Below are 60,948 nucleotides of genomic sequence, written 5' to 3'. Positions count from 1 at the left end.
CACCTGCGTGGGTGACCTGGAAGAAGCTCCTGGCTCCTGGCTTTGGATCGGCTCAGCTGCAACTGTTATGGCCACTTGGGAAGTGAACCAGTGGACGGGAAATCTTTGTTTCTCCTCTCTGTGAAGTTGATATTCCCCACCCTCCCCCCAAATATCAGACGCACCTCTACTTCCTCTGTTGGTGTACAAATAGTGACATTTCCCAGGAAAATCCACACTTCACCCTGTGTTGGTCATAAATACTTCCAAACACAGACAAGTATAAGCTGGGGTTGGGTCCCTAGCCTGACACTGCCATAATCCTGTCAGCACTGCCCTCTGACTGCAGCTGGGCACTCTAGAAACAGAACAGAGTCCACATTCCCAACAGGACAGGAGCCACAGCACAGGACTGCCAGCTCCCCCAAGGCCACATGTTCCGCAGCATCTGCAGCCTCGAACCTTCAAAGCCTGCGGTGGGTGAGCGGAGACACCCCAGCCCCCGCTGCCACCAGCCCGCAGGCTGAGCTGGGCCCTCCCAGCCAAAGGGAAGCAGCTCTGGTTCTGCAAGCCCAGAGATGTTCACTCCTCTCTCAGGCTTCTACACAGGCCCAGAAGTTTCCAGAAGGCTCATTCCTTCTGGCCTTTGCAGGGGGCAAGAAGACACCACCAAGAAGGATAAAATAAGTTTTTATTTATAGTCTTATAGTAAAGAGGGAAGCCTTAACTTGCAAGACGACTCTTGGGCAGTATGTACAACATACTTCTTATTTCCATGGAATGGAATCAAACATGGACTGAGACTACCGAGTACACACTAGAAATCAGCAAATGCTGGGAACAGAGTAGGAAACAAAGGAATGAGACCTAAACACACAAAGCCCTTCCCTTGGACCTGCTGACCGCAGCCAGAACCAGGGCTGGGTCACACAGTGGAGACCGGGTCCAGGACAGCAGGAAACAGAGTAGGTGAGGGGCAAGGAGGGCAGGGAGGCCGCACTCCAGTGCGGGTTTAGTACCAGGTAAATCGCTCTTGGTATTTACATACAAAAATCAACGGGCTCTATGTCTTAGAAATACACGCAGAAAGAAAGGAAGATTTGATCATTACTTTATGAATCTGTCGCTTTGCATTACCGACATCATCAGAAGTAGGGACAATTCACTCAGATTCAAATTTCAATAGCAGGAAATAAATATCAAAACATCATCACTGGCCCTCAATACAAAATCTCTACCCCACCCAATCTTCCCTCCCTGTCCCGCCCCCAGATACCACCACCTTCCCACCACTCACTGGTGGCAGCTTCGCTCCATACCACTCCCCCATACATACCACTCTGAGTGCTGCGCAGCCATCCCCAGGGCTGGCCCTGCAGGCATAAACAGCTGCCTGAGAGAGGCAGGAGACATGGCCCCAGACTCTGCCAATCTGTCCCCACTTGTGTATGCCACAAACTTCTCCAAGGATCTTGGTCTTTCGATATGAGCGATAAATAACTTTTTAGAAGGAAGAAAAAACCCTTACACAGGAAGGGAGTAATTCTGATTATTCCACATTGGTCATCTTCCCGATGTAGAGCAGTTCACAGATTCAAAAGGTCTATCCCACACAGGTGAGGGAGCCCCAGAGGCCGGGCCCAGTGAGCCTGCAGGGCCGCAGGTGCCGGGCGGTGGGCAGGACGCCATGTGCTGCGAGGTCTGGCTGGCCGTCTGTCCTCCACTGAAAAAGCTGCCAAGTTGGGGGGGTTTTGGTTGAAAAACTCCTGGTGGGGACAGGGAATCCCTGAAGGGAATAAATTCTTTAAAAAATAATGGAATTGGGGAAGGAGAACGAGAGCTGTTGTCCAAGAGCTTCTACATAAAAATTAAAAAAAAAAAAAAGAAAATAGAGAGAAAGAAAAAGAGTCTCTTAAATGGTTGTGAAGGTTCTACTGATGAACGGAAGGAGGCTGAGACTGGGGACTGACAGTTTTTATTGCTGGCCTGCCCCACGCAGCTTAGTTGGCCTCCACTCGGAGCTTCTTCCTGCTTTGGGGCTCTTCGGGCTCCGACTCAGAACTGGAGTCCGAGCCACCATCGAAGGCAGAGATGGTGCTGCCCTTGGCGTTGGTGTAGAGGCTGCTGTCTGAGGAGGGGTAGTTGGTCTGCAGTTGGGCACTTGACCTCGCCTTCTCCAGTGCACGGACTACAAGGCAACCAAGGGAACGTGTTACAGCCTTCTACAGATGGGGGGCCACCAAGCATCCGTCTCAGGGTCCAGCCTGCTCTTCCTAAGGGCTTGCAGGCCAACTCCCACAGCACAGGGTGGCCCTCCCTCCTTTCCCAGCTGGAGCTGGGGGCACAGCAACACAGCAGTCACTGTACAATCCCTGCTGACCCTGAAGAGAAGGCACAGGATGTGACCATCTTGCCACACAAGAGCGGAGCGTGAGCTCCCCGTGGGAGTCAGCAGGGCAATGACGAGAGAAGCCGGACCAGCAATGCCAAGCTCCATGAGCGGGTGAAGGCCCCACCACATGAGGAGAGGATGACCTCAGGTGGCTTAGCCATGGACCAGTTTGGGCTTTGCTCTCATGTACAAGTCCATTTGGAATGACAAGCTGGACACTTGAAAAAAGTCACCAACACACACCAAGTACCTGGACCTTTTGACAGGAGCCCCTACATGCAGGTGGCAGCCCGGTGACCAACCCGCTCACACCGCCCACTGCCCAGCCCTTGGTTCAGCTCAGTTGGAGCCCGCAAAGTCAGCCCATTGACTGTACTGCATCGTATTTTATGTGAGGTTTCTAACCCCAGTCGTTACTTGCATTTCCTTTTACTTGCATCTTCCATGAGGGAGGAAGAGAAGTGAATTCCCCAGGAACAAAGACCTTGATCAGCTCTCGCTTTCCCCTGTGGTTGTAGGAAAAGGCGGGTGTGAGCATTGGAGAACAGCAGGGGCCTGGCCCACGGGCTGCCCTGATTGGACTACCAATGACCACGGGTCGGGCTCACTGTCCTTGCACACCTTGGAGCCTCCAGTACTTACACAGCACTTTCCACTCTAGATTTCCAAGCTCTTGGCAGACACCAGATGCCAGGTTCAAGCCCTACCACAGATGCACACCTGAGCCCGGAGGCGGAGACAGATCCAGGTCTGCAGCCGGCCAACTGCCTAGCCTCCACTGTCTGCTCGGGCCTTCCTGTTGACAGCTCCTCAGCCCCGCAAGGCAGGGCCGAGGCTGCTTTGGAGCACAGCTCCATGACTGGTTTGGACCCTACAAGCCCAGGTGTGGAAGCCCTGGCTGACCAGGGCATGGCAGGGCCAGGCGCCCCACAGGCCCAGCAGCTCACCTTGCTGCTCCAGAAGAGCATTCTGCCGCTTGAGGTCGTCGATGTCCTGCTGGTGTGTGTGGTTTTTCCTTCGCATATACTGGATATACTCTGTGGCTTTGTCTAGGATTTGGGCCCGGGATGCCTGTTGCAACAGAAGAAAAATAGGGAACAAAATAAAGATTGAGTCCAGATAGAGAGGGAGCAAACCGTGCCTTTCTGTGGCAAGGGCATGGGCTGCTGGAGACCGGAGAGGGACGTGGAAGGCGGCCAATGAAGAGCTTAACAGCTCGCCAGGGCCTTCTCTGTGCCAGGTGCTTCCCGGAGCTTACCTCCTGGGCACAGGCTCAGAAGTAGCTGCCCCAGGAACCCAAAACCTGGAGAAGTGGACTGGTTCACTCCAATCACTAGCTAGATAGTGGCACAGCCTGAACTGAAACTTGGGTCTACCTGACTCCCGACTATAAACTCCTCCCAAACCCCTGTGGTTCTTGAGACCATTTTTAAGTCTTCAGCAAGGCTACATCTGAAAGCATTAAAACACTACTCAGATCCCAGAGCAGGCCACCGACTCTCCGCGAGGGCCCGACTATGAGCAGCTGTTGCACAGAGCAGAGCAAGAGCCTAGTTGGAGCTGGCTTGGGATGGGCATGGAAAGGAAGGCCGTTTCCCATCAGGGTCTTGATGAGAGCCACACCTTCAACTGTCAGGAATTCTGCCCGACTTGTTGCTCAGTCACTCAGTCAGCCTTCCTGACTACAGGGATGTTCATGACAGCTGTCAACACAGGAAGGCCAGGAGACTGGGCCATTTCTAGCAGCAGCCACGCCTGTACAATGGCCACAGAACTCCTGGAATATGTCCTAGCTGGTGAGCAAGGTAACATACCAATAAAATACACATCAGGTTTTTGTACCACTGGAAGTTAATGGGGCTTGGGGGGATCCTCTGGGTCACACACAGGCTCAGGGTGACTTAGGGCTGGCCAGCCAGTCAGTGCGGCCTGTATGAAGGTAAAAAGCCTTAGAAAGCCCAAGGCAGGACATTCCTGCCAGGGCCTCCTCAGCAGAAGGAGGACTCAGTATTCCAGCAGGCATGACTTGCCAATACCACATCACAACTCCAATGGTCCCTGAACAGCCAGAATGTTGATGGGGGCCACAGCGCGCATGTGTCGGTACATGGTGCACTCACACTCAAGGTAGCAAAACCAAGCCCAGCCTCTTATGAGATGCCAACCACTTCCACTAGCAGATCTCAGGTGGAGCTGGCATTAGAGTGGCTTTGCTTGTTCACCAGTGCGTGTGCTCATGGTACCCTGAAGGCAAATTCTTCAGGAGGAGCAGTTGCTATGTAATCAGCATTTTATCTGGGGAGAGTGATGCGCAGGGTGCCAGGCAGGCGCCGTTGGGGGAGACAGACGGTCTGGATCATGGCCTCTGTGGCCAGAGGCTTACTTGCTCTCCAGTAAGGAGATAAATATTATCTCCCCGCAGACAAATCACAGGGCAGCGCTGACAGGTGTAACCTGACTAGTACAGATTAGAAGAAAGGCCAGGGGAAAGATGGCTTCTGGCCGGGGAGACGGTCACTGCGTGCCAAGCATGGGTCTCACTGCTACCCACAAACACACTCCTATCTCAACACTGAGCCCCGCATTAGACCGGGTGCAATCTGTGGGAAAGGTCCCAGGGCACGGGGAAGAACAGCACCAGAAGGGGCACGGGGTGAACAAGCCAGCTGTTTTTCTCTGGGTAAGTCAACGTGTGGAACGGGAAGGAGGGCTCAGCACAGGACAGCGCCAATGGTGATTCCCTTTTCTGCAAAAAAGGACCTTATTAGGGACTATTATGTGATAAAATGAAATAGAAAAGCACAATTAGAAAGGACTTACACCCGTGTTCTACATATTGGAAATGAAATTAAAACTGACTATAAGCAGTCTGGTGGCAGCGGGTTAAGCTGTTCCCACATCCCAGTGCTGGTCTGACCCCAGGCTGCTGTGCTGCTCATCAGCTGCCTGCTAACAGGCCTCGGAAGGCAACAACAGATGATGGCCCAAGTGCTTGGGGCCCTACGACCCACGTGGGAGACTCTGGATGAAGCTCCTGGCACGACCCTGGCTGCCGTGGGAGTAAGCCAAGGAGATGGGAAACCTTTCTTTCTCTGTTTCTGAGGCTGTGCCTTTCAAGTGCACATATTTCAAGTATTATAAATATATATACTTACTTGATGTTTATATCAAGTAATATATCAAGTAATATAAACTTGATATATATATTTAAAACCTTTTATATATACTTGAAGACAAAGTTTTTCTTATTTCTTACATAATGATCAGTGTGGTACGCGACAGGTGCTGGGTTACGAGGAAATGCGGGCACTCAGGAGACAGGTGCATCCTGTACTCGATGTTCAAAGGCACTGTGACCCACGTACACTCCTCTGCATTGCTACTGCTGGTCAGAGCTGAGCCCCTCTGTCACTGATGGAACCGCCACGCATGCTTATATCCCACCCTCTCTCTAACTTTGCCCACATTAAAACTACTTTCTCAACTAACTCTCCACAGGAGACAACACTCCCTCTCACTTACGACCCATGCATGTGTGACACCGAAAAGAAACAAAGGCAACATCTCTGTCCCCAGACAGTGCTGTGCAGAGTGACCATGCTGGGACAAAGTCTTTGTGCCACCAGCTTCTCCTTCAAACGCTACACAGGAAACTAGGAAAGTGGTACCAGGAAGTGAAGGCGAGTGGCACAGACAACATGACAGGTCAAAACACACCGGTGACAGCTAGGAGGTTTTGGACTAAGATAAAATTCACACATGCTCAGAATACAGAATGACTGGGAACAAGAGGTCCCCAAAGCAAGTTGGACAGCTTTGAACCTGGCTCAGGCCTGTGGAATGCACTGCACACCCCCCTTCCTCCAGCCCCTACTGAAAGCAGAAGTGCCTCGGGTCACGTAGGGTGCCTCGGCCCCTCCCTAAGTCCACAGGAATGTTGGAGTTCACTCTGCCCTTCTCAGGCAGGATACTCAACAACAACAAAGTACAAAAATTACAGAATCCCTTCCCCAAAGGTGCATGTGTGAGCAGTGCAGGGGAGAAAAAGTGAAAGACTAAACCTAGACCACATGAGGTTTACTTAAAACCCCCTCGCTTCCATCCACCTTCCCCAAGCGCACAGGACACCTGAGCAGCCAGAGTGAAGGCGTGGGCAGTGAGCAAGGCAGCAGGAGGCCCTGGGAGTGACTGCCTGGACTCTGGACCGGCCCTGGGCTTTCGGTTTCTGTTTTCTAAAAACGTTCTTGGTCAGCAGTCAGTTGACAGCCTTCACGTGTGTGTGACTGTCCAGGAGGAACTTGGTGAGTCAATGTATCCACTGCTAAGGTGCTGCCTTTGTGTAACTCAGGCACCTAAATGTGTTCCCCCACCCCCACCCCAAGCTAGGTTTGACAGTTGGAAGCCATTAATTGGGATTCTACTTTTTGGAACAGAAATGACTCGCCAACAGTTTGGACACTGCCCTGAGACAGAACACACCCCAGCTGAACACACCTGTCAGCCTCTCGCACCTCTAGGAGTCCCAACAAAGGACACTGGCAGCCCTGGCAGAGTTCACGCCAAACCCAAAGTGGCCCAAAGCACTACAGATGGGCAAGATGAAGGCGGCAGCTCTGAATACTGCTAAGAACCAGGCATCCTCATACGGCCTGGTTTATACATGAGCAACCTGAGGCATAGAGCAGGCGCTTGCCCGCTGTTACGTAATCAGAGGAAGCCGAGTCAGAACGTGAACACAGGCCCCTGCGACACTCGGGGAAGAACAGAGGCTGAGGTGGAGCTACCAGAAAAGATGGGCAGGCATGCAGGGCCAGGGAAGACAAACGTGCCAGAATCATGGACAGAGAAGTCATGATGAAGACTTGAGTCTTTAGAATTGGGTTGGAAAGTGAAAACCAGTAACCATACTAAAACAGCGTGGCAAGCAGCCTGTCTTCCGATAGAGTCATGAGAAACAGCAAGCAGGCTCCTAGCAGAAGTCTGGGGTGGGGAGGTGGCTGGCGAGCAGAAGGGACTTGGCCCGAGAGGGCAAGGAAATGTCAGTGACCCCCAACCCAAGACAGCGCGACTATTACCACACATTAAGGTCCCTGAAAAGTATTCTGAAAAGGATTCTGAAAGTAGTAAGCAACGATGCTCACATGAAGTCCAGTGCTATTAAATCACACAGAAGGTAGCAGTTCTCAAACACTGTCATACACAAGCAAGAGCTGCAAACGCGTGTGGAGCTGTACACTGTACCGCAGTAACTTAGTTCTGTGTAAGGCTCCATGTTGCTTTAGAAGGTGGTAGCATGGGTGAGCAAAGAGCAGGGGCTGGCAGCCCTTCTGGAGGCATGAATGCCAGCTTGAGAAACAATGGTCTGGCCTGTATGTATCACTCTTCCTTTTTGTTGACAATACAGTCTCCTGGGCCCGGCGGCGTGGCCTAGCGGCTGAAGTCCTCGCCTTGAACGCCCCGGGATCCCATATGGGTGCCGGTTCTAATTCCAGCAGCTCCACTTCCCATCCAGCTCCCTGCTTGTGGCCTGGGAAAGCAGCCGAGGATGGCTCAAAGCTTTGGGTCCCTGCACCCGTGTGGGAGACCCGGAAGGCGTTCTAGATTCCCGGCTTTGGATTGGTGCAGCACCGGCCATTGCGGTCACTCGGGGAGTGAACCATCCGACGGAAGATCTTCCTGTCTGTCTCTCCTCCTCTCTGTATATCTGACTTTGTAATGAAAAATAAATACATCTTTTTAAAAAAATATAGTCTTCTGGGCTGCTGTTACAGTTGCTCTATTCCCCCAAGAACCAAACTGCCATGCCTGGAGAAACACCAAAACAGAACTGCCTGACCCACCCGATGTCATCAGTCTGACTTTGCACTACTGCACTACAACTTACTTTGAAGAAAAGGTTATCTATGCATTTCCCAAAACCTCTGAAAGCAGAGGGAGGGCTAGGGCAAAGCCAGCACCATTTGTCTGAACAAACCGTCTTATGAAAACAAAAACGAAAGCTCCTGCACAACTGATGTAGGTCTCCACCAAACCAGTTCCTTCAAAAACGGAGCCCACCAGTGCCAAGCAGGCAGGCTGGAAGGCTGTGGGGTCAGAGCAGGCCTGGCTAAAAGGTCCTGGGCAGGTGCCCTGCTCCTAGCACGATGCCACGTGAGCCCTTCGCAAGGGGCTTACCTAAAGCCTGGGGTCACACATGTATTTCAGGGTCAATGCAAAAATCATTTTCAAACTCTACTTTGCCATGTGTCTTTGTAGCCTGAGTGAAGGTATGGACTTCCTCCTCCAACTTCAGTCATTCAGGACAAGAGCACATGGTCCCGGAAGAGGAAACAGCCAGCAAATCAACATGTGGAAAAGCTTTTACTAGCATGGGCAATAAGCAACACATAAAAGCAATTACTACCTTCTGCGTACTAGATCAGTTACTCCCTTGAAAAACATCCCTCCTCATCACCCCCTCCCCCAACCAGCATGATGAAGCAGATATTCTCAAAATATTACCCAAAGCCTAGTTTTTAGAATTTGCTTGAAAACAAGAGGACCCACGAACACTCCTCCTGCGAAGCATTTTCCAACACACAGAAGAAACCTTGCTCAGATGCCTGCCTGGAAAGTCAGCTTCTGGGAACCTGGTCCGTGGAAACAGGCAGGACAAGCTGTTCATCTCTGTGTGACTTACAAAATGTAGAAAGTGGACACAACCCAAACTAACACAAACATGCCTCATGACCACACATGAAGCCCGGCATGACGTGGACGCAGCGTGCCATCTCAGCCACAGAAAGCAAGCCCACGAAGGAACCAGGAAGGAACACACAAATGCTGTCACCACTGCCTGCTTCCTGGACTCCAGCAACACATCTACAGACTGAGAAACAGCTTCTTGGAGGGGAAAAAAGAGGGGCAAGTTTCTTTTGATATGCATTTTAAGATGGTGCCAACTACAGTCATATTAAGACAGGCAGTGGTGGTAGGGAGCTTATTTTTAGCTATGCTATTCAGGATGATAGTCCGTTACAAGTGGCTAAACACTTGCAAAATGATGGCTCTGAATAGAGATGGGCTGCAACTGTAAAACACACATCAAATTTTTAAAGATTTAATCCAAGAAAAATCTCTAAAAATCTCACAGGAGCAGGTGTTATGGCATAGCAAGTTAAGTCTTCGCCTATGGTGTCAGCATCCATATAGGTGCTGGTTTGTGTCCCAGCTGCTCCACTTCCAATCCAGCTCTCTGATAACGTGTTTGGGAAAACAGCGGAACGTGGCAACTGCACCCATGTAAGAGACCCAGAAGAAGCTCCTGGCTCCTGGCCTCAGATTGGTGTAGCTCCAACCGTTGCAGCCATTTGGGGAGTGAATCGACAGAAGAACTTCCTGTATCTCCTCCTCTCTGTATATCTAACTTTCCAATAAAAATAAATAAGTCTTAAAAAAAAAAAAAAAGATTTATCTGAAAGGTGGAGAGAGCTAGAGCTTCCGTGCACTGTCTTACTCCTCAAATGTCTGCACCAACGAGCGCCTGGGTCAGACCACAGTCAGAAGCCAAGAACGCCATCTGGGTTTCTGACTACCACATTGAGTGACAGCGGCCCAGCTGCTTAAGCCATCAGTGGCCTCCTCCCTGGGTGTACATTAGGACGACACCGAATTTCAGGCTTTCCAACGTGATGCGGCGCCCCCAAGGATGCTGTGTCAGGCCAAATGCCCACAACTCATTAACAACTTTCAATATACTGATCACATGAAGTCACTTCTATCTAAATATCAGATAAAAAGCTTCCTTAAAATACATTAACTTATCACTTTTTCACTTTTTTGCTGTGTCCAACAGAAAGTTTAATTACATTTAAATTAATTTCTATTTAAAATGTATTTGTGGAAGCCTGGCGTGGTGGCCTAGCAGCCAGTTCTGGTCCTTGCCTTGAATGTGCCAGGATCCCATATCAACGCTGGTTCTAATCCCGGTAGCCCCAATTCCCATCCAGCTCCCTGCTTGTGGACTGAGACAGCAGTCAAGGACGACCCAAAGCCTTGGGACCCACGTGGGAGACCTGGAGGAAGTTCCTGACTCCTGGCTTCAGATCGGCACAGCACTGGCTGTTGTGGTCACTTGGGGAGTGAATCATCAGACACAAGATCTTCCTCTCTGTCTCTCCTCCTCTCTCTATATATATCTGACTTTGCAATAAAAATCTTTCTAAAACATTAAAAGGTATTTATGAAAAATAAAATTTCTAAAAAAGTATTTGTGATTTACATTAGATCTCCATTGAGCAGCCCTTTTCACAAAATATTGAAAAATAAAGCAAACATTGCAGCTGTGTTGGAGAAAAGGAGGCCTTGCTCTTCCTTCTTCCATGTTTTTATGGTTTGTTACAGGGGGAGGACTGGTGAGTCCCTCCCCGTCCAGAGCTCGGCATGCACACAGGGGCGGGCGTCTGTTCCCAGCTCGGAGGCCCGTCTCCACACCTGAGCGACACAGCGTCTGCCTGCGAGGAGCACACCCTTCAGTTGTAGGCCAAGAGTCACAGACACAGCAGGGCTCACAGACGGCCTCCGAGGTTACAGGTTCCACAGGCAGTGAAGCACTGACGATACCAGGGCAGCAGGGGGAGACTGGCCGGCAAGGACACAGCTAGGAATCAGTGCAGGGGTCTCATGCAGGGGCGCGGGGGGAGAGGCATCCTCAGTGGAAATCAACGAACAGAGGCTGGCGTGGACTTTACGGAAGAGAAGCCAAGGAGGACATTCCTGGACAAACCCACAAGGGGCAACAGACCCACCCCGCCCCAAAAACGCAAACAGGAGAAAGGGCAGGCAAGTGGACTATCTTAATAATAGAAAACTAAAGCCCTGGGAACACCACGTGAAGCACGCAGCAAGAACACTGACAGAGGGTGCCACCACAGCACAGCAGCTTCAACTGGTGCTTGCTAGGCTGGCACCCCACATGGAGGTACTGGCTCAGGGCCTGGCTGCTCCTCTCCTGCTCAGGCACATGATGGCATGAACAGACGGGGGACATCAGGATGGCGCTTCTGGCCTCTGGTGTCAGCCTGGCCCAGACCTGACAGCTGTGGACAATTAGGGAGTGAAGCAGCAGATGGAACATCTCTATCTCTTCCTCTTACTATGCCTTTCAAAAAAACAAACAAATCTTAAAAAGGAAAAATATATTTATAATTCCTGAGCCAGGAGTTAAGGGAGACCTGGGCAACTATTTAAGATGTAGACAATTTGGGTCTAGTGTCATAGCTGAATGGCTAAGTCCTCACCTCGCAAGCAACAGAATCCCTATGGGTGCCAGGTTGTGTCCCGGCTACTCCAGTTCCCATCCATCTCCCTGCTTATGGCCCAAAGTTTTGGAACCCTGCACCGGTGTGGGAGACCCAGAAGAAGCTCCCGGCTTCGGACTGACTAAACACCAGCCATTGTGGCCATTTGGGGAGTGAACCAGGGGATGGAAGATCTCTCACTGTCTCTCCTTTTCGTTAAGTCTGAAGGACATAGAAAATTTAAGGCAACTGCCCAAACTGGAGTCTGGCGGGTAGTAACCTCAGTGAACGGTGAGGTGAAATGCCTGGGGCTATAGTTCACACTTCATTTTTTAAAATCCTTCCAGCAGCCAGGATGTGACACAGTGTGGCTGGATGCACGGCTCGCCTCCAAAGCACCCACAGCAATGAGCCCTCTAGGACACTGTGAGCACTGCCCTCAGTTAAATCACCAAGCACAGAGGCAAGGAGGGCCCAGGAGACCCACCCCACTTCCTCGCACACTCAGGGTACTGCAGACAGGCAGTCATTATACAGTCACAGAGATATGCAAAACTACACTGAGCTAGGTGTCATGAGTACTTGGCTTTAAGAAATACCACATTCCCCATTTGGTTTCAACATCTACCTGTTAAGGGAAGCAGATTTTAATGAAAATGAAACTGACATTAGTTCAAGGTTCCAAACCTCTTATTTCGAGCTCAGCCGGCTATCTTATTATTGTTAATTGTAAGGTGCACTCCTCCTCTCAGCAAGAGAACAAGACCCTCCGGAGCAGACAGCACCCATCACGCCTCTGAGACTCTACGGCACTCACAAGGCTCACAATTACACAGTGTGGGCGCAGCGCTGGCTGCTGGTGCCTTCTTGAAAGGGCTGAGCAAGCCTGCCAGTTCCGCTGGCTTCCACTGCACAGCTACGTGCTCAGAACCAACCACGTGCCACACATCCTCACATCCAAATCAGAAAGTCAGAACTTACTGCTGAATACAAGAAATCCTGGAGTTTTACAAGTTGCATTTGTGGTTAGATTCTCTCTTTTCAACATAGCTCCAACCAGAAGTCAGAAATCCAGAGTACAACTGCCTGAGACAGCAGTGCATGATAAACAGGCATTGAGGAAGCAACTGAAGATGAGAAAGTGGGACCTGGCACCATAGCCCAGTGCCTCAAGTCCTCGCCTTGCATGCACTGGATCCCACATGGGTGCTGGTTTGTATCCTAGCTGTTCCACTTCCCATCCAGCTCCATGCCTGTGGCCTGGGAAAGCAGCAGAGCATAGCCCAAAGCCTCAGGACCCTGCACCTGCATGGGAGACCCAGAGGAAACTCCTGGCTCCCAGCTTCGGATCAGCTGAGCTGTTGTGGCCATTTAGGAAGTGACCCAGTGGCCGGAAGATCTTTCTCTCTGTCATCTTCTCTCTGTGAATCTGACTTTGCAATAAGAATAAATATTAAAAAAATAAGAAGTAAGTGCTCTCAACTGCTGAAGAGCTACGAATGCCAAATCACTGCTAACAGCACAGTGATGAGGCGAGACAGTGTGACGGGAATGATCACTGTGGCTCAGGCACCAACAGCTAACTTATGGGATGGAGGCCATAACCACACCTTCACTGATGGGACCACCACCAGGTCTTGTTCCCAGAAAACAGAGACCTCAGTGCCAATAACCCACTGGGGTAACACTTCCTAGTACCCAACCAAAAACTCTTAAACGTTTCTGGTCAGGAAAATTAACAATCCCTTGTAAAAGAAAAAAAAAAAAACAGGGCCACAGTTCACCTCGCCCTCACCCTGTGACACTGGTTGATAAGCTGATGGTTGCTCCCTGTCCAGCTGCAAAGCCACAGGAGCAGCAGACTGAAGCAGCACATCAAGTTCAAGGGTCTGCTTGTTAACTCTAGAACTCACGGCAAAATCCAGATGGGTCCCCCCAGCTGCTGTGGTCTATTTTGGGGGGGCTAAGAGCAGCTAGGAAGACTCTAAGAACTGATGTATTCTGGAAGCCATCCTCTATGCTGCACTTCAGTCACATATACACATAACCTGGACCACCAGTGTGACATACAGATGATGGGCACTGCCCAGCGAAGCTCCAAGACAAAAGCTTTTAAGCAAGATGCCTTTAAAACAAGGGATGGGAGTATCTGGCCCACATGCCATATGAGGTCCACTAAAGAAAAAAAAAATATTGGAACTCAAAATAATCCACCGCAGGCTAATTTTTAAGTTGGTGAACTTACATGGCCCGCAAATGTTATAAATATCCAAATGACCCCTGGTGGAAAAAAGTACCCTACCTGTTTTACAACATCCATGAATTCTTTGCCCTGAAAGTATGACAGAAGGACAAGACACTGCAACTAGTCTCTGGCCTGCTCCAGCTGGGGACCAGGTTCTTGAAGGTCTCCTCCTTTGACAGTCCCGCGGGCTGAGAGGTGCCTGCCTATTCATGGAATTTCCAGGGCAGACTGACTCTTCTTACAATACACACGCTGGCTAGTCACTCATTTTTTAATTTAAGCAAAAGGTGCCCAATCTTTGTTTAATTCGGAGTAGAAACAAGGGCAACAAATGGAGTTTGGGTTTCACATTGAAGGCTCTGTTTTCACACATATATCTCCTATTCTTGGTTAGCACTGTATTCAATCAATAGTGATTTTGTTCTAAAAAACAAATACGACAGATAATCCAAATGCTAAGTGCTTATGGAAATCAAAGGCTTTCCCTTCAGGAACCTAGTCTAAGCTTCCCAAAACTCACATAGCGAAAGAAACATTTCATGAATATTCACATGATGTCACAATCACATTTACAGCAATCTAAATCAAGAATGAGCCAATTTCCTTTGGTTCAAACACCACATTTGAAAAGATTGCAACACTGAGTGAAATTCCTAAGTCTGCAAGACCAAAGTCTTCTGTTAGACTTCGTGCACCTGTGCAGCAGTGCTGGGGACGACGACACGAAGGCCGCGTTCTTCACAGGGAAGGGGCTGGGTTTGTCTAGAGCTAACAGTCACTTCTGTTTTTCACTCTCAGTGTCACACAGTTGAATTTTAACACCAGACAACAGGATTCTGAAATCAGAACAGCATCTGGTAAATTCTCAAATGGGGGCTTTGTTCAAAGGGCTCTACAAAACCCCATTGCCCAATCTCTCCGCTCCCTCAGCCTCACACATATCTAATGGCATCTCTAGTTCCTTCCTCTTGCTCACTCCACGCTGGCCACTCTGCCGCTTGGCACTTTCCCTGACTGGCCTGGGGATACTCCTCCCAGGCTCCTGCCTCTAGATGCCAAGTGTACCTGCCTCGAACATTCACCTCCAGACAGACCCGGAGCTCTTGCTCAATTGTCAGCACGCCAGCGAGTTTTCTTGTATGCCCCAACCATGAAAGGCACAACTTCCGTTTTATCTGCATCCCTTACCTGATGCTCATAATTACTCCTGTATTTTCTACCATTTCCTAATCAGAATAAAAGCTTCTATTTTGTCTTGTTCTATTCACTGCTGTACTCCTGGTATCTAGAATGGCATGCAATAAATGCTCAGTAAACCCCTGTTGATTACAGCAAGTGAGTGAATAATCACACCAAAATAAATGACAAACTCTGCAGTCAGCAGTGCTACCAGGTTCAAGCCGTCAGCTTCCTTGAAGAAGGGAGACAACAATCAGGCTTCTGGGTAATGCGATTATAAGGATTTAAGGAAGAATGTTCTGGCAATGTAAAATGGGCTGGATGAGGAAGAGGTGTAGTTGTGGTACTGTGCCTCACCCGCCCCTCCAGTGTTCTCAAATCACCTGACTGCTTGTTATACAGATTCCCAGGACTGTGCCAGAAAAACTGATTTTGAGGAAGGTGATTCACAGCTCACCCCTGAGAAATACTGCCTCAGTGCCCTCCTGGTTAGAAGTGAGGCTTAGAGTCCTGCGCGGTGGCCTGGCAGCTAAATTCCTCGCCTTAAACACCTCAGGATGTCATATGGGTGTGGGTTCGAATCCCTGCGGTCCCACTTTCCATCCAGCTCCCTGCTTGTGGCCTGGGAAAGCAGTTGAGGACGACCCAAAGCCTTGGGACCCTGCATCCAAGTGGGAAACCTGGAGGAGGCCCCTGGCTCCTGATTGGCTCAGCTCCAGCTTTTGCGGCCGCTTGGGGAATGAATCAACAGATCTTTCTGTCTCTCCTCCTCTCTATATATCTGACTTTCCAATAAAAATAAATGTTAAAAAAAAAAAGAGAGGCTCAGAAGAACACAGCTCTTCCCCGATGAGTGCATCAAAGCTATCCGCACCGATAATGAGGAACAGGCATAAGCACCGTCCACAGTTCAGACAAGCACAGCCCTGCTGCACATGCTACAAAGGTGGCTAAAGCGCAAGTCAGACTGCCCAGGTTTCCTGTGGCATACTCAGACAGTGCTGACCCAGGAATGCTGTTAGTCCAGGCAAGTACCTTGTTTCACAGCCATTAAACCAAGTCCACACTAAGTCGACTTAAGCATGGCAGATTCTGGTTTCGCAATATCAAGTATTCATATGATCTGTTGTTTTTCATATAAGTCAGACCTACCCCACGCGTCAGACACACAGATTGCATCTTAGAGCATAAAGCACATGACTTAGCAGAGGGACAGCACACACAGAAGGAAATTACAATGCTTCCACATTTGATCTTGGATAACTAAACAAACCTAGGATGCCACTCCAGAGCTAAACCAGGTAGAGCAAAGATCATTCTCAATAAAACAGCTGTTTCTTTAAAACAGTGGGTCACTGTACCAGAAGCCCACAGGGCTTCTCCCCTTGGGTCACTTACTCCAACTGCCGCAGAGAGCAGCCAGCCACACTCTGTGAAGGAGGAAAAGAACTGGGCAAAAAACTGTGTTCTCCAAATTCCAAGGAGTGACCCCCAACCCAAAGGCATCAAGCTTCTAATTTTGTTTTTTGAATGTAGAAACAGCTGGTGCCTACCCCTCTGGGGAAAAATGTTGGTTTCTGGAAGGTCACCAGTGGGGAGTATGTTTGTTACATGTGTGAACAGTGGTTATTTTTTTTCCCCTGTCTCATAGGAACGTGTCTCTTTATTTGTCAAATCTTTTGTTCCCAAACTTAAGATGTTCTTTTATATATCTCATAAGCAACAGCTGCTGGGCTGCCCATGCTGGTTCAGCCATGCTGGGAAGCATTCACCAACTGAGTCACAGGAAAGAAGCTCTTGCGCTGGTCTGGGAACCACCGGCCTCAGCAATCTGGTGTTCTGCATAGTACAGCGCCCACTTAGAGTAATTTGTTACAAACAATATGAATTTTGAAACACAACTCCAGCTGCTATCATACAAACCAGCTCCATTACATCTGATCTACTTTGCTAAGCATAAACAAAAACACAAGGAAGGTAATCAATGATCTTTTGAAGAACAAAGAAAATTAAAGAGTAGCTGCCACTTGGATGCACCTGACCCCAACTCTTCCCAGATGTAGATGAGTGCCCCCTACGAGAAGTCCCCAGCAGCGGGCATGGTAGCTCTACCAGTGAATCCTCCACTCAGTAGTGTCGGCATTCCTTATGGGTGCCGTTCTAGTCATGGATGCTCCATTTCCCATCCTGCTCCAGGTTAGGGCCTGGGAAAGCAGCAGAGGATGGCTCAAGCCCTTGGGACCCTGCACCCATGTAGGAGACCAGGAAGAAGGTCCTGGCTCCTGACTTTGGATCAGGTCGGCTCAGCTCTGGCCGCTGTGGCCACTTGGGAAGTGAACCAGTGGAGGAAGATCTTTCTGTATCTCCTCTCTGTATATACACCTTGCAAATAAAACTAAATTAACTAAAATAAGAAGAAAGCAGCAGCAGCCCCTAGCTAGCAGCGGCCAGTTTTCCCAAGCAGCTCACCTTCTCTCCCTGGAGGGACGGGACCGAGTCCCGCAGGCTGTGGAAGCTGTCCTTGATGTGGTCCCTACGTTTCCGTTCCAGCGCATTATGATGAGCTCGTTTGTCGGCCTAGAAGAATGGGAGAAAGAGTACATTAGGAAGGCCATTCCTTTAGCCTGGTACAAGGCGAGGGCCGTGCAGCCTGGAAGTGTATGGTGTCAGCGCTGTCCCTGGCGAGTGGATGGGGACGGACTTGTCGAGGAGAGCAGTTAGGAGTCTCCAGAATAAGGCTCTGCTGAAGGGGGAGAAAGGGGTGAGCAAGGCTTGCGACAGGAACATCCACAGTAGCTCGAGGCATCCAGCTCATGCATAAGTAAAATCAAAGTTATTTGTGGGGACAAAGTGAGACTCTCCTGCAACATCAGTGCCTCCCCGCTTGCTTGTGTGACAGAAGCCACCAGCCTGTGATTGGGAGGTGACCAGACAGGCGCCAGTGGGCCCCTTTCTAAGATGTGACCCCCCCCACTGTAAGAAGCCCCTGGGAAAGGGGGTGCCTGAGGAGGATCAGGTCACTAGCGCAGTGCCACCGTCCAGGGGAAGCCCATCATCGTGAGGCTCTGGCCTACTCAGCAGGCCCCCAGAAGCCACCAGGTGTAAGACTGTAAACCACATCGCAGAAACTGTGCCCGAGAAACCCAGATGCATGCACCCGAGACCACTATGAGACAATGACGATTGAAAGTACATCCAGGGGGCTCCCCTGCCAAGGCTTCCCTCCCAGGCTGAGTGGGAAAAGGCACTTCTGCATGGGCAGGCCTTCTGACCCTCAAGCGTCTGCAGGTCAGGCTCATCTAGCAGTATTTAAACACCCTAAGTCTCTGACCTGTCCTGCCTGGGTTCACAAACAGCAACCCACTGGCAAGGGGGTCAGAGCCAACAGGCTGGGCTTCCACAGCCATGGGGCTTCAGCAGGTCCCCATTCCCAGGGCATCCCTTCCACCGGGGATACAGCCCCTACTAACCCGCAGGGAGGCCCCCAGGCCACCTCATCTCAGGAAATGACGGCGCACACACAGCTGCCCTTAGCTAACCTGGAAGGGCTTCTGTTTGGAAAGATCTACCTGGAGGGACAGACACTTGAACAAGCAACTCTCCTCAGCAGAGGATTAACGCCATTTCAGGAGAATCCCTGTACTCCACAAGGTGTAGAGACAACATCTCCCACAAAGACAAGACCTGGGAGAAGAAGAGTACTTGCAGGTCTTCTGTGACTAGCCTGGTGCATCAGAGTCACACCCAGGAAGAGTGGCCTGGGGGCGGGGGGCTGTGGTAATCCGGGTGACCTCCAGATCTCCAAGCCCAACACCTCACCTGCAGCCCTGCTGAGTCACACATGTGGTTCCCATCACAGTCATGGCTCCCCAGACAACAGCGCTCTTCCTTTGGAGATTGTGGGGGGCAGGTGGGAATGGAGAGAGGCTAGGAGCACTTCTAGAGCTGTCCTAATCTTGCTAAATTTGAATTCATTGTAAAAAGGAATGTCTACTAAACCACAGGGATAATGGGATACTACGGAGAAGAGGGGGTAAGAGAACAACTGAAGAAGCGATCTGCATACAGAGGGAGACATTACAACATCACAACACCAGAGCTGGGAAGGAAGGAAATACAGCAATACAGTGAACCACCTGGCCCTCCGCTGACTTACTGTTCCTTCTAGTTATCTGTACAAAGATAAGCTGGGCCAGGGCTAGACAGGAGTTTAGAAGGCCTCCTAATATATCCCCCCAACCTGGCCTATTTACATGCAAATTAATCACCCAGCTTTGGGTCTCCAGCAGTAGTCCAAGATACTCCTGTCAACTAAATCACTCTGACTCATGGCCCTCCTCCTGGCTTAGAGCTGTGCACAGAAGCTCTGCGCATCAGGGTTACCCACAATCCCTCACTGCTACAAATCAAATCCTAATTGTCCGGTTTGTTTCTGGGGGAGCCCCGCAAATCTCAAACAGGCCAGAACCAAGTTGTGCTCCATTTCCCGGAGGGCCTGTGCTGAAGGGGTGGGGCTAGGAATAATCTGACACCAAAATCATCCGCGGCCCTGCACCACCCCCTGCCATTCACTGGGCTCTGAAAGGACTCAAATGGACAACAAGTCTTTTGGTTAGAGGATTGTAAGTGAACTTGGCTGGGGACCATTAGCAGAAATCTTGGCTTCTCATCTGGGGAGCCAGCCAAGTTTGCGAAGTTGGCTCCACAAGGAAAAGGCAGCAGTCCACTGACTGGTAGAAAGCCTGGGCCGAGGCCTGTTGTTCTCAAAGCAGTGGGTGGAATTTCTGCGGAGGTTCCAGGCCCAATTTAACTACCAGAAGGGAGGAATCTTAGACCAATCTCTGCTGCCATGTCCATCCCCGGGCTGCTACGCCCCTACACGGAGCCAGCTTGGAAGCTCCGTGTAGGCTTGAGAGACAGTGGTAAGGAGGGATCTGTCCTTCCCCAAGCCTCCCTGGCAGGAACAAGTTAAAAACATGCAGAACACACACACCTAGTCCGGCAACTGTGAACAGCATCGCTGGTGGCTTGAAGGCGCACAGGAAAAACTAAAATACATTCATCTCCACAGGGAAACACTTCCAAACCACAGGTCCATCCAGTCTGACGCTGCTCGCCCCTGCTCCCTCCTGCCTCCAGCCTTCCTAACTGTCCTCACCTGCTGGAGCTCTTTCAGAATGGGCTCAGACTTCAGAGCTAAGAAAAAACCAGCGAAGACGCCTGGCATCTGAGAGCCTCCCACAGAATCCAACAGGTTAAAGGAGACAGCGGGTGCGGGGTGTATACACCCTGTGTCTTGAGCAAAAAATAAATAAATAAATAAATAAGGCTCAGGCCGCTTTCTCTTGTCAGTAATAAGAAAGATGTTTGATAATGAGAATGGCGGGTGCCCTTGTGGAATTAATTAGGCAGACAGCAGAGGTATCCTCAGGGCTGTGCAGCAGCCCCCAAGCTCTCCAGGAGCTGCCCGCTGCCTGCTCTCGGGGCACACAGGCTGCGCAGTTTCTGCCAGGAAAGTCTTCCTGCAGGGCAGCCCAGCGAACAGAAACAAGGGCCACACAGCACCAGGAGGGGCCCAGATGCGCAGCAGGAGGCACCGCACCAAATCGCTTCCAGCTTAGATATCTCTGCCAAAGTTTTTTTTTTTTTTTTCCGACTTCAGCTTGATTTCTACCAAACTTTCCACACCGGCAGCCAGAACTCAAGTCTCCACCTACAATTTGTCCATCTTTGCCACTAACAAGCACGGGTGCCTGACCGCGGCTGCAGGCTGAAGGCAAACAGTGCTCTGTGGGCCAAAAGAGTTGCTCATCTGGCAGGAGGTCGTCCAGGCTGCAGCTATCTATGCAAAATTGAGGGAAATCTTTTAAAATTATTTCTTTTCAAGTTACTGTACAGAGAATGCCTCCTCATTCAAGGCATTATTGGCCAGCAGCCTTATTTCCGGCGAGGGCAGGCCCACAGCAGGCGGAAGTAAACGCTAACAGAGGTTAGAGAGGACATGCAAGCTCCCCAGAACCATGGCAGGAGCCCAGACACTGCAGGCCCCTACCCCCACCACACTTCCAGAGGGAGTCAATCCTAACACAGAGCTGCCGGCCCAAGAGTGGCTTCTCTTCAGAAACTAGCAGACTGCATTTCACAGGAAAGAGGATACTAAAAAGAATTATCAGACTAATTCTTTTTAGACACTAAGGACACTACAAACACATTGGTCTCCACGTCTCCTCAGAAGAGCTATTCATCTTCCATACCCAAGAAACAGGTAGGGGCCTGGCGCGGTAGCCTAGAAGCAAAAGTATTCACCTTGTAACCGCAGGGCTCCTATATGGGTGCAGGTTCGAATCCCAGCTGCTCCACTTCCCACCCAGCTCCCTGCTTGTAGCCTGGGAAAGCAGTCTCAGGACCCTGTACCCACGTGGGAGACCCAGAAGAAGCTCCTGGCTCCTGGCTGTGGATCGGCTCAGCTCTGGCCATTTCAGCCACTTGGGAGAGTAAACCAGCAGACAAAAGATCCTTCTCTCTGTCTCTCCTCCTCTCTGTATAGCTGCCTTTCCAATAAAACTAAAATGAATCTTAAACAAAAACAAAAAGACAGCTAGGATAAATACAACTCAATTTGCAAGCAACTTAGATTGATTGTTTTCACCGACACGAAAACTGCAACATGAAATTAGGCGCAGCCAGGATGAGAGCAGTCCGCCAAGGTCCCTGACAGGAGGGATTCATTTCCATTTCCTAGCAGCACTCCTGAAGCCCAGCTGGGATACATTCCCAACATCATTTAACCAAGATGTTTGTTTTCCAGGCTTTTCCTATCACCTGGCAACAGTCCTATCCAAACATGGCATTGCCCTAGAGCCAGGCAAGAGGAAGGCTACCTCGGTCAGGAAGCTGGAAGTGAAACTCAGGTTGAATTCCTGCATCAACTCTTTCAACACTGCTGGCATCTTGATAAAGGACTCTTTTAAATATAAGAATGCCTTCCACTCGAAAACCGACAGTACACCCAGGAATGAAACCTGGCAGTTCTGCCACCACCGTCAGCACTCCGAGCAGAGAACACAGGCGTGGGGAGTCACTCCTGCCCGGTGGCCGAGTCGTGCCAACGGACCGTGGTTTCCTGGGTGAATTCCAACCTCAGTGGTCACTCGGCCTGTTCCCTCTGGCATACAAGAGGACTGCTGGGGAAGCCAGGAGCTCGGAGACATAAAATGTATCAGCCTGGAGAGGTGATACACTTGGTCCTGCACACATCTGCAAGGACACTCGGAGCGCACACCGCCCACCGCCACGGAAGCTGTGTTTCTGGACGCACCCGGCCTGGCTGCCACGTCTCGTGCCCTTGCACTGTTTCCCAGAGACACTGCCTGGGCAGAAGCAAAGCGCAGGGACTCCCCTGCCCAAAAGATCCTGGTTTCAGACAGAGACATGTCTTTAAGATGTTAACCTTTTCCCTCCAGAAACACAATGAAAGTCTGCAGGGAAGCATGGGCCTGCACAGCCAGACGGGGCTGTCCTCCTGCACCAGAGGCCACAGAGAAAACACTCGGCTAGTCAGTTTCACTTTCTGCTGCAGCTGGCCTCACTTCCTCTGTTCTCACTGACTCGCCTGCACTTCCCTGGCGAGGCTTGGGTTTGGTCCCGACAACACATGCCAATGGCTGTCTCTCCTGACTTGACGACTCCCAGAATCTTTTGCAGGTAACTTGCAAAAAGGTCTCTGCCCTTCTACATATTAAGTCATTCAATTTTGTTTTACTGGACCTTTTTCCTAAGGCAAAACTCACAGAAAATCCGCCCCCCCCCCCAATTTATTTTTATTTAGATTAAATCTCAGGAGAAAGATACATTCAGACAAATACTAAAAAAAAAAGGTCCTTTTTTAACCCTACACATTTGCAAGTTTGATACATTATGAAATTCATCTGTAATAGATCTGCTTTAACAAAAAAATAGACCTGCTTTTTCTCTCCTTGCTACTGATGAGCTCGGCTCAACAGGCTAATCCTCCTCCTGCAAGCACCGACATCCCACCTGGGCGCCAGTGAGTCCCAGCTACTCCACTTTCGATTCAGCTCTCTGCTGCTTATAGCTTGGGAAAGGCATAAATCTGTAAACTTGCCTTCTCAATACAAATAGATATTTTTTAAAAGTTTCTAAAAAAAAATACTAAAGTCTCAAGCAGATTTGCCAAGTTAATGTCAAAATTACTATCAAAAGGGAAAAATCTCGGCATCTTAACAGCAAACTAAAAACATCTGGACAAAACAAGGCGTTGCGCACTCTAGGAGAGCGGAAATATTTTAATAATTTAATACACAAATTTACACTGACATTCATGTGGATGAGAGCTCTGTCCGGAACCGTGCATCCACAGAGAACTGTCCTCTCACTGAGAAGCCATTGTAACCCAAACTCACAGATCCTAACTGCGCGACCCTCTCCCTCCAACTGGGATCAGGCCGTGGGCCAGACAGGGGAAACGAGGCTCCGCACGCAAAACCAACTCCAAGTCCACATCAGTGGGGACGAGTGTAATGCACAAGAGGAACTCAACGTGCACATGGATGTGAGAATGTGAGCACGTGACAATACTTCGAGAAGTCATTTTTCACAACCACTAGCCAGGAAAAAGCTGTCTTCACCTTCGCTCGCTCTGACCAAGAGAAGGGGCAGGAGACAGCTGGCCTCCCATTCAAGGTCTTACAAGCGGCGGCCCACCAACTGTAACCAGCCCCCACCCAGCAGTGCCACACGTTATTCTGAAAACCAGAAAAAAACAATGCCCAAGTTCAGCATTCTTACTATGTCTTCAAGAACAGAAAGCTCTGGCCACAGCAGGTGCTGGCTCCCACATAACCAGCTGTTGGGGGTCACGGAGTGACCGTCTCAGGAAAGGACACGTGTGTCCAGTCTCCAGCCTCACTTTGTCCGCATCGGCTTCCCTGCCTGGTCTCCCCAACCCCCAGCAGACAAGTTCTTGAACCGCACATCTTAGTGTTTCTGTGGGAGCCTCTGGCACCTCCTCTTTTCCTCTTCTCATCTAGCCACACGCACATCACTAAGAGGCCAAGTCCGAGAGCAGAGGAGCATCCCTCTGAATCGGCAGAGACAGAACTGCTTTGAAAAATGTCTAACACCTCTGCTTCCCCAGTGAGGCACCCCCTCAGTGTTTGCTTGCAGCACTGTGTGGGGCCTGACCAGTCTCCAGCAGTCACGTGTCTGGGCGATTACTGCTTCATCCTTACAAAACTATTACGAGGCAAGGATTCAAAACCTCCCTGGCCCTCAGTCTGTCTCCCAGCTCCTGGGCCCTGAGGAGCAGCAGCCACACTGCCGGCTGCTTCCAAGCAGGCTTTCTTCTCATCTCCCACTTAACACAGCCGCGGCTGGAAGCCCACGTGAAAGCTACAGAACGTTTCATTTCTTCACACACAGCTGCTCTCCCTCACCGCTTAACCAGCTGACAATCTAGAATTATGGGATTTGCAAACACGTTCCCTACCCCCCACCCCAAGAATCCCAGGACGGGCCCCACCTCACCTGGGCGATTAACAGGAAGAGTTTACTACCATATTAAGTAAGTATTACAACAATCTCTTTTTCTCTCTCTGACCCCAAAAAGGACTAGAACTGAACGGAAATGAAAACGAAATGGAGAGTAGGAGACGTACCGCAGATTGAAACCTCGGCTGCTCTTCCTGGAATAAGAGAGAAAAAAAATAGAAAATATAGAAGTTATTTTTAACACCTCACACTCAATAATAAGAAAGAAAATGCCGGCGGCGGAGGAAGCGGCGGGTGGGGGTGAGGGGAGTCAGCGCTTCACCCCTCCCTCTCCACCCCACGCCCCTACCCCACCCTCCCCAGCGGTAGCAGGGCAGGGGGTCCCAAGGGCCACCGTCCTCCTTCCGGGATCCGACCCGGGGCCAGAGGGGTGGCCAAGCACTCTCTCCTTCCCCTCGGACCCAGCTCGGGCTTCTGGGACACTCCCCAACCCCTCTCCGCTCAGCCTCGCCCCTCCTGAGGTCGGCGGGTCACGGGAGGAGGCGATGGCGGCGGACCCCAAGGGTCAGGTCCTTCCACCCAGGATCCGGACAATGGGATCCCGGGCGCACCCCCTCCCTGTCCCACGGAACCTGGAGATGGGTAGGGTGCCAGCGGGCGGCTGTAGAGTGGGGATGGGGGACATCCCAGAGGCCGCCAGTCGGCTCCCCAGTTGCAGTCCCAGGAGGCCGCTCCGGCCAGGAGTCCCGAGGGGGAGCGAGCCGGGAGCGGAAGGGAAGGAGGAGGCGACGGCCGCCCGGTTCCTCTCCTGCCGTCGCCCCGTGGAGCGCCCCGGCCGCTGTCCCCGCCTGACAACCCGCCCGGGAAGGAAGAAGCCCCGGGACTCACGTCGCTCTCCACCTCGATGTCATCGTTATCGCTCATTTCCTACGGCCCAGGGAGCGGCCACTGCAGCGGCGGCGGGAAGGGGGAAGGGTGGAGGGGACAACAGGCCGAGTGCCCCCCCACACACACTCACTCACTCACTCGCTCGCTCGCGCTCTCACTCACTCACACACTCACTCACTCACACACTCACTCACACACACACACACAACACGGGCGAGAACCACCTCCTCACTGCAGCACCGGATCAACGGCGGCACGCACGCCCGGTCGGTCCCCTGCCACGTGATCGAGCTCGGCGCGCTGGGGCAGCCGAGTCTTGTAGTTCTCGCCCTTCCGACTAAAGGCCCGGCGTGCGTCCCCAAGAACTACAATTCCCATAAAGCATCGCAATCGATCCAAGCCTGGTCGGCTTGTTGACGGAGCTCAGAGCGCCTGCGCGTCCCCTCGGAGGAGGGCGGAGACGGAGGGCGGCGCGTCGCCTTCTGGGAGTGGTAGTCCACAGACCTCGAGTTGTCAGGAGGTTTTCCTCTTGAGGCGGCAAAGGAGACTGCTGGGAAGACAGGACACGTGGAGGGAACTGGGGCTGGGGAGCCCGGGCACCGTCCGCGCTCTAGGCGCCAGGCCCAGGGGGACTGAGTGGAGGCCCGCGGGGCAGAAGCCGGCTGCCTAAATAACGCTGCCTCCCTTTGGTGCGGCTGGCTTCACGTGGCGTCCTTGATGCCTGCGGCGCTCTGTTTTGCGCTTTGGGGCGTAACCTGACCCGAAGGGAAATCCTAGCGGGGCACGGCTTGGGTGTATGCCCTCGCAGACCCCCAGCTGGCAGCCTAGGAGGTGATGGTCACGGCAGGTGTCAGGTGGTGTGGCGGGACGGACAGCGTGCCCGACCTCGCTGTGGGATCTCTCCTCGCCGCCAGAGTCCGGGAATGTCAGACCCACGTGAGCTCTTACACTCACAGAACCGACCCTTGGCAACCCTGGTACGGAGAAGTGAAAGCGCACTAGCAGTTCAGAGAGTGCCCCAGCTCACAGCACCGCAACTAAACATTGCAGAAAGCATCAAAAAGGGAAATCCGTGCAGCTCTGTCTCCAGTTAAAAGCGTTTTGATGTATCTGGCAAGTGCCAGAACAAGATGCTGTAATGTGGAAGGCCAGGGCCAGCCCTGACTGTGTGCAATTCACAGCAAGGGAAGTTTAAAAAAAATTTTTTAAAAGGGCTGATCTACTGCCGTGTTCAGAGTGTATAAAGTCCCACAGGAAGGAAAAACAAAGCAATAACAGACATTCTCCTCTCTGAGATAAACCAAGTCACCAAACTAAAGTCTTATACCTGGTCTCCAAAATGAGTGAAACCTTGGGCTTTTCCCATAACTTTTTGAGTGACTCCCAAACAGGAAACCATTTATTCCTGACTTGGATTCAGAGATCTGGAGCCGGGACACACAACGTTTGTGACATCCGTGCTGAAGAGACGCTTGTAAGTGATCAGCTCCCCTTTCCACTCTGTCGCTCTGCATATTTCTTAGTCACTCTAGGTCCTGCTGATGTCTGTGCACGTTTGCAAATGAACTTCGCTTTTCTAAATGTTTTTGTCTCACTCCTGTGAGGGTAGGCAGAGAGACTCAACCAGATGCTGATGTGACGAGAGCTGGCAGCTGATGGACTGACTATGTGGAGGACAGGCATGGGTAGCTCTTGAGTGAGTGAATTAACTGGACACTACAGAGTTAATCGATTATTGCATTCAGCAGTCCATAGATGTCTGCTATGTGAAAAACAGTAAAGGCTAATCCAGGCCACAAGTTAAAAATCACCCCTCCAGAGACCAGTGGTGTGGGGCAGTGGGGTTAAGCCACTGCCTTAGATGCTGGCATTCCATGTGAGCACCAGTTTGAATCTCAGTTGCTCTACTTCGAATGTGCCTCCCTGCCAGTGTGCTTGGGAGAGTAGAGGAAGATGACTTAGGCCTGTGCTCTCATGTAGGAAACCTGGATGGAGTTCCAGGCTCCTGGGCTTAGCCTCTTACAACTCCAACTGTGGTCATTTGGAGAGTGAACTAACAAGTGAATGATCTCTCTCTCTCTCTCTCTCTCTCTCTCTCTCTCTCTCTCTCTGTACTGTCTCTCTAAGGTTTAAGAAATCCCGGGGGGGGGGGGGGCTAGTGCAATGGCTCCACCAGCTAATTCTCTGCCTGTAAGCACTAGCATCACATTCAGATGCTGGTTTGTGACCCAGCTGTTGCACTTCCCATCAGCTCCCTGCTCGTGGCCTGGGAAAGCAGCAAAGGACAGCCCCAAAGCCTTGGGACCCTGCACCCACATAGGATACCCAGAAGCTCCTGGCTCCCAGCTTCAGGTCAGTTCAGCTCTGGCTGTTGTGGCAACTTGGGGAGTGAAGCAAGGAGTGGAAAAGAAGACAAAGAGGAGGAGGAGGAGAGAAAAAGAAGAAAAAGGAGGAAGAGGAGGAGACCACTCAGTTCAAACTCCAGCACTCTGTTAATTACTGTGCCAGACATCTGTCTGTTGGGAGCACTGCACGAGTGCCCTGCTCTAGAATGATGACTGGTTCGGGGCAGGGAGGCAGCAGGGGGACGGGGGGTCACAGGTGAGGCGGATCTGCCTCCTTTCCAGGGCCTGGCCAGTCAGGTGGCACCCAGTGGACCCACGGGAATGCAGGTGATGGGAGTGAGGGCTGGGGTTGCTATGGCAATGAGTATAGTTGTTGTTATTTTATAGGCTGGCCTGTTTTTGTGGTTTTTTGGAGCGCGGAGGATGTAGCTGTTTTAGCCGCTTTTATGGTTTTTGGCTGGAGGAATTGGGGATGCTTCTATTGAGGAAAGGTGCTTTTGATTATTGTTTTGTTGTTTGTGGGGTTATGGGGTCTGTAGTTGTAGAGGGATTTAATATTTGTAGTTTTTGTTTTTAGAATTGTATTTTTTCCCTTGTGGACTATTTTCCCATCGAATAATGGGCAAGTTGTAGAAGTGGAAATGTGGTGGGAGTGTACTACTGGTTAGCGGGTGGTCGCATGTGCCTTGGCCTTGGAGTCCTGGCTGCCGCTCCATGGCTACTGTTGGAGAATGAATAATGGCTGGCTTGCTTTGAGGAATATGAATACAGTGTTTTGGGGAGTTGTCTCTGGGGACGCCTGCCTGGCCCTGAGGTGCAGACGCAGTGGCCGGGTGTCTGTGCATGCCCCCTTGGTCTTGAGGTGGAGAAGTGGAACGGTTGGTTGCTTGTGCAGAGGCTTGTGAGGTGTCTGAGTGGATGGGGGGGACGGCCTTTTCTTGGGCTGTGGTGAGAACGCATCAAGTGTCAGTGTCTGTGTCTTTCTTTATCGCCGACTCCACGCACCCTTCCCGAGCTCCGAACTCTCGGCTGGAGCTGGACTCCGGCATCTGTCCTCAGATGGGAGATTTTAACACTTGCCTTTTTGGTCATTGCTAACATAAGGCAACCTGTCAACTCAATTAATAAATATGTTCTAATAGATAAAGCACTTCACAAAGCAACTGAGAGTAGGTTATTTTCAATCACTCGTAGGTCATTTAAATGGATGATCTATCCAGCAATCATCAGCTTCCAAGTACTATCCTAAAATTCAACATGTTCTTGGGCCTAACGCAACTGAAGTAGAAATAATAACCAAAACAAAACAAAACAAAAAAACAAAACAAAACAATGATACTCTGCTGGCTCTGTCATCAGACCAGAGAGGGTATACCTAAGAAGCCGTTGAACTTGACGGGACAATAAGATGCTGGACTCTATGTTTGGTATACGCTTGCAATGGGGAAATCTCAACTGAACTTGAGCTGTGGTTATGCAACAAGGTGGAGGAATCCACCATGGTGGGAGGGTTTGGGGAGGGGTGGGGAGAACCCAAGTATCTATGTAATTGTGTCACATAATACAATGTAATTACTGAAGTTAAACAATAAATAATTAAAAAAAAAAAAAAAACAGGAAATCCTCACAGATTTGCAATTTAAGAATTCTTTTTTTTTTTTTTTTTTTTGAGAGAGAGAGAAATGTTGAATTAAAAAAAAATTGTATTTTCATTTGTTTGAAACGGGGGAGATTGATCTTCCACCTGCTGGTTCACTCTCCAAATGATGTCCGCAACAGTCAGGGCTGGGCCAGGCTGAAGCCTGGAGCACAACCCGATCTGCCTAGGGCAGAGGGACCCACACACTGGAGCCCCTGTCTGCCACCTGCCTCCCAGCATGCAAATCAGCCAGAAGCCGTATTTGGAATTGAGATGGCGTCAACCTTGGAACCTTCTTCCCCAAAGGTTGGCGAGGGGGGGGGGGGGAGGGTTGTATCTAAGGCTGCATGGAATGACTGTTCTCCATCCCCAAAGGCTGATGTAGTTTGACAGCAAGGAGTAGCTCCCTTCCCATCCCCCACAGGGGCTACAGGAGAAGAAAGCAAAACAAAAAAACAAAAGTAAAAAAAAAAAAAGAACTGAAACATTTGTCCCACCCACGTTCCTCCATACCTCCACCCTCCCAACCCTAATCAGAGGCCCACAGGAGCCGGCATCCCTCTCAGCTGTATAATCAATATCAGAAATAAAATTTTTTAAAAATGAGAGTTAAACGTAGGCAGTCCAGTGTAAGATGTGGACAACCAAATGTGTCTCAACAACCATGCCAAATATCCCCCCCAGGAAGTGCTGTCCAATTCTCCAAATGCAAAGACCTATGAGCTAGGCACAACTGCTGGGTGGAAGGAGGCATAGGAGAAAGAAATCACCTTCAGTTTGCCATCCTAGTGCTTCTCTGATGTTGACAACCTAAGACCCTTAGAATTCATTTTCATCTCTTCACACTTCCATGTCTTTGATGAAGGCCTATGGCAGCCTATGAAGACTAAACTTTTTTTCAAGTTTGTTTATTTATTTGGAGGGCAGAATTTACTGAGAGAAGGGGGGCAGAAAGAGGTCTCTCATCCCTAGGTCACTCCCCAAATGGCTACAACAGCTAAAGCTGGACCTATGGGAAGTTAGTGTGTGAGGAGTCAGACAGGGTAGCAGGCAGTTACGGTTTCTGGACCCTGGTGAAGTTACTTTTTAAAATTAGAAATCGTATTTCTTCCCCATTTCTTAACTTTTCTTTCTTTTTTTTTAAGATTTATTTATTTTTAATACAAAGTCAGATATACAGAGAGGAGGAGAGACAGAGAGGAAGATCTTCCGTCCAATGATTCACTCCCCAAGTGACCGCAACAGCCGGTGCTGCACCGATCCAAAGCCGGGAACCTGGAACCTCTTCCGGGTCTCCCAAGCGGGTACAGGGTCCCAAAACTTTGGGCTGTCCTCAACTGCTTTCCCAGGCCACAAGCAGGGAGCTGGATGGGAAGTGGAGCTGCCGGGATTAGAACCGGTGCCCATATGGGGTCCTGGTGCGTTCAAGTTGAGCACTTTCGCCACTAGGCCACGCCGCCGGGCCCCCCTTAACTTTTCTTTCAAGGGGACCTTCTTCCCTTGAGGAAGGACAAAGGGGCAGGATTAACATCGATCATCTCAGAGCTGTAACAGAAGTAAGGAGAAGTGACCCCCTAATCTCATGTCTGGGTCACTGTCAAGGAGACGGTGCCTGAGTGATCAGCTTCTCCTTAGACTGGGGGGAGGAAGTCCCGCCCTTCTGAAGTTCTTCTGTTTCAGAACCAGGCGCTATTATGAACAATTTTTTTTTCCTTTCGTCTGAGTAACTGCCCTGAAATGGTGCATAAAAGACACGCTCTCCACCATTACCTCGATTTTTTTTTTCTTTCCTTCTTTGGACCCCTTTCTGCCACTTTGGCAGGAGATCTGGGGTCTTTCCTCCCTTGGGGCTCTCTCCTCCTGTTAGGGCAGGAACGATTTTCTCTCTTTTTCTTAAATGAACCAGACTTTGCTAACTGGAATTGTCCACATGAAAATTCTTCTTTGGCGTGAGACAAGAAACGAGGTTGCTGCTGCCATGTTTCATGTCGAATTCCCTAGAACATCGGGAGCCAAGAGATTTTTCCAGGTCCCCTAAATGGGCGAAGGGACCCAAGAATTTGTGCTATCTTCAACTGCTTTCCTAAGCACATCATTAGATAGCTGGATAGGAAGTAGAGCCGCTGGGACATAAACTGGCACCCGTATGGGATGCTGGCTTTGTGGGTAACAACTGCTATACCATAGCACTGGCCCAAAGAGAAGAGGGCTGGTGTGTGGTGCCAGCATCCCACATAAGTGCCAGTCCAAGTCCCAGCTGCTGTACAGCAGCTAATGCATCTATGTAAGCAACAGAGGATGGCCCAAGTTCTTGGGCCTCTCTGTGCCCACATGAGAGACCTGGAAGAAGCGCCTGGCTCTTGATTTTGGTCTGGCCCAGCCCTAGCTGTTGCAGCCATTTGGGTTATGAACACAGGAGATGGAAGATCTTTCTCTCTTTCTCTGTAAATCTAATTTTCAAATAAATAAATACATGATTAAAAAAAAAAAAACAGATTGGTCTTCATCAACCTCTTGCTGTTTCCAGGGGGTGGTAAATACTTCTCCAGAAAGCTTGTCAGAAATGTGAAGCCTGAGGCTCCATCCCAACCCACTGAGTCAGATCTGCTTGGTAGCAGTGGGCTCAGCTAATTCAAATGTACGATGGGGAGGAGCAGGAGTCGGGCAGGCGGAAGGACTGCCTCCATTTTCTCCTCAGCTGTTTTAGAGTTTGGCTACCTCTTAGCTGGAAGCATACTTTTCCAGCCCGTGTTGATTGCCAAATCCAAACCCTTGTCTGATTGGATCTGACGGTGACCTTCTACGCTAATGGTCACACCTCTTTCTTGAAGACCACAGGATCGCATGCCTTTCCTCTTCTTCCTCCACCACTCCTTGTCTAGGCCTCTTGTGGCCCCGCTGCCCCATCAGTGTGGGAGCTCCATGGGCTCGGCCGGTGGCCTCTGGTCCTGCTGCCCCATCAGTGTGGGAGCTCCATGGGCTCTGCCGGTGGCCTCTGGTCCTGCTGCCCCATCAGTGTGGGAGCTCCATGGGCTCTGCCGGTGGCCTCTGGTCCCGCTGCCCCATCAGTGTGGGAGCTCCATGGGCTCTGCCGGTGGCCTCTGGTCCCGCTGTCCCATCAGTGTGGGAGCTCCATGGGCTCTGCCGGTGGCCTCTGGTCCTGCTGCCCCATCAGTGTGGGAGCTCCATGGGCTCTGCCGGTGGCCTCTGGTCCCGCTGCCCCATCAGTGTGGGAGCTCCATGGGCTCTGCCGGTGGCCTCTGGTCCCGCTGCCCCATCAGTGTGGGAGCTCCATGGGCTCTGCCGGTGGCCTCTGGTCCCGCTGCCCCATCAGTGTGGGAGCTCCATGGGCTCTGCCGGTGGCCTCTGGTCCCGCTGCCCCATCAGTGTGGGAGCTCCATGGGCTCTGCCGGTGGCCTCTGGTCCCGCTGCCCCATCAGTGTGGGAGCTCCATGGGCTCTGCTGGTGGCCTCTGGTCCCGCTGTCCCATCAGTGTGGGAGCTCCATGGGCTCTGCCGGTGGCCTCTGGTCCTGCTGCCCCATCAGTGTGGGAGCTCCATGGGCTCTGCCGGTGGCCTCTGGTCCCGCTGCCCCATCAGTGTGGGAGCTCCATGGGCTCTGCCGGTGGCCTCTTGCCGCATCTCTGCCTCTTTCTGGAGGTGTCTTCTCCTCCCTGAAGTGTTCTCTGTGGTGTTGACCCAAGGTGGAATCTTGAATTCTAGGCTGTGAATTGCGCATTCTTCCCTCACCCATCTGCTTGTATTATTCCATTCAATACTCGAGGCTTATGGAGGTGTGCGAATAATGTTTTGACACATATTTGGAATATAAGCCACTCCTATGAGATTATGCACATTCAGTATGAATATTTTGGAGAATAATATTCAACAAAAATGTTGCTATCATTTGTTTTTTACTGGGGCTTGGGGAAGGGTGGGTGTAGGATTGAGTCCTGGTTTTTCTTTTTTCAGTAAGCAGCGTCATTCTTCCCTCCCAGAGAGGCGCTATTATAAGACAAACAACCACTATGTCAACCAGTCTATTATCTTTGCCAAGCACAGACCTTCTCAAGCCATGACCCTCAGGAAGATGGTTCCTGGTCCTTTCCTCAAGTCATTTGTATTTGCTTTCTCCTTATTTGGGGAGTGGGTATAACTATAAGGGTCCTTACAGGAACCAGTTGACCTACTCCGAGTAGGATCATTTGAAGATTTCTTCACAGGTAGGTTGCTTAGCAGTCTGTGGGAGTGAAGAACCCAGGTGTTGTCTGCCTTTGTGATTTCTGCCTTGCTTGCTTGGCTGGGGGTTGTGTGAACTCCAGGCCTGACAGTCTACGTGACACCCGGCAGGACACCTGGCAGGTCACTCCTCAGGAAGCAGGCTCCTGGTGTTTGATAAGACTCCTAACTGCCCTATAGCTCATCAGTTTGTACTTTTTGAAAGTTGCTTGCTTCAAAGCCTGCCAACTTGCTCTTTTTAAACGTTAACAGTTAAGCTGACCGATCATGACTGTATAATTATATGGACTTGGCCTGAAATGTATAAATGCCCTGTGCTGTTGAACCTCAGCCCTTTTTTTCTTCTGGGCCTTCTGCCCTTTTTGCTGCTGATGCTAATCCAGCTGTTATTGCTGCCCCGTCCTGCTGGGCGGGGGTGGCGGCTGGGGGCCTAGGTGAGCCTGAATAAACCGCCTTGATGCATTTGCACCGACTTCAGACACCTTCAGACACCGGGGATCGCAAAATCTGGGCACAAAAGGAGGACTTTCAGGAAACGATAAGGCTGATGAGCACCTCTGGTGCTCTGTTCCAATCCTTAGAGGACACAATGGTGGTAGCGACTGAGAGAGAGTGTGTGGAAAATGTCCATGGTAGGAGATTAACCCAGCACACAGGGCAGTTGGAGCAAGACAACCCGAAGCAAGAACTTTCCACAGGAACCCTTTTTCTCTGCTTCTCCCATTTTCTGAGAAGGCAGGAAACATCAGGGTGCCCGGCAGGAAGGGAAGAGTGTGGGAGGACCCATCCACCTGGGGGAGGGAAAGCTTCCCTCAGCTCTCTAGATCTGTGGACACATCTGGTGCATACACAGGGGCGTGATGGGAAAGAAGAGGGACTACTTAGCACTCAGTAGGATCTAGAGGCTTGTAGGGTCTCTTCAAGGGTACAGAAGTCAGTGGGAGGCAGGCACCTTAGGGGGAGCAGTAAATAGTTTCTGGAAAAGATGAAGAATCTGCCCCCAAGGCAAGGTGACAGAGTTCAGGTGGGTGTGGTGTTATCCCTTGGTTATCTCCTGCCCTGTGACTTAAATCTTCTGGGGTTGATGAGATGCCCAGGGAGGGGGACCATGACAACTGGTTCCTGGGGAGGGTGTGTCTGTGGGCAGATAAGGGAAGTTCAGGGAAAGCCTTGCTTTCATTCTAGACATATCAGGAAGTCACATAAGCCAAACTTGTTCTCCAGTTCAGTTTTATCAACAGTGAATTTACCATTGTCTCTGAATTGGTCCTGACCAGCTTTGATCAGCTCTCTTAAACCCCGCCTTCCTCGCTCACCCACCAATCTCTCCTTTAGTCAATGCGAAAGTCTAGTATGTTCCAGGTCTTTTGTGCTGTCCAATTTCATGGCAAGTCCTGTCTCCTTTGGACTTCTGTCCCTCTTGTCTGGGCAGCAGCCTCCCAGGGCATCTCCTTGACGCCAGCCTCATCCTTCCCCGGCAGCCAGAAGGACTGGTGGAGAAAGAAGCATCTCCCTTTCCATGACTAAACATTGTAGTTTCTCCCAGGGAATGCCTGGTCTCCACAGCTTGACACAGAAGTCTCTTTATAAGCTGGCTCCTTTGTCAGGCTCACCTTCCATGATCTCCTTTCCAGACAGGCTCTTTATGCCGCCAGTGCCCCCAGAATCCTCTGCCCTAGCCAGGCCCTTGGGTCCCCAGTTTTGGAAGTGTGCATGAAGCTCACCCTCAACTGCTGGGGGAAGGCATCCAACCCTGTTGTAGAAGGTAGGCAGCCTTTATTGCCACCCATCATCTATTATTGTTTGATGTTTGCTTTCTTTTTCTTTTTTAAAGGTTTATTTTCTTTTATTGGAGAGTCAGGTATATGGAGAGAAGGAAAGACAGAGAGAAAGATCTTTCATCCATTGATTCACTTCCCAAATGGCGGCAACGGCTGAGCTGAGCCAATCCGAAGCCAGGAGCCAGGAGCTTCCTCTGGGTCTCACCTTCAGGTCTCAACCTGCAGGTGCAGGGTCCCAAGGCTTTGGACCATCTTTGACTGCTTTCCCAGGCCACAGGCAGAGACTAGGTGGGAAGTGGAGCAGCCGGGACATGAACCAGTGCCCCTATGGGATCCCGGCACATGCAAGGCGAGGACTTCAGCCACTAGGCTGATGCACCAGGACTTTTTTTTTTTTTTTTTAAAGATTTGTTTATTTTCTTTGGAAAGGCAGATCAGATTTACAGAGAGAAGGAGAAACAGATCGTCCATCCGCTGGTTCACTGCCCAAATACCTGCAATGGCTAAAACTGAGCCAGTTAATGCCAGGATTCAGGAGCCAGGAACTTCTGGGTCTACCACGTGGGTGTAGGGTCCCAAAACTTTGGGCCATCCTACACTACTTTCCTAGGCCTTAAGTAGGGAGCTGCATGGGAAGTGGGGCAGCCGAGGCACAAACAACAAGACCCACATGGGGTTCCTGGGATTGTAAAGTGAAAATTTAGCCAATTCAGCCATTGTGTTGGACTTTGGTGACTGCTTCCTTACTGACTTTTTCTTCCTCTAGATCATACGTTTTATGAGGTCAGTGACCTTGACTATTTTATTCTTAGTCATATGCCTGTCCCTAGGATGGTCCCTGGCACATGGTGGTCAGAATTCTGTGTCCTGCCAAAAGGCAGATGATGAAATCCTGACCCCTGAATAATGGCGTGAGGAGGGAGGGCTATGAGATGATCAGACCCTGAGTTCATTTGCCCTGTGGATGAGGATTAGTGTTCCTTTGAAGCAGGTCCCAGGAAGCTCCTTCCCCCTTTCTTCCATCTGTGGAGGCAGCGAGAAGGCATGCCGTGGGAGGAAATAGCCCTCACCAGACACTGATTGTGCCAGCATCTTGAACTTGGACTTGCCAGGCCTCCAGAACCAACAGGAAGAAATATTTATTGCTTATAAGCTACCCAAGCTACCCACTGCATTGCTAACTTGAATGAATTGAGGCATCATTAAGGGATAAATTCCCTTCTAGACGTGCCTGGAAACAAATCATAAAGATCATTGTACCTTTGCCAGGGGGCCTGAGAAGAACTTCCCAACCTGTTCTGAACACCCTGGGGCTGTTGAGAAAGAAAGAGGCTGTTTGCTTAGCTTCAGCATTACATGATGTGCTTGTTTGGACAGTCCCTTAGAAATAACGCCCAGCTCTAAATTACTCTCAAAGTGCGTTTCAATAGCCCTAACCATTGAGGGGTCGTCAATGTCAAGGGCCCCTCTGTGTTAGCCTATACTTCATTGAAGCCTTTGCGATGCTCCTTTGTTAGAACCACCAAAGGCATTTGTTCAAAGCTTTTGTTAAGAACCCAGAGAGGATGTATTTTGTTAACACTGGGATTAATCTCCCAACACATATTGGAAGTTTGCTTGTGGAAACCACAAAGAATGAACAAACAAACAAAAAATTCCTGATCTGGGGTGAGCATTGGGCATAGCGTTTGGGAAGCCACTTGGGATGTACGTACATGAAGTCCTGTAAGATTAGAATGATGGTGAAAAATCTCTGTGGCCCTGGGGCATTGTACCCACCATAAGGCTGTAGCACAACACATGACTCGTGTCTGAGGTGATGCTGGTGCTATCAGACCTACTGTCCTGCCAACTGTATAAAAATATAGCACACAATTATATATAGTGCATAGTACATGATGATGATAATAAACAGCTGTGTTACCGGCTTATGTATTTACGATAACCCAGCACGCACTCCTTCTGCTCATTAAAAAGAAGTTTGCTGTGTGGCCTAGCGGCTAAAGTCCTCTCCTTGAAAGCCCCGGGATCCCATATGGGCGCCGGTTCTAATCCCAGCAGCTCTACTTCCCATCCAGCTCCCTGCTTGTGGCCTGGGAAAACAGTTGAGGACGGCCCAATGCACTGGGACACTGCACCCGTGTGGGAGACCCGGAAGAGGTTCCAGGTTCCCGGCTTCGGATCGGCGCGTACCGGCCCGTTGCGGCTCACTTGGGGAGTGAATCATCGGACGGAAGATCTTCCTCTCTGTCTCTCCTCCTCTGTGTATATCTGGCTGTAATAAAATGAATAAATCTTTAAAAAAAAAAAAGAAGTTTGCTGTAAAACAGTATGTTGTGCTATGCCAGCAGCAGCTTTACAACATCTCATCTTTACTGGACTTCATTTTTTCTTTTTAAAAACCTTTTATTGGGCCTGGCAGTGTGGCCTAGCGGCTGAATTCCTCGCCTTGAACGCGCCGGGATCCCATATGGGCGCCGGTTCTAATTCCGGTTCTAATTCCAGCAGCTCCACTTCCCATCCTGCTCCCTGCTTGTGGCCTGGGAAAGCAGTCAAGGATGGCCCAAAGCTTTGGGACCCTGCACCCGCTTGGGAGACCCGTAGGAGGTTCCAGGTTCCCGGCTTCGGATTGGCACGCACCGGCCATTGCGCTCGCTTGGGGGAGGGAATCATCAGATGGAAGATCTTCCTCTCTGTCTCTCCTCCTCTCTGTATATCTGACTTTGTAATAAGATAAATAAATCTTTAAAAAAAAACATTTTATTTGAGAAGCAGAGAGAGAGAGAGAGAGAGAGAGAGAAAGAGAGAGAGAGAGAATACTTCCATCTGCTGGTTCATTTCCCAGATGCCAGGAGCAGAAATGGGCTAGGCTGATGGCTTAAGAGCTGGGAACTCAACCCAAGTCTTCTAGGCAGACAGTAAGAACTTAGTTTCCTGAGCCATCGCTACTACCTTCCAGCGTTTGCATTAGCGCAAAATTGGGATTAGGAATTGGAACCAGGACACAACCCCAGACAATCTGGTGTGGGTATAGGTATATTAACAGACGTCTTAACCTCTAACCCAAATGCCCTATTCCCCACAGTATCCCTTGACTGTGTCAAAAGGTCATGAAGAATGACTGGGATGTGTTACCTAGGTTTGTGTCAACACATTCCATGATTTTCCACACGATAACATTGTGAAGTGAGGCATGGATTTTCTCCTGGTAGGAGATCTGGGGTCCTGATTCGATAGGATTTCTTTTTTTTTTTTTTTTAAATATTTATTCGTTTTATTACAGCCAGATATACACAGAGGAGGAGAGACAGAGAGGAAGATCTTCCATCCCATGATCCAGTACGGGATTTGAGTGTTCCAAGTAGTGTCTTTTTTTTTTTTTTTTTTTTTAAGATTTATTTATTTATTTTTATTGGAAAGGCAGATATACAGAAAGAAAGATCTTCCATCTGCTGATTCACTCCTCAAGTGACTGCAATGACCAGTGCTGAGCTTATCTGAAGCCAGGAACCAGGAGCTTCTTGCAGGCTTCCCATGTGGGTGCAGGGTCCCAAGGCTTTGGTGCAGTCCTCGACTGCTTTCCCAGGCCACATGCAGAGAGCTGGATGGGAAGCGGGGCCACTGAGATTAGAACTGGTGCCCACGGGCCCGGTGCGGTGGCCTAGCAGCTAAAGTCCTCGCCTTGCACCTGCCAGAATCCCATATAGGTGCCAGTTCTAATCCTGGTGGCCCTGCTTTCCATCCAGCTCCCTGCTTGTGGCTTGGGAAAGCATTCGGACGGCTCAAAGCTTTGGGACCCTGCATCCACATGGGAGACCCGGAAGAGGCTTCGGGCTCCTGGCTTTGGATTGACTCAGCTCCAGCTGTTGCAGCCACTTGGGTAGTGAATCAACGGACTGAAGATCTTTCTCTTTGTCTCTTCTTTCTGTTTATCTGCCTTTCCAATAAAAATAAAAAAGTCTTAACTAAGTAAATAAAACAAAAAAAGAACTGGCACCCAGGGCGCCCAAGGCTAGGACTTTAGCTGCTAGGCTGCCTCGCCAGGCCCCCAAGCAGTGTCTTAACTGCTTTGCCAAATGCTCACCTCTGTTCTGCCTGTTTTGACAAATTGATCTTTTCACACGTCCTAGCACGGCAGTCAAGATCCAAAGCAGTTCCCTCACTTTTCTCCTGTGCTGCTTTCTGGTCCGCATCCGGCACCCCTGCCACTGCAACCTCTGATCCACCACTGATGTACAGCCCCTATCTACAGATAAGCCACAGAAACAGCATTAGACAGTACGTGTATAACTCAAAGGTTCGTGGAAAATGGAATTTAAAATCAAGTTTGGTGGTCATTTGGCCCGGAGTTCCTTATCAGAGTGCCTGGGATTGCATCTTAGCTCCTGCTCCCAACTCCAGCATCCCAGAAGGCAGCAGGTAGCAGTACAAGTGGTCGGACCCCTAGGACCCCTGTGGGAGACGTGGACTGAGGCGGTTTCAGGCTGCAGCTCTGGCCATTGCAGACCTTTGAGGAGTAAATCAGTGAACTCTAGCATGCTCTGACTCTCCAATAAAAAAGATAATTGAAAAAGTCAAGTTGACTTATTTTTACTTATTTTGTTCGGGCTTGATGTCAGCCCTCCCTGGGCCTCTTTCCTCTCTCACAGGGCTCCCTTGCCAGGTGCGTCCTCTGCTCTCAGCTTGCTGGCTTCCTCAGAATGCTGCCACAAGCCTCAGCTCGTGTGTTTGGAGCCTAGCCAGGCAAGGAAGCCCCTTGTAAACCAAAGGGATTGTGGGAAAGTTGTAGAAACGCGTAGTCTTTTCCCCATGGTGAAGGGGTCAGACTGAGAATCCAGTGCCAGGGACAGACCCGTCTCTCCCTCTCCTGTTGCCTTGCTTTGGATCCCGCCCCACTGCCTTGTGGAAGCACACAGAGATAGTTGTACCCTAAGTGCTGAGCCCCTCCAGGTCCTGGCTCAATGACTCGATGGCTAAATCCTTGCCTTAGCACGTGCTGGGATCCCACATCGGCAACAGTTCATGTCCTGGCTGCTTCATTTTCCATCCAGCTCCCTGCTTGTGGCCAGAGAAAGCAGTCAAGGATGGCCCAAAGCCTTGGGACTGTGCACCTGTGTGGGAGATCTAGAGGAAGCTCCTGGCTCCTGGCTTCAGATCCTGACCTAGGATCGGCTTAGTTCTGGCCGTTGTGGTCACTTGGGAAGTGAACTAGCAGATAGAAAATCTTTCTCTCTGTTTCTCCTTCTTCTCTGTAAATCTAATCTACCTTTCCAATAAAAATGAATGAATTTTAAATGTTGAGTGCCTCCAAGCACCCTGGAACCCTAAGATCCAGAGACTTAGAGCCAGTGATGTATCGCTAACAGGGACTTGGGGGCTTGCAGTCTCACCCGCTGCTTGGAGGCACAGAATTACATCCCAGCTGGCTTTCTGAGTTCACTTACTGGCTCTGCAATGTTGGTTGGGTGATTCACCTCTTGAAGTGGCTCAGTCCATCAGGGACGCCAGCACACAGTACAGATCAACAGTGACCAGAGTATGGCGCCAGGCAAATAGCACGTGCCCAGTGATGGCCAGCTTAACAACAGGGGTAAAACTCAGAGGTGGCTCTTACTCCTTTTATTAAAAAATGATGTTAACAAAGTTGATCAGAGTGGGGTTGATCAAGGGTTAGGGAAAGTGGGTGTGATCATTTTTTCCAAGTTTTCTATTTCTCCTTCATGTTTTATGGGGTAGGATATAAGGGGAAAATCCATACCCAGTCTCCGAACCTCCCTACTACCCAGGCATGGGGAATGGCCACCCAATATCAACCCAGGGTCCCAATGTGGCACACACTCCAAGGTTCTGCCAATGTGGTTTTTATAGTTTTGAAATTTTGTCAATCTCAATGACACCAGGATGAGAACCCCCTTTCAATGACCATTGGCTGACATAGTTGACCTCAGAGTCTCCATGCACCTATATATTTGCTGTCATCATTTGGCTGGAGTAATTGTCCAATTTGTTGTGTCCTCCTTCCTCTGGCATAGTACAGATGTCCCCTGCAGGGCTCACTGGGCTACCATATTCTCCATGTTGATCTGGGCAAATGTCCAGTACTCCATCTTTTTCACTGAAGAGGACCAATTCTCACAGGTGTTGGCCTACAGTGTCTTGAGCCGTTTGCTGCCCTTGCACCCAGGAAAAACCAGCAACAGAGAAAGATTAGTGAATGAGTTAGCTTTGTGATTCTGAGCAGTCACTTGGCCTGGTCTGGGCTGCTCCCTGTCTTGGTTCTTGCACTCACCTTCAGGGACTGTGTCCCGACAGAGGAGTTGCCCAAGCTCCTCTATCAGAACCTCTCCCAAATGCCAGATTTTGTGCACACTGGTGGGTCCATGCGCCAGCCCTACTTAGTCCACCTCCTGTCCTAGCAGAAACAGTAGCCTTTCCTGACTGGCCCTGACTCATTCCCATTCTTACTGTTGGGTGCTACAACCCAGCCAAACCTAGTTCACACCCAGACACAGCTCACACATGGCTCAGCAGGGGCAGAGACAGCCCAGCTGTCCTGCACCTACCTTGGTTCTCATGAGCACCAGTGGGTGCTGGAGTCTAGCCCAGTCTGCACACCACAGACTCAGTCCATACTTGTGCTAAGGGACTGCAGCCATGCCCAGACTAGACAGCAGCCCCGACTCTGTCCTTTGCACTCACCAGTGGGAACCACAACCCAGCCAGGACATCCCCTCAGATCCCCAACCAGGCCTGATCCCAGTCATTCATCTTGTGTGTGCCAGTAGTTGCTCTGACCTAGCTTGGCATAGTCCCTCCTGTCTTGGCCTTTGACTTTGGATGCTGTAGCCTGGCCTGGCCCAGCTGGCCCCCAGTTCTACCTCTTGCTGATAGGTGCTGCAACCTGACCCTGCTCAGTCGGCTCCCATCCCTGGCTCATGCAAATTAGTAGGTAGGGAAACCTACCCCAGCACGACCTGCGCTCCAGCCTGGTTTCTGTACTTGTCAGTGAGCTAAGGTTTGCTCAGCCCTGCCTGGTCTGCCCTTTTCCAGAACCAACTCACACATTAGCCAATATTTGGAGCTACCTTGCCCAGCCTGCCCAACTCCCAGGCCTGGACCACATGCTCACCAGTGGGAGCTAAGACCCATTAGGGGAGTTTCCCAGGTTCCCCCACTTGGGCCACTCCCAGACCCAGATCTTATGAATGCCAGCAGGTACTTGGCCTTTAACCAACATGGCCTGCCCCATCCGTCCAAGCTTTTGTATGAGCTGGTAAGGCCTGGCCTGCCCCACACCCTGTTTTAGGGTGCTCATGTGGGTGCTGCAGTCTGGACCTGCCTTACTTGTTCCCAACCCCAGTACCAGTGAGCATTGGTGAGTTCCACAGTCACGCCTAGCTCAGCCCATCGCCATTCCAACTCAACCCAACTAGCAGGACTTGTGATTCCATAGGTTTGGACCCGCATAGCTCCCACAGAATCCACCCCAGATCTGGTTCTCTTGCTTGCTGGTTGGTGTCATGGCGCAGTCTAATGTGACCCTCCCCTGATCCAACACTCACTGTCAGGTACTGGGATCTAGTCCTTGCAGACAGGTCTCCAGCCATAGCTTATGTGTGCGGTGGCATTGGTGGTCAGCTATGTTCCATGCTAACAAGCCCAACCTGAGACTTCCATGTGGGCTGGTGCATCAGTCTGACCAATAAGGATCTTCAGGTCTTTCCCCTCCAAACCACCAGGCCTCAGCCCCTTCACTTACCTGCAAGCACAGTGTGCCTGTCATTGATTGTCCCTTAGGAGTCATTCCTCACCTGCACGTACAGTGGCCTTATCCATTAGGTCCCTTGGTAGTAACTCCATACCCATAAGACCCCAAAGCTAGCTGCCAGGGGGCCAGGGAGCCAACTGGTGCAGGGCTTTGCCCACTGGCCACCCACAAGCCCAGAATCTTCCTCCCAAGTAGCAGCAGTGGATGGGGAGCCAGATTCCCAGCAGGAAGTCTGGCCTGGCATGGGTTCTCCCAGCCACAGCCACGTGGCTGGGGGATCCAGACACCCGCCCTCTGCTCAGACTTAACCTGAGCACTTTCTTAATAACCGCAACAGTGCTGGCCCCAGTCATTAGCAGTGTTTTCTAGGTCCCAGGTGCCGTGCTAAGCACTGCATTCTAATGCAGAGACTTTGCAACTTTGTCCAGCCAAGAGGAGAAACTGGGGTTGGGAAAAGTTAGGCAACAGGTGTGACACCACACAGCTGGGAGGTGACAGAGCAGGACCTTAGCTCAGCTCTGACCCTATAGCTTGCATTCTTGGTAGCCTGGAGCCTTGGGTTAGAAACATACTAGAGAACTTCTGGATGTGAGGGGTCTTGACACCTAATCTGGCCCCTGAACCCCAAGCCATTCCTTTGGTCACCCACAGCCAGGCCTGCTGTCATCTCAGCATCTGGCCCACCCCAGTCCGTAGGACTGTCTTGTGGATACCTCCTATGAGCAGAGACCCCCACTGGTTAGTGTGATCAGAGGCTAGGGTGCACTTGCTCAAGAAGGGAGTTCAGGGGGAGCCAGGGCAACAAAGGGCAGCAGTTGTGGGGAGCAGACCCTTGGCTGCCCGGAGCACTCTGGTGTTTTTTCTAGGTGTGAGTGCTGCAAACACTCCAGAGCTGTCACATACTTTGCAAAAGCCACCCTGTCACTTCTAGCTGCCAATGCCGAGCCTCGTGCTTGTGGCATTCATGCTGGCTCGGAGAGGGGTGGCAGGGCCTGGCACAGCCTGCCTACTGGCTGAAGACAACACAGCCTTATCTCTTTTTCCCTCCCCGTCACCACCAATGGCTTGTGAGACCTTGAACAAAAACTCAACAAGGCTAGGGGAGCTGGTTGAGCTCTGAGCCTAATGATGAAAATGGTAAGTGAAGAAACAGGAATCCATGGTGCCGACTCTGGTGGTTATAGAACAATTTTTCCTCGGTCACCACTTCACTGTCGCTTCCCCTGTCCCTGGAAGCAAATAGTAACAGGCCAAATGCTGTGGCAATGCAAGAGAACGAGAGGAAATTAGCTTTGAAATAAGAGGAGAAACTGACCTGGCTGGTTTGGCAACAGGTCTGAAGAACAGGGCGTCCTCTGGCCTCAAATAGCTGCCAGCACGTCTGCTCCTTGATCAGGCGGACCCTCGCTGGCCAGCTGACCCAGGGCGTGCAGACACAGTCAGCCACAGCTCCATGGGAAGCCCAGTCCATCCTGGACCAGGCAGAAGTGCTGAGGCGCCAGAGGAGAAAGATTCTTTACTACTGATCAACCAGAGAAGGACACGCATCATGAACATGCCCACAGATGGAGCAGGTCCCCAAACACTAGGACCTCTACTGACTCCTGACATACTTGAACAGATGTAAAGGAGTGTGTGTGTGTGTGTGTGTGGAAAACATCTGGAAGAACATTTACAAACTGTTAATAGAACAGCAGATGAAGAAGGCACAGAGAGCATGTTCATTTTTTTCTCATGTCTATTTTTGTAGTATTTGAACTTTCTTTTAAAAGACTCATTTTTATTGGAAAAACATATTTCCAGAAGGAAGGAAAGACAGAGAGGAAGGTTGCTGGCTTACTCCCCCAAACGGCTGCAACAACCGGAGCTGAGCCAATTCAAAACCAGGAACCAGGAGCCTCCTCTGGTTTCCCCACACGGCTGCAGGGTCCTAAGGAGTTGGGGCATCCTCCACTGCTCTCTCAGGCCACAAACAGGAAACCGAATGGAAACTAGAGCAGCTGGGACATGACCTGAAGCCCATATGGGCTGCTGGCATTTGTAGGCCTAAGATTAGCCAATTGAACCATTGTGCTGGGCCCTTGAACTTTTCATATAGAAAAATAATTACTTTTCTTTTGCCTAATGTCTTTCTGGTATTTTTTTAGGTTTACGTATTTTATTTTTTATTTCTGTTGGAAAGTCAGATACACAAAGAGGAGAGACAGAGAGGAAGATCTTCTATCTGTTGATTCATTCCCCATGCGGCCGCAACGGCTGGAGCTGCACCAATCCAAAGCTAGGAGCTTCTGGGTCTGTCACGCAGGGGCAGGGTCCCATGCCCTTGGTCCGTCCTTGATTGCTTTCCCAGGCCACAAGCACGGAACTGGTTGGAATTGGGGCCGTCAGGATATGAACTGGCACGCATATGGGATCCTGGAGTGTGCAAGGTGAGGACTTTAGCCGCTATGCTGCTGCACCAAATCCTTTTTGGTATTCTTTAAATTTATTTTTAAAAATCAGGTTTATTGAAACAACATTCACATACAGTAAAATCACCCTATCAGAAGTGTTACAAAGGTATTTTAGGGCCCGGCGGCGTGGCCTAGCGGCTGAAGTCCTCGCCTTGAACGTGCCCCGGGATCCCATATGGGCGCCGGTTCTAATCCCAGCAGCTCCACTTCCCATCCTGCTCCCTGCTTGTGGCCTGGGAAAGCAGTCGAGGACTGCCCAAAGCTTTGGGACCCTGCACCCGCGTGGGAGACCTGGAAGAGGTTCCTGGTTCCCGGCTTCAGATCGGCGCAGCACTGGCCTGTTGCGGCTCACTTGGGGAGTGAATCATCGGACGGAAGATCTTCCTCTCTGTCTCTCCTCCTCTCTGTATATCTGACTTTGTAATAAAATAAATAAATCTTAAAAAAAAAAAAACCAAAGGTATTTTAAAAAGTCCATAGAGGAGCTGGGATTATGGCCTAGCAGGTAAAGCCACCACCTAAAAACACAGATATCCAATATGGTCACCGAGTCCCAGCTGCTTCAATTTCAATCCTGCCCCCTGCCGTTGTAGCCATCTAGGATGTGGGCCAGTTGACAGAAGATCCCGGGACTGTCTCCCTCTGCCTCTGTAACTCTTTCAAATATATATATATATATATATATATATATATATATATATATATATATATATTTTTTTTTTTAGGAGAAATAGGGTCATGGAAAGACAGATGCTTGGTGCAATAATAAAGCCCTCATGTGTGACACTCACAGCCCATAGTGGAGTACCTGGTTCAAATCCTGGCTCTTCGGCTTCCTGATCAGCTTCCTGCTAAGGGGAGGCAGGAGGTGATGTCTCACGCGCTTGGGTCCCTGCCACAAAACTGTACACCTGACTGAGTTCTGAACTCTTAGCCTTACCTGGCCAAACTCTAGCTGTTGCAGGCATTTGAGGAATGCACTAGAGGTTATTAGATATCTTCCTTTGCTTTTGAAATAAAATAGGGGGAGAAGGCCTAAAAAATATTTGGAAAGACAAGTATCAAAACATTTTGAAACCAGTGGGTAGTTTTTTTCATATCATGTATTTTCTATAAACATTTTTTAAAGAGAGATTTATTTATTTATTTGAAAGGCAGAGTTACAGAGAAGGAGAGAGAGAGAGAAAAGGAGAGAGAGAGAGAGAGAGAGAGAGAGAGATGTCTGTGCCAGTATGAAAACTAGAGCCTGAACCTCCATCCTGGTCTCCCATGAGGTGACAAGGGTCCAAGGACTTGGGCCATCTTCTGCGGCTTTCCCAGGCACATTAGCAGGGAATTGGATTGGAAGTGGAGCAACTGGGACTTGAACGTATTCCTATGCGATGCCAGCATCACAGGTGGCGGCTTAGCCCACTGTATCACATCACCTCTGCCTTTTGTCTCAAGAATTTTTGGAAGAACCTTCATTGCGTTACTTGAGTTTTGACAAATGGATAGATATGTAACCATGGCCAGCAATTGAGATAAATGAGACTATAACAAAAAAAAAAATGCTTTTTTTGGTAAAAAAAATATTTGAAGCCCATGCATTGCTTTCATAATACATATTTTCTTTGAGCTTTCTGAAGCCCTTTGTATTTATGAATTTCAAGTATCTTTGCATTACAATAAACTTGCCCTTTAATTTTCATGTGGCAGTGCCTCATACCACATTTTTATCAACCCCCAGAATTCTCTTCTGCCCCTTTGTCCTCACCCTCCTGCCCCTACTCCTGCCCCAGTGACGACCAATATGGTTTTTTGTTGTTCTTGTTTATTCCTTAGGATGTCACATACATGGACCCATTCAAAAGCATGAAGTCTTGTAGGTCTGCCTTTCTTTGCTTGGCAAAATGCTTTCTAGAATCGTGCTTCTTGTTCTTGTATATTTTGTTCCTTTTCATTGCTGATTTTTATTTTCATTTGAAAGGCAGATTTACAGAGAGAATGACAGACAGAGAGAAAGGTCTTCTGTCTCCTGGTTCACTCCCCAAGTAGCCACAATGACCGGAGCTGAGCCGATCTGAAGCCAGGAGCCAGGAGCTTCCCCAGGTCTCTCAAGTGGCTGCAGGATCCTAAGGCATTAGACCGTCCTACTGTACTGGGCCCTGTCTTCATTTTCTGAACAGTGTGTTTTGAATAGCAAAAGCTTTAAAATTTGCTGAAGCATAACTTTTTTTCTCTAGTGGATTGACCTTTTTGCATCCTGTTTAATCAGTCTTACTGAATCTGAGGTGACACGATCTTTACTGCCTTTTCTGTTAGGATTTAATAGTGTTAGCTATTCCATGTAAGTCTGTGATTCATTTTGAGTTAATTTTTAACAGCTTTATGGAGAGATAATCCAGATAATCCGCTTAACACATTGAATCTATTTAAAGCATATGATTCGAGGTAGGCAGGTAGCCTGGAAATTAAGGTATGAGCTATGTGGAGTGGCTTCTGACTGCGGATTCCTGCTAAGGCAGACCCAGGGAGGCAGCGATGATGGCTTGAGAGTTGCCACCCACATGCAAGACCTGGACTGAGTTCCTAGCTCCAGGCTTTGGTGGTTCTGTTGTGGCTATTTGGGGCATTTGGGAAGTGAATTCACATTTTCCAATTTTCTTTAATGTTAATTTGTGTTCATCTTACTGGAGAGAGAGAGAGAGAGAAAGAGAGAGAGAGAGATAGAGATCTTCCATATGCTAATTTACTTTCCAAATGCCTGAAACAGCCAGGCTGGGCCAGACTGGGCCAGGCTGGAGTCCCTAGCCCAGAACTCTGGATTTGCCACGTGGCTGGGAGGGGCACAAGCACTTGAGCCGTCATGTGCCTCCCAGGATGCAGCAGCAGGAATCAGAAGTGCTGGGACTCAAACTGGCACCTGACATGGGATGAAGGTTTCTCAAATGGTGGCTTAACCCACTATACCGCAGTGCTCACCCCAAACAAATGAGCTTTTAAATCATGCAACCCAATGGCTTTTGGTATATTTACAGAGCTGTGCAGTATTCAGCCTGATCTAACATGACCATTTTTGCAAACCCCACAGGGAGCTTCCTACTCATTTTTTTTTTTAAGATTAATTTTATTTTTATTACAAAGTCAGATATACTGAGAGGAGGAGAGATAGAGAGGAAGTGGAGCTGCCGGGATCAGAACCAGCGGCCATACGGGATCAAGGTGAGGACCTTAGCCACTAGGCCACGCTGCCAAGCCCCTTCCTACTCATTCTTAACAGCTTCACATTTCTCTTCCCACCCGTCGGTTCTAAGCAATCACTAACCTATTTTCTCTCTGATTTGTCTACTGAGTTAATTTTTACATACAGTGTAAGGTAAGAGTCAAAGTTCACTCTTTTTTTTTTTTTTTTTACTAATTAAATTGCTCTAAAACTACAATTTGTTGAAAAAATTATCTTTTCTGGGGCCAGCGTTGTGATACTTCATGTTAAGCCGCCACTTGCAAGTGCCGGTATCCTAGCTAAGCTCTGGCATGGATACTGGCTTCTCGGCTTGTGGTCCAGGTCCCCCTATTGTGCCTGAGAAAGAAGCAGCAGATCAAATATATAAAATTAGTTTTAATTTTTGAATGTATGAAAGGGCAGAGTTAGAGAAAATGCGTGAGTGACTGAGTGGAATTTGCCAGGGCTTTCTTCTGCTGCTTTCCCAGGCATATTAGCAAGGATCAGACTAGAAGTGGAGCTGCTGCAGATTGAATAGGAGCTCATATGGAATGCTTGTGTTGCCGGAAGTGACTTAGTCCACTGTGCCACAATTCTGACCCCACAAAAAAGAAATCTTAAGAAAAGATGATCCTTTCTCCATTGAATTATTTACCCAGTAACTTTGTCTATAATCAATACTACATTTATGGATTAAAAAATTTTTTTTCATCATAGAGGCCTTCCACATATTTGGTTAGGTTTATTCCAAGGTATTTAAAGTTCTTCTCCAGTATTTTCTTAAAGATTTTTTGTTTTTATTGGAAAGTCAGATATAGAGAGAAGGAGAGATAGAAAGGAAAATCTTCTGTCCATTGAGTCACTCCCTAAGCGGCCACAACGGCCAAAGCTGAGCCAACCCAAAGCCAGCAGTCAGGAGCTTCTTCTGGGTCTCCCACACGGGTACAGGGTCCCAAGGCTTTGGGCTATGTTCTACTGCTTTCCCAGGTCAGTAGCAGGAAGCTGGAATGGAAGTGGAGCCACCAGGATTAGAGCTGGCGCATATATGGGATCCCGGAGCGTGTGCAAGGTGAGTGCTTTAGCATCTAGGCTACCATGCCAGGCCCTACATGTATGGATTACCTCGCTATTCCAGTCTCTATATCTACCTGTATGTCAAAACCACATTGTATTATCTGTTTTTTTTTAAAAGATGTATTTATTTGTTTATTTGAAAGGCAGAGAGAGGAGAGAGAGAAATCTTCCATCTGATGGTTCTTTCCTCAAATGTCTTTAAATATTCTAGGCTAGATGAGGCTGGAGCCAGGAGCTAGGACCACCTATGGAGGGTGGTGGAGATCCCAGCACTGGGGCAATCCTCCATTGTCTCCCAGGTGCACTGGCAGGAAGCTGCATCAGAACTGCAGAGTAGCTGGTTCTTGATCCAAGCACTCAGGTATGAGGTGTCGACATCCCAAAGGCAGCTGAACCCACTGTGCCACCACGCCTGCTCCTACTATGTCACATTCACAAGGGATGTGTATAATGTGAGTCCTCCAACTGTGTCCCTTTTCAAAATAGCCTTGGTGGTATCGGGTCTTTTATATTTTCATACACATTTTAGAATGAACTTAAATTTCTCGACAAGACAACCAGTTGGGATTTTGATGGGGATCGCTTTGCATCCTCAGATTAATTTAGGGAAAGTTGACATTTTGATGACATTGAATATTCTGATTCATGAACATGGATTATTTCTCCATTTTAGTCTTCAACTTTTCACAGCACTATTTTGTAGTTTTCAGTATAAGATCTTTATATATTATATTAGGATTATTCCTAAGATTTTCATCTTTTTGATGATGAAAATTTTTAAAAGATCTGTTTATTTTTATTTGAAAGGCAGATATATATATATAGAGAAAAAGGGACAGAGCTCTTCCATCCACTGGTTCAGTCTCCAAATGGCCACAAGAGCCAGTGCCGAGCTGACCTTGGAGTCAGGAATCGCCTCAGGATCTCCTATATGGGTGAGAAGCCTAAGGACTTAAGCCATCCTGTACAGCTTTCCCAAGTCATCAGCAGGGAGCTGGACTGAAAGCAGAGCACCTGGGGCACAAAACTGACCAAACAGTTTATCCCAGAATACAGAGTTGACTCAATTTTTAAAAATGAATTAACATAATTTACCATGAAGAAAAACAATTACAATCACTTCAGTATATACAAAGAAAGCAAGCTAAAACATGTTTATCAAAACCTAGCATGTTTTTATGATAAAAACACTCAGTTAACTGGAACAGAAGAGAATTTTTTTTTTTTAAAACTAATAGAGGACATCACACTTAACAGTGAAAAGGGGGCTGGCATGATGGTTCAATCGGCTAATTCTCCACGTGTCGCATCGGCATTCACACAGGCATCAGTTTGTGCCCCAGGTGCTCTGCTTGCAGTCCGGCTCCCTGCTAATGACTTGGGAAAAGCAGTACAGGATGGGTCCAGGGGCTTAGATGCTTGGGTTTTCCTCCACTGCTTTCTCAGGTGCATTATCAGGGAGTTGGATTGGAAGGAGAAGGGATGGGACTGAAATTAATGTCCACATGGGATAATAGCACCTCAGGCAGAGGCTTAAGCTGCTATGCTATAGTGCCAATTCGAGCAAACACATCTTTAAATAAAAAAGAAATCAAGTTTCTTGGAGAAATGACTGATTTCAATGCTTGCTTAGGGAAAGTACAGGCCAAGAATGGAATTTTGTGTGTGTATTAGGCATTAAGGAAGTGCTGGAAGAATAAAGGAGATATGGTTTAAAAAATAGAAATCAACTTGACAGGGTTCCCATTTGCCAAATCTAGGATAATTTGAACATCAAGAGAAATCGTAAGTTACAGATTACAACATGTTCGATAAAATCGGAATCAATCTGAAATAAGTGAATAATAAATGAAGAGAGGAGAAAACTTCTTCTTATCATGGGATTGCCAACTAATGAATGTTTAATAAGGATGAGATTGGAAAATAACTTCTGCATTCAAAAGAATAGTAATAACTCAGTCAGGATCTGTCAAGGATTGCTAAAAGTAGGGGGTGCAGGTTGGATAAGGAACGGATACTTGGATCATCTCAAGCAACTTTCTCCCCAAAATATTGAAGTAACTGCAGTGGAGACGCTTGGCAGGTGCACCCAATCAAGTGGCCAAGGTATACAGCACAAGTAACGGAGCTCCTGCAGTTGGAAAGCACACAGAAGCTCCTCTGTGAGAGCTCTGTCAAAGTGCAGAGCCTCATTCTGTTCATGAGGAAGCATGAAACACAAAATGAGGCCTTTGCTCAAAAAGAACTGGCCTCTGATTTTCAGGAATGACTGGGGAACTGTTTGGGATTGGAAAGCTCCAACACGTCCACGCCAAGCATCGAGGCTGGACTGAAACATTCCTCTATGAAGAGCGCCACTGGGAAAAAATGGTACCACAGGAATGGAGACAGCAGTGCTGTCCCAATGCTGACCTGATGTGGATGGCTCCACGACTGCAAACAGAGAAGAATCAAACGAAGAAAACAGCCCGCCGGCTGAGAGGAAGGAAGGAGCCCGCTGACCAAGAGGAAGGAAACAGCCGGCTGTCTGAGACGCATTACATTTCCAGTGTTCCCCCTCTTAGTTGGCAACACCATTTAGCCAGAAACTCTGATTTGATACAATAGCCAAAAGTCGACAGCTTTGCTGCAACCTCAAAGTGCAGTTTGGAATAACTCACATGTCTATGCACGGACCAATGATTCTGTAAAGCATCTGTGTCTGGAATATTCTATTGCTACTCAGAACGAAGTAGATCTGCAGGGCAGTGTAAATAAAAGTTGAAGCAGGCCTGGTGGGGGTTTTGGGGGTGTTCTCAACTAAACTGAAATGCCTGCTGGTGTGCATAAGAGCTGAGCCTGGGGGTGGGCCTGGTTGGGATTTTTTTTTTTTCTTTTTAAAGCAATAGCAATCAAGACCCAAATAAACAAATGGGACTACATCAAACTAAGAAGCTTCTGTACAGAAAAAGAAACAATCAACAAAGTAAAAAAGCAACCCACAGAATGGGAGATCTTTGCACACTACATAGGTGATAGGGGACTAATCTCCAGAATATACAAAGATCTCCAGAACAACCAAAACAACAAAAGAAACCACTCAAGAAATGGGCAGAGGAATGGGCAGACACTTTGCAAAGGAACAAATCCAAATGGCAAACAAACATGAAAAAATGCTCAAGCTCTCTGGCAATAAGGGAAATCCAAATTAAGACATCAATGAGGTACCACCTAACGCCAATAAGAATGGCTCACATACAAGAAACCACCAACAACACTTGCCGGCGAGGATGCGGGGAAAAGGGAACCCTGCTCCACTGTTGGTGGGGCTACAGGCTGGTACAGCCTCTATGGAAATCAGTATGGAGAACAGTCAAACAACTGAAAATCTGCATACCATATGACCCAGCAATAGAACTTCTAGGAATAAATCCCAAACACCTGTTACACGAGAAGCCAACATGCACCCCTATGTTCATAGCAGCACAATCAATAATTGCAAAAACTTGGAAGCAACCGAAATGCCCATTAACAGAAGACTGGATAAGAAAACTATGGTTTGGGCCCGGCGGCGTGCCCAGAACATTCTCAATCCCTGTACCTGTGAGTATTGGTAGGTTCCATGGTCACATCTAGTTCAGCCCATCACCATTCCGAGTCTTTTTTTTTTCTTTTAAGATTTATTTATTTTTATTACAAAGTCAGATATACAGAGAGGGAGATCTTCCGTCCGATGATTCACTCCCCAAGTGAGCTGCAACAGCTGGTGCTGTGCCGATCCGAAGCCGGGAACCTGGAACCACTTCCGGGTCTCCCACACGCGGGTGCAGGGTCCCAAAGCTTTGGGCCAAAGCTTTGGGCTGTCCTCAACTGCTTTCGCAGGCCACAAGCAGGGAGCTGGATGGGAAGTGGGACTGCCGGGATTAGAACCGGCGCCCATATGGGATCCTGGTGTGTTCAAGGCAAGGACTTTAGCTGCTAGGCCATGCCACTGGGCTCACCATTCCGACTCTTGAGCTAACCAGTGGAAATTGCATTTCCACGAGGTTTGGCCCACAAATCCCCTACAGAATCTATCCCTGGACTTTTTCTCTTGTGTGCTGGTTAGTGTCATCGCCTTGCCTAATGTGACTTAGCCCCTGTTCCAATATTCAGTCAAGTACTGGGATCTAGTCCTGCCAGACAGGCCTAGCTTTCATGTGGACTGGCATGTGGTGGTCAGCAATGTTCCGTCCTTTTTTAAAAAAAAAAAAAATTTTTATTGGAAAGACAAATTTACAGAGAGAAGGAGAGACAAAGAGAAAGATTATCTGCTAGTTCACTCCCCAAGCGGCCTTGACGACTGGAGCCGAGCTATCCGAAACCAGGAGCTTCTTCTAAGTCTCCCATGCTAATGCAGGTTCCCAAAGCTTTGGGCCATCCTCTATTCCTTTCCCAGGCTATTAAACAGGGAGCTGGAATGGAAGTGGAGCAGCCAGGATATGAAGCCACACTCATGTGGAGTCTTGGCGTGTGCAAGACGAGGACTGTAGCCACTAGGCTATCATACTGGGCCCTCAGTCTGTCTTTCAAATAACTAAAACAAACGTACTCTAATAGATCTGTTCTATTTTCAGGTGCTGTATCAGAGTGACAGACTGAATGATTTATGCTGAATTTGCTTCTCCCATCTCTGGAGGCTGGGAAATTCCAGATGAAAAGGCTGTAAGAGCATTTTCACTGACTGGTGACTGTCGAAGGGCAACACGTTGTGGGAGAAGGTGTGGGAGCAAGAGGACACAAATGAGACAGAACTCACCTGTAAGACCAAGCTGCTCGGGCAGTGACTGCATCAATCCATTCCTGAGGGTGGTGCTGGCTTGAGTGTCCCTGGAGATCTTGTGTTAGAAGAGCAATCCCAGGGGCTGCTGTGGTGGTACAGTAGATAAAACTCTAATTCATGGCAGTGGTATCCACTTCTGGTCCAGCTCCTTGCTTATGGTCTGGAAAAATCGCCACAGGAAGCTCTTGGCTTCAGATCAGCTCAGCTCTGGCCACTGCAGCCACTTAGGGAGTGAACCAGTAGATGGGAGAACTTTCTATTTTTCCTTTTCTGCTATAAATCTTCCTCTCTAATAAAAAAATAAGCAAGTCTTCAAAAAAGAAAGGAAGAAAGAAAGAAAACAAAAGAAAGGAAGAAAGAGAGGTGTGAGTTAAGACACGACCTGCAATGCCAGCATCTCATTGAGTGACAGTTTTGCGCTGGATGTTTCAGTTTTGGTCCATCTGGGAAAGCAGTGGAAGAAGGTCCAAACGCTTGAGCCCCTTGCCATACACGTGGGTGATCCGGAAGGAACTCCTGGCTCCTAGCTTCAGCCTGGCCTAGCCCTGGCCATTGTGGCTTTTTCTGCTAAAATACACATATTTTATACACACATGCACACATATGCTAAATATATATCTGCAATCCCCAAAGTCATGTTTGTGGCATTCGGAGGTAGGACCTTGGAAGTGACTGAGTCATGAGGGCTCTGCCCGTGTGAATGGATGCGGGAGTGGCTTGGTTATAAAAGCTGAGTTCCTCTGGAATGCTGTCTCACTGCACAGTGCCCTTTGCAGGGTCATGACCCAGCAAAAAGTCCCTCACCAGCTGCTGAGCTGATGTCAGCAATGTGTTCCTGGATTTCGTATCCAGACACCTTAGAAAGAAATTTCGATTCTTTGTAAATGATCCACCACCTGTGGCATTCGGCAAATAGGACCGGGGTGGAACTCCCATAACCAATCACCCCATAAAGTTTCCACCTTCCCAGAACTTCAACAGAAGCAATCACATTTCAGTGTGAGTCTGAGAGGAGACATTCAGACTATAGTAGGGATAAAGTAAAAGTCATTTCTACCGAATCCAGACTACTCAGAAAGATGACCAAAGGCAGGACACAGGAAGAGGCCAAATGCGGCTACAAAACAAGACAATGAGGAAATGAGAATAAAGAAAGACACTAGATTCGGGGAGACCGAGAACGAACAGGGAGGAGGCTGCTTTCCAGGAGTGAGGGGCGGGCCCTTGGCTCAGAGATATGAATGGAGTTTGGGGACACTGAAGCCAGACACTTAGTTGGCGGAACAGGATGTTGGCTCTTGGGTTTTTGCTGTTTCTTTATCTTATCTCGAAAGAAAGGAAGGAAGGAAGGAAGGAAGGAAGGAAAAAAGAAAGAAAGGAAGGAAGAAAGAAAGGAAGGAAGAAAGAAAGAAAGAAAGAAAAAGAAAGAAAAGAAAAGGCCCAGAACTCTATCTTAGTGGCTAAATCCTCACCTTGCATGTGCCGGGATCCCATAGAGGATCTTTTTTTTTAAGATTTATTTATTTATTTTAAAGATTTATTCATTTTATTACAGCCAGATATACAGAGAGGAGGAGAGACAGACAGGAAGATCTTCCGTCTGATGAATCACTCCCCAAGTGACCGCAACGGGCCGATCCGATGCCGGGAACCAGGAACCTCTTCCTGGTCTCCCACACGGGTGCAGGGTCCCAATGCATTGGGCCGTCCTCTACTGCTTTCCCAGGCCACAAGCAGGGAGCTGGATGGGAAGTGGAGCTGCCAGGATTAGAACCGGCGCCCATATGGGACCCCGGGGCGTTCAAGGCGAGGACTTTAGCCGCTAGGCCATGCCGCCAGGCCCAAGATTTATTTATTTTTATTGGAAAGGCGGATATACAGAGAGGAGAAGAGACAGAGAGGAAGATCTTCTGTCCAGTCATTCATTCCCCAAGTGACTGCAATGGCCGGTGCTGTGCTGACCCAAAGCCAGGAGCCAGGAACTTCCTCCAGGTCTCCCACACATGGGTGCAGGGTCCCAAGGCTTTGGGCCGTCCTTGACTGCTTTCTCAGGCTACAAGCAGGGAGCTGGATGGGAAGTGGGGCTGCCAGGATTAGAACTGCCAGCCATATGGGATCCCAGCACATTCAAGGGAAGGACTTTAGCCGCTAGGCCACCACGCCAGGCCCAAGCCTGCTTCTTAAAGCCATGTGGTACTATTCAGTTTCCTGGTCTGGGAAAGCTGGCATAATGAATATACTTTGGTCCACGCAAAGACGGACTCCAGCTCCATTAAAATTTCACTTTAGAGACTGACAATGTGGTGTACCTGGCACTCTATATGGGTGCTGGTTCAAGTCATGGCTGTTCCACTTCCCATCCAGCTCTCTGCTAATACACCTGGGAAGACAGCGGAAGAGGGGCCCCTGCACCCACATAGGAAACCCAGAAAAAGCTCCTGACTTTGGCTTGGCCCAGTCCTGGCTGTTGCAGCTTTTAGGGAGTTAATCAGCAAATGGAAGACCTCTCTCTCCCTCTCTGTCTGTGAGTCTACCGTTCACCTATATAAATAAATCTTTACAAAACAAACTTTACTTGTTGGACCCCTAAAGACTCCTGTTCTGTTCTGGGACTGTCAGTAGAAGAACACACCTTGTGCACAGTTGGGCAACACAGATGGGCACCTCAAAGCCCTTCCCATTTGGGTCTTTGGTTCTGCCCACTGTAGAAACGTTCTGTGGTGATTCACTCAAATAAGGTCCCTACACACAAAGAAGGGTCTTGTAAAACTCTGCCTATGTCCATTTTCCTAGCCTGGTAAGAGCCACATAATAAGCATGTGAGCTAGCACAGCGGTGGTGGAGGGAGACCATTCTCATTGACTCCGAGGGTACATGTTGGGCAGGTTTGGCAGTAAGCAGGTGAAACCCACATCCTCTTTCAAGCTGTTCTTTCAAGCAGGTACTTTAGAGATTTAAGCAATACAATTGTGCATGTTTCACCTCAATAACCCATTTTTTAAAAAACCTTCAGCTGCACATAGCGATGTCTGTAAAACCCACCTCCAAGGCCAAGTAGTCTGAACTCCTTGGGTTACGATAACTTCTATTTACAACAGTGTGAGCGGTGATTCAAATTGGATTGGCTTCTTGGAGAGTGGTTTCTGTGCAGACTTTTGTAGGTCACGTGCAGTCTCAGTTCTAGAATATTCCATGCTGCTCGTGATGTGCGTCTGTGCTTCTTTTTGTGGGAGACTTAGGCAATCCCCTCTGGGACCTGTGACCTCTCAATACTCCTGAGATATCTTCTTGTGACAGGTGTGTAGGGTGACTAAACTGATATTACATATTCTACTAACTCTTACGTGTCTTTTTTTGTAACATCTATCGATTTGAAAGGCAGAGAGAGAGAGACAGAGAACCTTCCAACTACTGTTCACTCCACAAATGGCTGTAATAGCTAGGTCTGGGTCAGCCTGAAGTCAGTAGCCAGGGATCTCTTACATGGGTACTGGGGCCCAAGGACTTGGACCATCCTCTGCTACGTTTCCAGGCATGTTAACAGGGAGCTAAATTGGAGGCAGAGCATCCAGGACCCAAGGCAGTGCTCATCACACACAGGGGCTTAACCCATTTCACCACCATAAGGGACCCTGTGCTGGGCATTGTACTAGGAGTAACCCACATAAACCTTCTAACAACCCTCTGATGGGGGGGCACTGTCAATCATCCCCAAAACTGATGCTCAGAAAGGAAGACGGATGTATCTGAAGTCTCACAGATGGTAAGTGCAGAGCCAGGGCAGGTTTCCTAGTGTGTGTCCCTTAAACAGCACACCATGGTGTTTATTCATTGTAGCTTTTATTCATTCGTATTTTAAAGGCAATAGGACAGGGACAGAGAGCTCTCTTCTCTAATGGTTTACTCACTAAACACCTGCAACCGCCAGGGCTGGGCCAGGCCCACGCTGGGAGCTGGGAGTTGAATCCAGCTCTCCTACCTGAGCGGCAAGGACCTAACTACTCGACTAGTCATCTGCTGCTCCCAAGGTATGCATTAGCAGGAAGACGGAATGAGGAGCAAAGCCAGGACTCAAGCCCAGGCTCTCCAACATGCAGTGCCAGTGTCCTAAGTGGCATTCTACCTGCTGCACTAAATGGCTGTTCCATCCATCCATTGTCCTTCAGCAGGGGACTCCAAGATCCAAATGCCCTTCCCAGAAGATAGGATGAAAATTGCAATAAAGTAAGAGAACAAGAGATGTTGATACATTTCTTCTTGCAGGCAGATGTTTGATGTAGCAGCCATAGACATGCCCGGGGAAGCCTGCATCCCGTACTGGAATGCCTGACTCGGAGCCGCAGCTCTGCTTCTGGGTCTACCTTCCTACTAACGCATGCCTTGAGAGGCAGCAGGTGATGGCTGAAACACTTGACTTGCGCCACTCACAGGGAAGACCTGGATTGGGTTTCATCTGGGCTCCTGGGCCTTGACGGTTGTGGACATTTGGGGAGACGAATTAAGGGCTGGAAGCTCCCTCTGTCTTTCAAATGAAATCAATAACAAAGCCGTTCATTGTTTAGAACAGAGACACACAGCTCCTGTGTGGTGCCATCCTGGAGTTCCGGTTGCTTTGCACTAGCTGGCCTGGGAACAGTGAGGAAGCCAGCCTGCTGCAGACTCTTTAAGTCTGCCTGACTGCCATCCTGAGGTCATCAGCCAGCCACAGCTAGACAGCCGGGCCAGCCTTGGCATTCACTCCTCCCTCCTCCCTCTCCTCCATAAACGTCAATAACCTGATCCGAGGCGCTTTGCTGTAAGTGTTCTCACTGGGAGAGGCAGCCCTGCCTGGCTCCCTCTCTATACAGCCAGGCTGAGGATTGCTGTCAAACCTGTCTCCACATCTCCAGGGTCTGCCAGACATTTGATCTCTGTGCCCTTCCCAGGCTGAGCCGCGCTGGTGCCTAGTTAGACAGCCTCCCTGGGCTTGTTACCTGAAGCAATTCACATCCAGGGCCGGCAGTGGGTCCTCCAGAGACAGAAAAAGGAAAATGCTCTGAGTACTCAGCCAACAGGTGTTTTCCGCATGCGTCTCCCCTTAGAGCCAAACCTCAAAGCGAAGGCTGCTTCCCAGCTGTGCAAAGAAGCCTGGGCCTCCAACCCACTGCGCCTGAATCAACAGTGACCACCCCAGGGGGAAAAGTCGGGAATTTTAATTCCCTATTAATTCAGGCAGGATCTGACTGGAGTTGTTTACTACCTGGAGAAAGGGTTGTTTCTCCCCCGTTTATAGCTAAGAACAAATGATTTAGTGTTTGTTTTCACCCCTAGCAACAGACTGAACACAGGCTTTGTAAAACAAGCAGGAGTGTGAATTCTGCTTCCACAAGTGACATGGGAAGAGAGGCAGGCAAGCCCACCCCAGCATGGGCAGAGCCCGAGGCTCACAACCTGGAGTTATAGTGTTGAAAATTCCATGAGGGGCTGTCAAAATGTATGTGGAAAGTAGGACTAAAAGGTAAGTTTGTGGAGGCCGGCATTGTGGTGCCCCTGCTTGGGAACTAAGCATTCCCATATTGGAATCCTGATTCAGTCCTAGCTGCTCTTGGAAAGCAATAGAAAAATGGTGCAAGTTCTTGGGTTCCTAACACCCCTGTGGGAGACCAGGATGGAGTTTATGGTTCTGCGCTTAGACTTGGCCCAGACTTGGCTGTTGTAGCAAACTGGAGAATGAATCAGCAGATGAAAGATCTTTTTGTATATCTCCTTTTCTTTCTTTCTTTTTGTTAAATTATTTTTTGTCCCCCAGAAGACAATGCTTTTATTATTTTTTTTAAGAATTATTTAATTTTATTGCAAAATCAGATATACAGAGAGGAAGATTTTCCATCCGATGATTCACTCCCCAAGTGAGCGCAACGTTTGGTGCTGTGCCGATCCAAAGCCAGGATCCAGGAACTTCCTCCAGGTCTCCCACGCGGGTGCAGGGTCCCAAAGCTTTGACTGCTTTCCCAGTTCACAAGCAGGGAGCTGGATGGGAAGTGGAGCTTCCAGGATTAGAACCGGCAACCATATGGGATCCCGGGGCGCATTCCATGCGACGACTTAAGCCACTAGGCCACTACATATCTCCTTTCTTCCTGCCTTTCAAATAAACAGGTTACTTTTTAAAAAAGATTTATTTTTACTGGAAA

At 49.3% G+C, this 60,948-nt stretch overlaps 1 protein-coding gene across 7 annotated transcripts; it reads right to left on the bottom strand.

Annotated features, from left to right (window-relative positions):
- Positions 1-653: 653 nt before the first annotated feature.
- Positions 654-25,746, bottom strand: MAX (MYC associated factor X). Of its 7 annotated transcripts, none has more exons than XR_009244246.1 (6): positions 25,472-25,746; positions 24,751-24,777; positions 17,543-17,650; positions 3,319-3,442; positions 2,777-2,877; positions 2,065-2,167 (listed from the first exon to the last, which is right to left on the bottom strand). XR_009244246.1 is itself a non-coding variant. In XM_004584474.2 (5 exons), the coding sequence occupies exons 1-5, from the start codon at positions 25,505-25,507 to the stop codon at positions 1,980-1,982; spliced, it is 483 nt and encodes a 160-aa protein (XP_004584531.1). In that variant the 5' UTR covers positions 25,508-25,741; the 3' UTR covers positions 654-1,979. The 7 variants fall into 7 exon arrangements, 4 of the variants coding, with proteins under 4 accessions (XP_004584531.1, XP_058511144.1, XP_004584532.1 ...); XR_009244245.1 differs by having other exon boundaries at positions 2,793-2,877; XM_004584474.2 differs by lacking the exon at positions 2,777-2,877 and having other exon boundaries at positions 654-2,167; positions 25,472-25,741.
- Positions 25,747-60,948: the final 35,202 nt, after the last annotated feature.

Source organism: Ochotona princeps, chromosome 26, assembly GCF_030435755.1.
Source record: "Ochotona princeps isolate mOchPri1 chromosome 26, mOchPri1.hap1, whole genome shotgun sequence".
Taxonomy (NCBI): domain Eukaryota; kingdom Metazoa; phylum Chordata; class Mammalia; order Lagomorpha; family Ochotonidae; genus Ochotona; species Ochotona princeps.
This window is presented reverse-complemented; position numbering and strand designations above follow the sequence as displayed.

Coding starts and splice junctions, on each gene's coding strand:
- MAX (XM_004584474.2), bottom strand. CDS start 25,507: ATGAGCGATAACGATGACATCGAGGTGGAGAGCGAC. Junction 24,778..25,471: donor ACATCGAGGTGGAGAGCGAC/GTGAGTCCCGGG, acceptor CTCTTATTCCAG/GAAGAGCAGCCGAGGTTTCA. Junction 2,168..3,318: donor TGCTCTTCTGGAGCAGCAAG/GTGAGCTGCTGG, acceptor GTTGCCTTGTAG/TCCGTGCACTGGAGAAGGCG.